This window comes from Somniosus microcephalus, unplaced genomic scaffold (assembly GCF_052327205.1).
Source record: "Somniosus microcephalus isolate GS21.2 unplaced genomic scaffold, FLI_Smic_1.0 unresolved_chr1, whole genome shotgun sequence".
In the NCBI taxonomy this organism is placed as follows: Eukaryota; Metazoa; Chordata; class Chondrichthyes; order Squaliformes; family Somniosidae; genus Somniosus; species Somniosus microcephalus.
The window spans coordinates 40,962,417-41,034,505 of NW_028225179.1; the positions used below are offsets into that span (position 1 = coordinate 40,962,417).

Genomic DNA, 72,089 nt, shown 5'->3' on the forward strand with positions numbered 1-72,089 from the left:
AAATTCAAGCGTAGGTCCCTTGCAATCAGAATCAGGGGAATTTATAATGGGGAACAAAGACATGGAAGACCAATTAAATTTATACTTTGGTTCTGTCTTCACAAAGGAGGACACAAATAAACTCTCAGAGATGTCAGGTAACAAAGGGTCTAATGAGAGTGAGGAACAGAATGATATCAGTATTTGTAGGGAAATGGTGTTAGGGAAATTGATGGGATTGAAGGCTGATAAATCCCCAGGGTGTGATAGTCTACATCCTAGGGTACTTAAGGAAGAGGCTCAAGAAACAATAGATGCAATGCTGGTCATCTTCCAAAATTCGATCGACCCTGGAACAGTTCCCGTGGACTGAAGGTTAGCTGATGTATCCCCACTATTTAAAAAAGGGGGTAGAGAAAAACGGGGAAGTATAGACCGGTAAGCCTTACATATGTAGTGGGGAAAATGCTAGATTCCATTATAAAAATGTAATAGCAGAGCACGTGGAAAACAGTGACAAGATCGGACAAAGTCAAAATCGATTTACAAAAGGTAAATCATGCTTGACTAATCTACTGGAATGTTTTCAGGACGTAACTGGTAGAATAGATAAGCGGCAACCCGTGGATGTGGTGCATTTGGACTTTCAGAAGGCTTTTGATATGGACCCGCATAAGAGACTAACATGCAAAGTTAACGCACATGGGACTGGGGGTAAGGTACTGACTTGAATAGAAAACTGGTTGGCAGACGGGAAGCAATTAATTGGAATAAACAGGTCTTTTTCCAAGTGGCAGGCAGTGACCAATGGGGTACCGCAGGGATCGGTGCTAGGATCCCAGTTATTCACAATATATATTAATGATCTAGACGAGGAAACTAGATGTAATATCTTCAAGTTGGCAGAAGGCACAAAGCTGGGTGGGCGTGTGTGCTATGAGGAGGATGCAGAGAAACTCCAGTATGATTTGGACAGGTTGGGCTATTGGGCTGATGCATGGCAGATGCAGTATAATGTGGATAAATGCGTGGTTCTCCACTTTGGTGGCAAAAACCGGAAGGCAGATCATTATCTGAATAGCAATAGATTGGAAAAATGGGAAGTCCAGCGAGAACTGTGTGTCGTTGTGCACCAATTGCTGAAGGTCAGCATGCAGGTGCAGCAGGCGGTTAAGAAGGCAAATGGTATACTGTCCTTCATAGTGAGAGGATTCGAGTACAGGAGCAAAGATCTCTTGCTGCAGTTCTACACGCCTTGGTGAGACCACACCTTGAGTATTGTGTGCAGTTTTGGTCGCCTTATCTGTGGAAGGATGTTCTTGCCATGCAGGGAGTGTAGCGAAGATTCACTAGCCTGATACCTGGAATGGAAGTAATGATGTATGAAGAGAGATTCGGTCGATTAGGCTCATATTCGCTAGAGTTTAGAAGATTGAGAGGGGATCTCATTGAAACTTATACAATTCTAACAGGACAGACAGACTAGATGTAACGAGAAAGGATTAATTAGCAATCTTGTTGTACGAGGCCCCTTGGGTCGGAGCGATTATAAAATGATCGAATTCTTCATTAAGATGGAGAATGAAATAGTCGACCTATAGACTAGTGTCCTAAATGTAAATAAAGAAAACTATGATGGTCTGAGGTGCGAGTTGGGTAGGATTGATTGGGGAATGGCACTCAAAGGGTTGACGGTGGATAGGCAATGGCACACATTCAAAGGCCACATGGATAAACTACAGAATTTGTACATCCCAGTTTGGCATAAAAATAAAGCAAAAAAGGTGAAGCAACCGTAGCTAACAAGGGAAATTAGGGATAGCATAAGATCCAAGGAGAGGACATATAAATTGGCCAGAAAAAGCAGTAATCCTGAGGATTGGGAGCAATTTAGGATTCAACAAAGGAGGACAAAGGGATTAATTAAGAAAGGGAAATTAGAATATGAGAGTAAGTTTTCAGGGAACATAAAAACTGACTGTAAAAGATTTTATAGATTTCTGAAGAGAAAAAGATTGGCGAAGTCAAGCGTAGGCCCCTTGCAGTCAGAATCAGGGGAATTTATAATGGGGAGTAAAGAAATGGCAGACCAATTAAATACATATTTTGGTTCTGTCTTCAAAAAGGAGGAAACATATAACCTCCTAGAGATGTCGGGGAACATAGAGTCTGATGAAATGGAGGAACTGAAAGAAATCAGTATGTGCCGGAAATGGTGTTAGGGAAATTCATGGGATTGAAGACCGATAAATCCCCAGGGCCTGATAACCTACATCCTAGGATACTTAAGGAAGTGGCCCTAGAAATAATAGATGCATCGCTGATCATCTTCCAACATTCGATGGAATCTGGAAAAGTTCCCATGGATTGGAAGGTAGCTAATGTTACCGCACTATTCAAAATTTTGGTGGAGAGAAAACGGGGAATTACAGACTGGTAAGCCTGACATTGGTAGTGGGGAAAATGCTAGAGTCCATTATAAAAGATGTAACAGCAGAACACTTGGAAAGCAGTGACAAGGTTGGACAAAATCAACATGGATTTACAAAAGGTAAATCGTGCTTGACTAATCCACTGGAGTTTTTTGAGGATGGAACTGGTAAAATAGATAAGGTAGAACCAGTGGATGTGATGTATTTGGACTTCCAGAAAGCTGTCGATAAGGTCCCACATAAGAGATTAGCGTGTAAAGTTAAGGCACATGGGATTGGGGGCAAGGTATTGACTTGGATAGAGAACTGGTTGGCAGACAGAAAGCAAAGAGTTGGAATAAACGGGTCTTTTTCCTAGTGGCAGACAGTGACTAGTGGGGTAACGCAGGGATCGGTCCTTCGACCCAAGCTATTTAAAATATATGGTAATGATCTAGACAAGGGAAGTCGATGTGATATCTCCAAATTTACAGACGAAACAAAGCCTAGTGGGCGTGTGTGCTGTGAGGAGGATGCCGAGAAACTCCAGGATGATTTGGACAGGTTGGGGGATTGTGCAAAAAGCATGGCAGATGCAATATAACGTGGATAAATGTGAAGTTATCCACTTTGGTGGCAAAAATAGGAAGGCAGATTACTATCTGAATGGCAATAGATTGGGTGAAGGGGAAGTGCAAAGAGACCTGGGTGTCCTGTGCACCAATCGCTCAAGGTTAGCATGCAGCTGCAGCAGGCGGTTAAGAAGGCAAATGGTATGTTGGCCTTCATAGCGAAAGGGTTTGAGTACAGGAACAAGGATGTCTTGCTGCAGTTATACAGGGCCTTGGTGAAACCACATCTTGAGTATTGTGTGCAGTTTTAGTCGACTTATCTGAGGAAGGATGTTCTTGCCTTGGAAGGAGTTCAGCGAAGATTCACCAGGCTGACACCTGGGATGGCAGGAATAATGTATGAGGAGAGATTTGGTCGATTGGGATTGTACTCTCTGGAGTTTACAAGAATGAGAGGGGATCTCATTGAAACTTATAAAATTCTGACAGAACAGACAGACTAGATGCAGGAAGGCTGTTCCCGATGGCGGGGAGTCCAGAACCAGGGGTTATAATTTAAGCATAAGGGGAAAGCCATTTAGGACTGAGATGAGGAGGAATTTCTTCACCCAGAGAGTGGTGAACCTGTGGAATTCTCTACCACAAAAGACAGTTGAGGCCAATTCATTAAATATATTCAAGAAGGAGTTAGATATATTTCTTAAGGCTAAATGGGTCAAGGGATATGGGGAGAATGCAGGGAGAGGGTACTGAATTCGAATGATCAGCCATGATATCATTGAATGGCGGAGCAGGCTCGAGGGGCCGAATGGCCTACTCCTGCTCCTATTTCCTAAGTTTCTATGTTTCTATGTCTGTCTCCTGGAATGTGTTTTGCTTTTCACTTTAGTATTGCAACTCTCATAAAATTGCTGCTGACAGTAAACAATAATTCTAATCGGCCGAAGACCGTTAAAAGAACAAGCCTGGAGGCTTTGTGTCTTAATGCGAGGAGCATTCGTAATAAGGTGGATGAATTAGCTGCGCAAATAGAGGTAATCGAATATGATTTGATTGGGATTACGGAAACATGGATCTAGGGTGGCCAAGGCTGGTAACTCAACATGCAGGGGTATTCAATATTCAGGAAAGATAGGCAAAAAGGAAATGGAGGTGGGGTAGCTTTGCTGGTTAAAGAAAGGATTAACACAATTGTAAGGAAAGACATTGGCTCTGATTATGTGGAATCTGTATGGATAGAACTGAGAAAAACCAAGGGGCAGAAAACGTTAGTGGGAGTGGTATATAGACCTCCAAACAGTAATGTGGAGGTTGGGGATGGCATTAAAAGGGAAATTAGAGAAGAGGACAATAAGGACACAGCAGTCATCATGGGTGACTTTAATCTACATATAGATTGGGCTAACCAAATTAGTAACAATACTGTGGAGGAGGAATTCCTGGAGCGTTTACGGGATGGTTTCCTGGACCAATACGTCGAGGAACCAACCAGAGAGCAGGCCATCTTAGACTAGGTATTATGTAACGAGAAAGGATTAATTAGCAATCTTGTTGTATGAGGCCCCTTGGGTCGGAACGATCATAAAATAATCGAATTCTTCATTAAGATGGAGAATGAAGTAGTCGACCCAGAGACTAGGGTCCTAAATGTAAATAAAGGAATCTATGATGGTCTGAGGTGCGAGTTGGGTAGGATTGATTGGGGAAAGTCACTCAAAGGGTTGACGGTGGATAGGCAATGGTACACATTCAAAGACCACATGGATAAACTACAGAATTTGTTCATCCCAGTTTGGCATAAAAATAAAACAAAAAAGGTGATGCAACCGTGGCTAACAAGGGAAATTAGGGATAGCATAAGATCCAAGGAGAGGACATATAAATTGGCCAGAAAAAGCAGTAAACCTGAGGATTGGGAGCAGTTTAGGATTCAAGAAATAAGGACAAAGAGATTAATTCAGAAAGGGAAATTAGAATATGAGAGTATGCTTTCAGGGAACATAAAAACTGACTGTAAAAGCTCTTATAGATATATGAAGAGAAAAAGATTGGTGAAGTCAAGTGTAGATCCCTTGCAGTCAGAATCAGGGGAATTTATAATGGGGAACAAAGAAATAGCTGACCAATTAAATACATATTTTGGTCCTGTCTTCACAAAGGAGGACATAAATAACCTCCTAGAGATGTCGGGGAACATAGAGTCTGATGAAAGTGAGGAACTGAAAGAAATCAGTATATGTCGGGAAATGGTGTTAGGGAAATTGATGGGATTGAAGGCCGATAAATCCCCAGGGCCTGATAACTTACATCCTAGGATACTTAAGGAAGTGGCCCTAGAAATAATAGATGCATTGCTGATCATCTTCCAACATTTGATGGAATCTGGAACAGTTCCCATGGATTGGAAGGTAGCTAATGTTAACCCACTATTCAAAAAAGTTGGTAGAGAGAAAACGGGGAATTACAGACTGGTAAGCCTGACATTGGTAGTGGGGAAAATGCTAGAGTCCATTATAAAAGATGTAATAGCAGAGCACTTGGAAAGCAGTGACAGGATCGGACAAAATCAACGTGGATTTACAAAACGTAATTCGTGCTTGACTAATCCACTGGAGTTTTTTGAGGTTGTAACTGTTATAATAGATAAGGGAGAACGAGTGGATGTGGTGTATTTCGACTTCCAGAAGGCTGTCGATAAGGTCCCGCATAAGTGATTGGCGTGTAAAGTTAAGGCACGTGGGATTGGTGGCAAGGCATTGACTTGGATAGAGAACTGGTTGGCAGACAGAAAGCAAAGAGTTGGAATAAACGGGTCTTTTTCTGAGTGGCAGCAGTGACTAGTGGGGTACCGCACGGATCGGTCCTTCGGCCCAAGCTATATGTATTAATGATCCAGGCAAGGGAACTTGAAGTAATATCTCCAAATTTGCAGACGAAAAAAAGCTGGGTGGGCTTGTGTGCTGTGAAGAGAATGCTGAGAAATTCCAGGATCATTTGGACAGGTTGGGTGATTGGTGATTGGGCAAAAAGCATGGCAGGTGCAATATAACGTGGATAAATGCGAGGGTATCCACTTTGGTGGGAAAAACAGGAAGGCAGATTATTATCTGAATGGTAATAGATTGGGAGAAGGGGAAGGGCAACGAGACCAGGGTGTCCTTGTGCACCAGTCGCTGAAGGTAAGCATGCAGGTGCAGCAGGCGGTTAAGAAGGCAAATGGTATGTTGGCCTTCGTAGCGAAAGGGTTTGAGTACAGGAACAAGGATGTCCTGCTACAGTTGTACAGGGGCTTGGTGAGACCACATCTTGAGTATTGTTTGCTGTTTTGGTCGCCTTATCTGAGGAAGGATGTTCTTGCCATGGAAGGAGTTCAGCGAACATTCACCAGGCTGATACCTGGGATGGCAGGAATGATGTATGAGGAGAGATTGGTTCGATTGGGCGTATACTCGCTGGAGTTTAGAAGAATGAGAGGGGATCTCATTGAAACTTATAAAATTCTGAAGGACTGGACAGACTAGATGCAGGAAGGATGTTCCCGATGGTCGGGGAGTCCAGAACTAGGGGTCACAGTCTAAGGATAAGGGGTAAGCCATTTAGGACAGAAATGTGGAGGAATTTCTTCACCCAGAGAGTGGTGAACCTGTGGAATTCTCTACCACAGAAGGCAGTAGAGGCCAATTCATTAAATATATTCAAAAAGGAGTAGCAATTATTTTTTAAGGCTAAAGGGATCAAGGGGTATGGGGAGAAAGCAGGGACAGGGTACTGAATTTAGATGATCAGCCATGATCGCATTGAATGGTGGAGTAGGCTCGAGGGGCCGAATGGCCTACCCCTGCTCCTATCTTCTATGTTTCTATTTTTAACTCTGGAACAATCTGCTGGTTCGGGCAGTGGACGCCGATTCGCTGAATTTCTTCAAGCGAGAGCTGGACTTGTTTCTGGCTGGGGCAGATTCACCTCTTGCAACAGCTCGGTACTGTGAGGGATACAGGGCCAGGGTGATTTCCTGGGCTAATTCCACTCACCTAGATGTGTCATAGAGGATTTTCCCCGAATAGAAACCGAGATGGAATGGACACACGCTGTTTGAAAGGCGGGCTGATGGGGTTTTGGTGGCAGTTAAACTCTACACTGGCTGAACGGCTATGTTGCCAAAGGCTCGTTGTTTTGGTGGTGTGATTCTCGCTAAAGGGTTTCACTGATTGATATGTGAGGTCACATGTACAAATCCCGGACAAGCACAATATGTTCCCATTTGTAGTGAATAACCATCAGTTTCTTGCGCAGCACAAACCATCTTGCCTCGCGCTTGCTGCAACATATATGTAATAATAATGACGCACGCCTTCAATGCATCATTATTGTGATTCGAGTTCCGAGCAATGTCAGGCTCCATAATCATAATTGATCATAAGCTGCCATTCAGCGATTCTGGTTTGTCTAAATTGAGACTCAAAATGAAAAAGTCCTCGTTTGCTCCGCGTTTCGATAGCCTCCCACGTCCCTATAATGTCCGATTCTCCCAGTTATTCACACAGAAATTGCTGCCCTGCCAATCCAGGTCAGTAAGCACAGGAGTGATGGCTGGATGGGACTTGGTGCGAGTAAGGACATGGGCAGGCAGGATTACCTCAGTTTTCTGAAGGATGGAACGTAGCAGGCCGGCCAGGCGTGCTTTGGAATAGCCAAGCCTGTTGTTTTCTGTTCTGGTCACCGCACGCAGGAAGAATATATTGTCCTTGGAGTGGTGCAGTGCAGATTTACCAGATTAATACCGTGGCTTACAGGGTTAAATTATGAGGATTAATTGTATAAATTTGGCTTCTGTTCTCTTGAATTTAGTAGTTTGATGGGTGAGCTGATCATGGTGTTTTAAGTGTTAAAAGGTTTAATAGTGTAGATAGAGTTAAACTCCTTCCTCTGACTGGGGAATCAAGTACAAGGGGGAAAAATTTAAAACTACAGCCGCTGCATTCAAAAGTCAAATCCGAAAGCATCTTTTCACATAAAGGTTTGTAGGAATCTGGAACTCTCTCCCCAATAATTCCGTGGGGGTCAATTGTTGCTTCCAAGACTGAGATCGGCAAGTTGTTGTTAGGTAAGGGGATCAAGCTATATGGAGCAACGGCAGACAAATGTAGGTGAGGTGCAGATCAGCCATGAACTAATGTAATGTCGGAGCAGGTAGAAGGTTGAAAGCACTACACCCGCTCTAAGTTCGGGAATTCTGTTCTCTTCCTTCTCAGATAAGTTTACCCTATATTAGGTGTCTGCAGACTGGATCAAGAAATCGTCCTTTCACTCCTTCTATTCTGGAAGGTCGCTTCCCCCGAAGCAACTCCACCCTTCATTCTCCTTTTCCAGTTCTGGCACAGCTAGAAGCAGAGGAGGTCGAAGCTGGACCAGGTTCAACCATACACAGCAGTACTGCGCAGCAGCCAGCAGAGGGAGCAGCAGAACCAGGTGGTGCAATACTGCACAGCGGCCAGAGGAGGGAGCAGAAGTACCAGGTGGTGCAATACTGCACAGCGGCCAGAGGAGGCTGCAGCAGTGCCAGGTGGTGCAATACTACACAGCGGCCAGAGGAGGGAGCAACATTACCAGACACACCTGGATACTGTTGAACAAACATACACACGTGGAGGGATTTTACCCCTACCCGCTCGGGGTTAAAATCGAAATTTTCAGCCTAGTATGGAGGCAGCTGCGGCAATGGAGAGATCTACAAGAAAGTAACTCATGTGGAATACCAGATTACAAGAAGAAACAGCCTCAAAAGTAAAAGTGAGCTCTTTAGGGCTGATATCAGGAGAATGATCAACACTTAGAATGGACTCCAGGCAGAGCGGTGGTGGTTAAACCCTCGGAATGATTTATAGGAATAAACTGGATTAAACAATGAAGTGAAGACTATGGATGCCCTGGAGGGCTGTATTAGAATGGGCTGAATGGCCTTCCTCAGAGGTAAGGATCTTGTGATCATTGCGGGTAGGTGTGAAAACTGTGTCCTTCCCAGTCCCAATCATTATTTATCTTAATGACTGCCTGTATACTGAATAAAACTGGGACATCAATCATTCTGGCCAATTTTTATTTCTCAATCAACATAACAAAAAATAACAGATGATCTGGTCATTATCTGATTGCTGTTTGTGGCAGCTTGCTGTGCGCAAATTGGTAACCATGTTTCCTACATTACAACACTGATGTACAACAGTACTTCATTGGCTGTAAAGTGCTTTGGGACGTCCGTTTGTGGTAAAAGGCGCACAATAAATGCAAATCTTTTGTTCATTTATCTACTTTAATGCGATGAAAATCCAGAACTGGTTGAATATCGCATTCAACTTCCAGAAAAAACTCGTTTCTACACATAGTAGGCCGTAGAGATTACCTTTGATCCGGCATATTTGCACTGACCCTCTTACCAAAGCGCTTGAGATTCACGTGGATTGATTTGGAAACTGCTCTTTTATCTTTCCAAATGTTTCAAAGGGAATTCAAGGTCAAAAGTCGAGAGCAAAATGAGGGCTCGTCCGGGATTTGAACCCGGGACCTCTGACATATTCTATGCTAATTAACCCGAAACGAGAATCATACCCCTAGAACAACGAGCCATTGATATAAAAAGCAGCACTTAGAGCGTTTCCATAAGTAAGCCATGTGTTGGCTGTTCTTGATAAGCAGAGCACTTGAGCCCGGGACAGCTCTGACATTGCCTTGTCTGCCAGTCTTCTGAAGCGCCGCACTGCTCCACTCAGACAGTTAATGAATTGTTAGGACGGTAATGTATAGAGGCAGCAGGTACCCATCCCGAGAGCAGCAGCAGCGTTTCTGCATTAGTTTGGTGCGAGGCCTCAGATTTGCACAATATCTCAGCAAAGGCAGTGAGAAGATATGGAGGCAGTGAGTGATGCAACAACCGCCCAGGAAGTGACCATTCGTTTCTGTGACTGAGGCAAGTTTTGTTTGGGCAGGGGGTTTAATCTCAGTTCATAGCCCCACCCATCTCCTCCCATGCCCATCGTGATTTCTGTCACATTTGCACATTCAGAACCAGGCCCGGCAGATTCATCCCTGTCTCACCCGGGGGCGCTGAGGCTCCAACCGCCCCTGATTATCATTTCACCCATCTGTAAATTAAACGTAAATAAAACTGCTTTACAAAGCACAGGTGCGGACGGAGACGCTGTGACATTTTGACGAAATCTCAGCCCCATCAGACAGATGTTTTTGTCTATAAAGATCAAAGCAGTTCCTATTTAGTCCCAGAAAACTTCGGTTCAGACCCGTAAGCATATTTAGACCTACAAGGTACCTACCCTGACAGTGGGAGAACCATCACAGGCACAGACTTTATAGACGGAGCCAGTCAGCTCCTACCCTAACACAGGGAGCACCACCACAAGCACAGGCTTTCCTACACAGACCTAGATAGCTCCTACCCTGACACAGGGAGCACCATCACAAGCACAGACTTTCATACACAGACCCAGTCAGCTCCTGCCCTGACACAGGTATCACCATCACAGACACAGACTTAACTACACAGACCCAGGGAGCTCCTATACTGACACAGGGAGCGTCACCATAGGCAACGACTGTCCTACACAGACCCAGGGAGCTCCTACCCCGAACCAGGGAGCACCAACACAGGCACAGACTGTCCTACACAGACACAGGGTGCTCCTACCCTGACACAGGGAGCACCGTCACAGGCACAGACTATCCTACAGAAAACCAGATAGCTCCAACCCTGATCCATGGGACACATGTGCTGACCCAAGAGCTCCTGCTCCGACCCATTCGCTCCTACATAGACCCAGACAATTCCTACAATGACTCAGCCAGCACCTATGCATGAGCCACTACACTGACATGGGAACTTCCTACACGGGCATGGACAGTTCCAAGAAAGGCACAGAATGTGCCTACACGGACCCAGGCATTCCTACGCAGAACCAGACAGCACATACACAGACCCAGACATTCCTATTCAAAACTAGACAGCTCCTACGCAGACCCAGGCCGCTCCTACACAGACATTCCTACACAGACCCAGACAGCTCCTGCTCAGACCCAGACCTTCCTACACAGACACAGACAGCTCCTACAAAGACCCAGGCACTCATACACAAATCCAGACAGATCCTGCACAGACCCAGATATTCCTACACAGACCCAGGCATCTGCATCATAGAAACCAAAGCAAAATGCTGCTGATGCTGGAAATCTGAAATAAAAACAGTAAATGCTGGATACACTGAGCAGGTCTGGCAGCATCTGTGGAGAGAGAAACAGTTAATGTTGCAGGTTGATTGCCTTTCGTTAGCTTCTTCATAAACCCTGGTTGCTCCTACACAAACGTAGAAAGAACCTACACTGACTCAGATATAACATACAGAGCCAAACAATTCCTACCCTGACACAGACTGCCCTTACACAGATCCAGATATAACGTACCGACCCTGACAGCTCCGACCCTGACACAGACAGCGCTTACTCAGGTCCAGATATAATATGCAGAACTAGACAGATGCTACCCTGACACAGACTGCCCTTACACAGATCCAGGTGGTTGGCCCAGAAATTAGGTTCGGGGGCTTGCCGCGCGTGCAAGCCCCCGATGTGCGCTCACCCGGCACGCCGACATCTGAAGCCTGGGCCTGCTTGCAATTCCTGTCACTGGCCCGGTTCAGATGTCAGCGCGCTGTGCTTGCCTGATCCAGCGGCGTAGTTAGTGCGATGTGCCGGCTGGGATCAGGTGAGCACTATGCAGCCAATCAGGGGAGGGGAAACTTCATTCATGAGTTTATAGTAAGATCTGTCAAACTCATGAAAAGTAGTGCGCCCAAAAGACTAGTTTAACTTTAAATAAAATTTAAAAAAGCTTCCCAATAATTATATAAACTATAAATAACTTTAAAAAACCATTTTAAACAATTAATCAAATTTTTGAAAAAAATAATTTTTTAAGAAATCGGGTCTAAAAATAAACTTACCTTACTGTAAAGTCCTTAAGAACAATAAAGCTGTGGAAAAAATGTTATAATTCTAAATAATAGACCACTTACCTTAAAGAATCAAGTCCTTACGCCTCCTTTTTATATGTCTAAAAAGTTCAGGCCCTTGCACACGGGCAAACCTGTCAAAAAGAAGGAAGTTCAACGCGTGCGCGCAGGACCTCTGAACCCCTTGGAGGAAATGCTGGTTTCCTGCTCATGCGCTGTGCATGCTGATATCCGGCACTTCCAACGGGCCCACACGTGAGTACCCCGTCCGTACTCACGCGTTGGGACCGGAATTACTGGCCCAACTGTATGTTGGCATCGTCAGAAGAGATGCGATGGAGAGGGAGGAACTTAGAAAAAGGAATAGAGTCCTTACAGGAAGCAAGGTGGGAGGACGTGGCGTCAAGTTAGCTTTGGGAGCAGCTGGGCTTCTTTGGTTGAAGTGAGTAGATTCAAAGGAGAAGTAGTTCAATGTAAGTTCAATACAAGTTCAGCCAGGCGGTGGAGGTTGGTAGTGGATGGTGACTGTGATGGCCTCCGTTCAAGGAAGAAGCGGAGGGTCATCCAGCCGTCCTGGTGGGGGATGGAGGTGTAGCGGGATTGGACGCCCACAGTGAAAGGGAGACGGTGAGGACCAGGAAACAAGAATGTAAGTGATGTTATTTTTCCCACAGCAGCTTTCAAATCACTGGCATTATCAATGGATTTGTATTTTGACGTGAAAGGAATTTGTTGAATTGTGTACAACTGCGCGTCGCTGTTTATATCACCAGGATGGCCGAGTGGTTAAGGGATCTGAGTGAAGATTGAATGTACGTCATTACGTGTGAATTCTGAGCCCCCCAATGTTGGATGTTATCGATTGTGATAACTCATCGAAGTATTGTAATCATTGGAATGGAAATTTCAATATTTATATTTCACATTTCCAGGCAGCGTTGCTACATTTACAGCAGGTGCTCCGCCGATTGACAGAAAATAGGAAAAGGAGTGGGCCACTCAACTCTTCGAGCATATTCCACCATTCAGTGAGATCATGGCTGACCTGGATCTTACCTTCACCCACCTGCTTTGAACGTCTAATCCATTCGTACCCTTGTCTAAAAGAAAACTATCGATCTCAGGTTTAAATTATTAATTTAATTGGCAAAAGAACGCGAGGTGAGATTAGATTGTTTTATTACTGAGGCGATGAGTTTTTTTATTACTCAGAGGGTAGTTATGGTTTGGAATTCATTGTCTGAACTGTTGGTGGAAGCAGATCGGATCGCTGATGCAATAGTCAGGAGGGAATTGGATAAATACTTGATGACGAACAATGTGCAGGGCTGTGGGGAAAGTGCGCCATTCTATGGTTCTATGATGCGACAATCCTCTACCTCAGTGACCTTGTGTTTTCACCGGTAAACCGCAGGTCACGTCTCCAATTCACGCCCGTGCCGGCAGCGACTTTTTCACCTTTAATGTGATGTTTCTCTTTTTCTCGCTCTATGATTCGCTCTATTTCTCTCTGTTGCTGTATTTATTTCCTGGTGTCAGTCTCTCTGTATGTCTCACTCAGCCTCAGTCACTTTCTGTAAGCTTTTCTAATTGGGTCACTGTTTATCCGTCCAACTATTACCTTCTCTCCGTCACTCTCTCCATCGCCCCCCCACATCATTTTACTCTGCACCTCACGTGTTAACCCTTTAAGCGCTGGTTCATTTTACAGCTTGCTGATCCTGAGTGTTTCACGTGCATTTTAACATTATTCCTTCATAGGCGTTCGGTGTTGAACGGGAGGGTTACATGGTCTATGGGCTAAAAGCCGAGGGAGTTCTTGTTTAGTTACGCACGATCAGTTCAATGCATCACTTGCCCAGCTGCTGTGCTTTTGCAGTTCAGCTTTTCACCGTCCGTAGCTTTAGAAAATGTCTTTATCCTCTCACATTTTTAGATTATGCTGACGTGTAGTTTGCTCGGCGCTGAAAACTAAATTTAGAGTCTGCAAGGGATTTGTCGAATTTTCAAGCACTGCGCGGCACGGATTCTATCACCAGGATGGCCGAGTTTTTAAGGCGTGTGATTACATTCTAATAGAAGTGTGTTTGCGTGTGCTCGAACCCCACTTCTGGTAGATGCTCAGGCAACGGGGGTTGAAAATAAAACATCCAGCCAATTTTGGTATGAAATGGATTAAAAGTCATTTGATCTCTGCAAGGGATGGTGCCATATTTATAATTCACCCTTCAAGACAGCGTTTCTTCATTTACAATTGGTGTTCTGAACATAGGAACAGGAGGAGGCCATTCAGCCCCTTGAGCCTTTTCGCCATTCACTGAATTCCTGTCTGAGCTGTGTCTTAACTCCATCCATCTGCTTTGGCAACACATCATTTCAACGCATGTCTAGCAAAGACGTACCAATCTCAGGTTAACATTATTAGTTGAGCTGGCATATACTGCTATTTTGTGGGAGAGAGTTCCACACTGCTGCCAACATTCACGTGCAGAAATGCTTCCTAACTTCTTCCCCGAATGGCCTGCCTCTGATTTTACAATTATGTCCCCTTGTCCTGGACTCCGCCACCAACGGCTAAACATGATTTCTCTCTATCCACCTTATCAATTCGTTTCAAAATCTTAAAAACCTCAATCAAATGCTACAACCTTCTAAATTCCAGGAAGTAGAAGCCCAGCTTATGTAATCGCTCCTCATATTTTAACCCTTGGAGCGCTGGTAACGTTTTGGTGAATGTGCACTGCAACCCCTCCATTGTCAATCTATACTTTCTAACGGCCGGTGCCCAGAACTGTACATAGAACCAGGTATCTGTTAGCTGTAGAATAACTTCCTCTCCTTTATATTCTAGCCTCTCGTTATAAAGCCTTATATGCTGTGCGATTTCTTGATTATTTCTGAACCTTACTGCTACCTTTTAGTGGTCTGTGTGCATGAACCCGAAATAACTTCGGAACTCCACTGTTCCGATCTGTGCACCATGTAATCAATACTCCGATCTACATTTTTGGTCTAAAATGAATGACGACATAATTACCTGCATTGAAATCCATCAGGCACGGTTTCGCCCATTCACTTAAGCTATCAATATATCTTTGTAATTATATGCTGCTGGCTACACGACTTACCGTAGCACCAACCTTTGTATCATCGGCAAACTTGGATATATGGCTCTATATTGTGTTTTCTAAGTCATTAATGACGATAGAAGGAACAATTTATTTAATATCAACATTTATGAATGGGCCTTGCTGGGACAACCTGGCAGGGTCTGTGGGGAGAGGAAGTTGGAGTTAAGGTTTCAGCCCGATGACCATCTGTTACTACAAATAAACATCACGCAATTGTTAGTAGTTTTTAAATAGTGAAAAAGAAAACTCGCTCTCCTATAGCAGCTTTCACGACCATGGGACGTCCGGATTGCTCACGAATGCTCAGTCTGAGTCCCGACAGGACCACTAGGATCCAGACCTCATTACACCCTTGATCCTAACATGGCCAAAGGCGAGGTGAGAGTGATTGCTCTTAGCATCAAAATAGCATTAGGCCGAATGTTGCATCAAGGAGCCCGAGTAAAATTGAAGTCAATGGAATCTTTCGGGGGACGTGGGGTAGGGGGAAACTCCTCTGCTGGACACATGCCTAACATAAAGGAAGATGCTTGTGATTGTTGGAGGCCAATCATATCAGAACCGGGACATCACTGCAGGAGTTAATCTTCACCTGCTTCATCAAAGACCTTCCCTCTATCATAAGGTCAGAAGTGGGGATGTTCAGCGATGATTGCACAGTGTTCAGTTCCATTCTCATCCCATCAGATAATGAAGCAATCCTGGCCTGCATGCAGCAAGAACTGGACAACATTCAGGCTTGAGTTGATACGTAGAAAGTAACAATCGCGCTACACAAGTGCCAAAGCTTCTTCCACAGCACCTCCCAAAACCGATGCCTGTACCTCCTAGAAGGACAAGAGCAGCTAGTGCATGGGAACACCAACACCTGCAATTCCCCTCCAAGGCATGCACCATCCTGACTTGGAAATATATTGTCGTTCCTTCATTGTCGCTGGGTCAAAATCCGGGAACTCCTTCCCTAACAGCACTCTGGGTATCTTCACCTCACGGACTGCAGTGGTTCAAAAAGGCACTCATCACCACCTTCTCAAGGGCAATTGGGGATGGTCAATAAATGCTAGTATTGCCAGCGACCCCCACATCGCATGAATGGCGAATGTTTAAAAAAAAATTGCTTTACAGAAAATGAAGTACTTTTTGAAGCGTGGTCACTGCTTGTAATGTATGAAAACACGGCTGCCAATTTCTACACAGCAAGATCCCACTGGTGATGTTGGCTCTCGGACACAGATATGCCCAGGACACCTAGGAGAACTCACTACCTGTTAGAATCATAGGACCCTAGAAATTTGCGGCACAGAAGGAGGGCCATCGGCTCTGGACGAAAGACCTATCCAGCCGAATCCCACTTTCCAGCTATTGGTCCGTAGCCTTGCAGTTTACGGCACATCAAGTGCATATCCAAGTACTTTTCAAATATGATGAGGGTTTCTGCCTCTACCACCATTTCAGGTAGTGCGTTCCAGACCTCCACCACCCTTTGGGTGATAAAAGTTCTCCTGAACACCCCTCTAATCATTCTACCAATTACTTTAAATCTATGGCTGCTTGTTATTGACCTCTCTGCTAACTGAAATAGGTGCTTCCTATCCACTCTAGCTCGGCCCCTCATAATTTTATACCCCTCAATTAAGTCTCCCCTCCGCCTCCCCTGTTCCAAAGAAAACAACTCCAGTCTGTCCAATCTTTCCTCAACGCCAACATTCTCCAGTCCTGGCAACACACAGAGGACAACAGAGGACTCAAACTGAATGTAATTGGAAAGAGCACCAGAGGGCAGATGAGGAAACATTTTTTTACATTGCGAGTTATTATAATCTGTAATGCTCTGCCTGAAATGGTGCTGGAAGCAGATTCAATAGTAACTTTCAAAAGGGAATTGGATAAATACTTGAATTGGAAAATTTTGCAGGGGTATGGGGAAAGAGCTGGGAATAATTGGATTGCTCTTTCAAGAGCACGACGGGGCAAATGGCCTCCTTCTGTGATGTATGATTCTCTAATTATCTGAAAGGTTTTATTGAAGGATTCATGTAAATGAGGCTGTTATTTGCCTGCTCCACTATCTCAGTTTATTCCTGTGTACAAGTGCCTGTTCTGTTTCAACCTCATTGAAATGATTCGGGGTTCGGTACTAATGAAGCTCAAGTTAAACTCTGACATACGGCGTAGTGGCCAAGTGGTAAGGCGTCGGTCTCGTAAACCGAAGAACATGGGTTCGACCCCCATCTACGCCTCAGGACATTTATCGCATTTAATTTAACATTTTTAATGTTTCTCCTTTTTATCTCTATCAAATACATTCATAACTTTGAACATTTCTTTCAACTCTCCTCTTGACATTCTTTGCTCTAAAGAGAAAAATCCCTGCTTCTCCAGTCTCTTTGCATAAATGAGGTCCCGCATCCCTGGTACCATTCCAATAAATCGATTCTGCACTCCCTCCAAGGCCTTGCCTTCTTTCGTAAAGTGTGGTGCCCAGAATTGAACGCAATACTCCAGGTGAGGCCTCACCAGTGCTTTATAAATGTTTAGCATAATTTCCTTGCTTTTATACTCTATTCAGCTATTAATAAAAGACAGGATCTCAAATCCGTTTACACAGCTTTCTCAACTTATCCTGCCACCTTCAATGATTTGTGTGCGCACACCCCATGTGTTCCAGTTCGTGCACACTCTTTCAAATTGTACCATTTAGAGCTGGTTAATTAATTGCAGGGGAGAGCATTCTGAGTGGTTTCGGGGCCAGTGGTCTGCAGAGGGAGCCAATTAAACGAAATAATCGGCCCCATTAAAGTTCTACCATTTAGTTGACATTGCCTCTCCTCATTCTTCCGACCAAAATATATCACTTTGCACTTCTCTACGTTAACTTTCTCTGCCATGTGTCTGCCCATTTCACCAGTCTCTTTCTCTTCATACTCCCCCTTTGTAGCTCTTACTATCTGCTTTGTGACCCTTTGCTGTTCTTTGTAACTTTCCCATTCACCAGGATCGCTGCAATGTTTTGCATTTGTGTTTGCTTCTCCTTTTATTTTAATGCAGTCTCTTACCTCTAGCCGCCCATGCCTATTTTTTGGCCAGTAAAGTTCTTGCCCCTCAGATGTTTAAACTGATTCAATTTCATCTTAAATTATTTCAGAACACCTCCCACTTCTGTCGTTTTACTTGTGAACAGATTTGCCCAGTTTATTGTGGCCAGGCTCTGTCTTGTTGAAGACGGCCTTGACAAAACGAAGAATCTTTGTAGCTGCTTTGCATTTCTCCCTCTCAAACATTGCGGTGAACTCGAACATGTTATGATCACTATTAAATACAGTTTCACGAACGCTAAATCTGATGAATAAATCTGGCTTGTTACTCATTACTAAATCTAATATGGCATGCCCCCTTCTTGGTTCTAGGACATATCGTTGTAGAAAACTATCCCGGACACACTTAAAAAACCTTTCTGATAAGTGCTAGTCTGCTTACCCCAATCTCTGTGAAAGTTAATATCCCCCATTAATACAACACTGCCTTTATGACGCGCTTGTCTAATTGCTGCATTTATACAATCTAGCACTTCAGACCAGCGACCAGGGAGCCTATACACAAATCCCACTGTCTTAATCGCTCAGTCTTAAATCGTTTCCTATTTCTTAATTCTAACCATAAATTCTCCACTGTCTGTTTACCTCTCGTTATATCCTCCTTAACATTGAATTGATTTCATCCTGAATCACTAAGGCTACTCCTCCCCCTGCACCATTTCCCTATCTTTCCTGTAGTCCTCCAGCAGCACTTCCGCCCCTTTGTATTCCCGCCATCTTGAGATTAAGGCTAATATTCCATGAACCTAGCATTTTTTTGTACGTGTCCGGTAGTTTGAAGTAATTACTCTACGTGGACTATTAAATCTCTCTGCTCCTCCACAGTTCCTAACTATTTGCCATTTTGAAATTACTCTAATCCACCTTTCTTAGTTCGAAAGTGAATGATCTCACAGTTCCCCACATTGAACCCCGTCAGCCACAGTTTTGCCCATTCGCTTAAAGTATAAATGTTCCCTTGCAAATTTCTGCTTCCATCTACACTACTTACTGTGCTGCCTAACCTGGTGCCGTCAGCAAACTTGGACATACGATGGAAGTCATCGAACTGTGAAAGAGGGCTCAGAATGGGAATCGAACTTTGGGCTGGCGTGAAAGGGCGTTGGTATTCGGAATGTACAAAATACAGTCCCCAATGCTCCGCTTATCTGCAGCAGACCGAACGTAATTCGTAATATATGTTCGATCCTTATTGGTTGCTGTAACCTGATGCTGTAGCTCGGTGAATCATTGTTTCAATATGGAAAGGCTTTTGCCTCTGTGGGACAATCAGTTAACACGGTCGGCCGTGAGCTCAAAAATTAATGGTTCTACGAACGATCGGGTAATCTTTACATTATTGGCTCACAGTTTCAGATTTCAACGTGTGTTTTGACTGAAAGGAAATGTGCTACAAACATTGCCAGCTGGGCAGAGCTGACATTCCCACCATTAACCCTGCGATCGGAAGCAGGCACATCAAAAATATATAAAAGCCTGAGATTGGCTTCACGGAAATCAGATTTCATCTTAGCAGACAAGTCTCCGAAAGGCCAATGGGAGGCTGCACTGGTTGCAGGAGAGCTGGTTAGCTGTGACATGCATATTTCCGCAGTGAGCCAGACCAGACTCTATCCAGGTTTCCACAATGAAAGTCACACCGTTTATTTTGGAAAAGCAAAATGATACTTACATCCTGACTGGTTTCAGTTGATATTTGAGAGATCATTATAAGATCCTGCAGGGCTGCCTCGGTTAATAACAACTGTCCGAAGCTGCATTTCAGACATGCCATCAAATCCATCGTTTTGTTGCCGTTTTCCAGAACCCCGAATGAGTGAGGCCGCGAAAAGCAGCTCTCTTCAATCACCCGCTGCTGGCAAGAAGCCGCGAATGTGGCCTCAGTCAGCGCATTACAGCCCATCTCTGGTGAACACGATACCACTGAAGCAGAGTTGTGCACAACTTTGCATCTCTCGCCTATAGGTGACGTTGTGGAGGTCGATATTATAGAATGGTAGAATATTACAGCACAGAAGTGGGCATTCGGCCCATCGTGCCTGTGCCGGCTCTTTGAAAGAGCGAAACAATTAATCCCACTCCCCTGCAATTTCACCATAGCCCAGTATTTTTTTCAAGTAGTTATCCAATTACATTTTCAAAGTTACGATTGAATCTGCTTACACTACCCTTTCAGGCAGTGCATTACAGATCTTAAATATCGCTGCGTATTAATGTTTCCTCATCTCTAAACATAACAGAAGTCTTTCATCCCTTGTGCCATTCTAGTAAATCTCTACTGCAGACTCTCTGAGGCCTTTACATCCTTCCTCACTGTGGTGCCCAGAATTTGCCACACTACTCAACCTTATGCCTAAATGATGTTTTATGAAGTTTGAGCATAGATTCCTTGCTTTTGTTCTCTATTTCCCTGTTTATAATATCAAGGATCCCGAATGCCGAATGCTGTCCTGCTGAATATTTAAAATGTTGCCAACCCATCAGCAAACTTTGAAATTTGCTCCCGATACCCAAGTCCAGGTCATTTATATATAACAGGAAAAGTGATGGTGCTAATACCCACCCCTGGGGGACCCTACTGCAGCGAAGGCAGCGCATTGCTGTCCATCCTTGGGAAGCAAGATACAATATGGCCTGGCGAAGCCTCCTCATACACCGAGCACAGCGACATAAAATCCGTGGAGATTGAATCCAGGTCAATCGGCCTTCCAGCAACAGTTGGCGAGGACCGAATGAAATGAAACGTTTTACTTGCCTCAGTGAGGAAATCACTGGATAATGTTACAGGAAAAAACAGAAAATGCTGGAAATACTCAGCAGGTCAGCCAGCATCTGTGAAGAGAGAACCAGAGTTAACGTTTCGTCAGAACTGGAAAAAAGCAGGAGAAAGAACAGATTTTAAAGCAAGTGTAGGTGCTGGGAAAGGGGGAGGGAATGAAAGAACAACAAGGATGGTCTGTGATAGGATAGGAGGCAGTAGAGGGTAAGAGACATTAACCGATATTCAAGGCAAAAGGAGCTGGTAATGGGGCAGCTTAAGAAACAAAAGATGGCTCTAGATGAAGTGTAAATTGCCCTGACAGAAGGAAAGGCAGCTGCCATGTGGGAGCGAAGAAAATAAAACACAAATAAACAAAAAAGAAGTGTGGAAAAAAAAATACATGCTAGGTGCCGATGTTATTGTCTGAAATTGTTGAACTCTATGTTGAGTCCAGAAGTCTGTAAAGTGCCTAATCAAAAGACGAAGTGCTGTTCTTCGAGCTTACTTTGAATTTCAGTGGAACAATGTAAGTGGACTAGGACGGTGAGGTCTGAGCGGGAGTGCAGCGGAAAATGACAGTGACAGGCGACCGAAGCTCCGGGTCACCCTTACGGACTGAATGGAGGTGTTCTGCAAAAGGCCACCCAATCTGCGTTTGGTCTCCCCAGTGTACAGAAGACCCCATCGTGAGCATCGAGTACACTATAGTAAATTGCAAGAAGTACAAGTAAATCGCTGTTTCACCTGGAAGTGATGTTTGGGGCCCCTGACAGTGGGAAGCAGGTGGTATAAGGGCATGCGTTGCATCTCCTGCGCTTGCACGGGAAGGTGACGGGTGAAGGGGAAGAGGTGATTGGGGTGATAGGGGAGTGGACCAGGGTATCGCGGAGGGAGCGATCCCTTCAGAATGGTGAAAGGGGAGGTGAGGGGAAGATTTGTTTGGTGGTGGGATCACGCTGGAGGTGGCAGAAATGGTGGAGGATGATCCGTTGAATGTGGAGGCTGTTGGGGTGAAAGCGTAGGGGAACCCTATGGTGGTTGCAGGAGGGAGGGGCAGAGGTGAGGGCAGAAGTTCGGGAGATAGAACGGGCATGGCTAAGGGCCATGTCAACCACAGTAGAGGGGAATCCTCAGTTGAGGAAAAATGAAGACATGTCAGAGGATCTAGTATGGAAGGGGGAATCGTCAGAGTAGATGTGGCGCTGATGGAGAAACTGGGAGAATGGAAGAGAGTCCTTACAGGAAGCAGGGTGTGAGGGAATGTAGTCCAGGTAGCTGTGGGAGGATGTGGGCTTATAGTGAATGTTTGTCAATAACCTATCCACAGAGATGTTGACTTAGAAGTCGAGGAAGGGAAGGGAAGAGTCAGAGATGGACCATGTGAAGGTGATGGACGGGTGGAAATTGGAAACAAAGTGAAGGAAATTTTCTAGTTCAGGGCGAGAGCAGGAAACAGCACCGATACAGTCATCAATGTTCCAGAAAAAGAGGTGAGGGAGGGGACGTGAGTATGATTGGAAAAGTAAGTCAGGATGATCAGTCGGTCTCAGGTGTTTAGGTCGGGGTTGCTCCTGGAGGTGTTGGCTCGCATCCCACTTCTGACGTTTAATCCTTTGTTTATATAGCACGATTTTGCGAGAGGTCATTTTTCGGCCCTTTTGATTATTGCTTCCAGAAAACGAAGCCGACTTCCATCCACGGCAGATTTGTTTTATTGGTTGTAAGTATGTATTGTGTTGGGAGTAAACAGAACAGGGCCCGTGGAATCAATCCATTATGCTCAAATTTGCAGTAATCCACGCAAGAAGTTATCGGACAGGACCGAAATCAGTCCACAACAATCTTCAACGGTTCTGGAAGAAGGTCACTGCAAACCACGATATTGATATCAAGCCTTTAAAGACATCAATTAATGTCTTTCTTAGCAATCAATTACCTGTGGTCCTTGTAAATATAATCGGATGTGTCCATGTTAGATAAAGATGTATTTGTGAGTTGCTGTTGTGCTGAATGTAAGTGATTTTGCGTCTCTGTAGTTTGCTGATATACTTAGATGTGTCTGTATTATCTATATATATATAAAGCGGTCGATCTGTCTGTCCTTCTGTCCCCCTTATCCTCCCCTTCCCCTCCCTCTCCCCTCCCTCCTCCCCTTCCCCCCTTCCCCCTCCCCTTCCCCCTCCCCCTCCCCTTCCCCCTTCCCCTTCCCCCTCCCCTTCCCCCTTCCGCCCTTCCCCTTCCCCCCTTCCCCTTCCCCTTCCCCCCTTCCCCCCTTCCCCCTCCCCTTCCCCCCTCCTCTTCCCCCATTCCCACTCCCCTTCCCCCCTCCCCTCCTCCACTTCCCCCCTTCCCCCTTCCCTCCCCCTCCCCTTCCCCCCTTCTCCCCTTCCCCCCTCCCCTTCCCCGTTCCCCTTCGCCCCCTCCCCTTCCCCCCTCCCCTTCCCCCCTCCCCTTCCCCCCAGTCGCTCTCTCTCTTCCCCCCAGTCGCTCTCCCTCTTCCCCCCAGTCGCTCTCTCTCTTCCCGCAGTCGCTCTCTCTCTTCCCCCCAGTCACTCTCTCTCTTCCCCCCAGTCGCTCTCTCTCTCTCTTCCAACAACAACATTCCCTCGAAAAAGCCTCGGCACCGCCGGGCACTTCAGCTAGTTATTAATGTATTGGTGGGTGATCTGTGTCAGTTATAAATGTATTTCTGAGGTCTGAAAATGTCCAGTCCGGCACGATTCTACCTTCTCATTGCCCCACGTTGGGTACGGTAGACTATCTGTTCCATTCGGATTCAACATTTGTTTTTAGAAACTATGTTGACATTTAGAAATGTGATAATTATAAAAAAAACAACTCTTGTTCCACCAGCCTCTCTGACACCGCTTCCGCGTCACATAATCTCTCTGCTACCTCCCAAGTGTCCCTCAATCTTTCTGATACAACCTGAGTATTCATTATCCACTCTGATATCTCCATAGCATTGCTCACCCTCGCTGATAGATCCTCAGTGTCTCTTACACTCTTTGAAACATCCGAAGCGTCCCTTACGCGCTCTGATACATCCTGAGAGTCTCTAACCTCCCTGATACCGCCACAGAGTCCACTACTCTCTCTGGTATCCACTCAAAGCCCTCATACCCCCTTGATACTATCTCAGGAACCCTTCAATTCCCTCACATCCTCTGAGCTGACCTTTGCTCTCGCAATCCCCTCTGAGAAACTTTTAGACTCCCTGATACCAGGTGCAAAGAGTGTTTTGAATGCCGTGGCTCAGGCCAATATGGGCGGAACCGGCTGACTTCACAGTGTGTGTAGGAAAGTTAAGTGGACTTTGTGTGTGAGAAGACCACTGAAACGTTTTGCTTGGAGCTCCGCCCTTGAGGCAAGTTTTGTGTTGTCAGGTAAACTGCGACAGTGAAAGCACAAAATTAAAAACAGAAAAAGCTGGAAATATTCAGCAGCTCAGGCAGCATCTGTGAAGAAATATTCATTTTACCAGGACATCACTGCCCACTGTGACTGATACTTCACGTGGGTCATAACTTACAATTTCAACACCTCCGTGCAAGGAACAGTTTGGGCGGGAATGAGGTCCTTGCTGATTTGAGAAAATAGAGCGAGGCAGCAAAACAAAACTCCCCACTGCGGATTGGGCAAAGATGGCACTCAGATGCAGGAGCCTTGGATGTGTTGAAGTAATGAAAAAAAATCTAGTCTGAAATGCAACAACGCTAGATTTCGAAACCCTGCGTGTAGAGCGGAGTCGATTAACGGTCCACCTCCTTAACCTCTCAACCACCGCGCCCCGTAAACACAGCACAGAGAGATCTTTTCTTTCCTTCTTTCTCAATGCAAATCCCTGGACCCAAAGCAAAAGCAACAGGAAAGTCAGCTTTCAGTTGTCAGTCCCCAGCATCAGAAGTGAGATAGCAATGACGTGCTAGCCTGGCTGACCGTTCCAAGGGGCTGGATTTAATTTTCAGACTTTTCAGGGGAGTGGATTCAAATCCCACCGCTGCCACAATTATGTTTATTTTCGGGTTTTACCAAAGAAATGTTCGCTGCAAAGATCAAAATAAAAATATATGATATAGGAAGCATTGAATGGGTCAAGCAGCATCTAGTGAGTCATACTCTTCATCAACAATCCCTTTATTAAGCGGTATCGTGCGTGGCAATGCTATTCTTTTTATTCCCTCCTGGAATGTGAGCATCGCTGACAAGGCCAGCACTTATTGCCCATCCCTCATTGGCCTTGAGAAGGTGGTGGTGAAATTCAACGCAGGCCTCGCAGCCACTAGAGCCTTCATCCAGAATGGGAACTGGTGCAGGCACAGTTACTTTTAAAAGAATTGTAGCCTTTTCACACGAGAAGAAACTCACCCCTGGAGATTCTATAAAAATAGGCCCCGCTGGGAATCGAACCCAAGATCGCCTGTTTACTAGACAAACGCTTATGACCAGCTAAACCACGGGACCCAATGCTGGCGCAATTCCTCGCCCCCACTCACTGATGTCTATCAGCTTCCGGTCGCAGTCTTCTGGACTTTCAGGCCGTTTCTTATTTCTCCAGCTCTCTTGTCTATTCCGCCATATGTCCCATTGCTCTCTGTATCTCCCGCTTAATTTATCTCAGTGTCAATCTGTGAGGTGATTCTGAATGATTACCCTATGTTTGTGTCTTATATGAAATAAATGGGGGGATCAGACAACTCTTCCTCTGACACTGGGGAACAAATAAGCCAACAGTTATAACACGATATTGTTTACTGTGATGCAGCAAATACAATATTCCAGCTTAAAAGTTTCAGTTTCAATTCTGTGCAAAAGAAACTGTGACTCCAACGTGTTTCCAATAGCCTGCCTTTTAATCTGCCGTCACAATCGCCACCATTGCATCTCAAGGTGATTCATAACTAATAAGCAGAGAAGTCAAGCACTGAAAGGGTATTTGTAGAAAGGGTTGTGAGACTGTGGAATGCACTGGCCCAGCAAGCAGCAGATTTAAAACAAGGTTTATAAACCGGCAGCCTGTGGGAGGAAGGGGGCAGAGAGGCAAGAGAGAGACAGGAAAGATCAACTTGGAAACTATTGACCCCGAATCTACTTTAAATCCCTCCACTGCATTTCAACCCATTTAATGTCAGATTCACAAATTGATGCATGTGAGCAATATAGGACATTTATCGCTGTCTCTGGTCTAAAATAACTGCTTTATTATTTGCTCCCACCCGCTGTGTTTAGGCTCTACCCTGAATATTTATCTCCGACCTAGAATCAGTTTGTAATCTGGAGACAAGGTTTCTGCAGGCGGCGGGCAGGGAGCAGAGGCTGTGACTGATCTGAGTCATGTGGGAGCAGAACACAATGTTTCTGCTGTTTATTTTCATTACCCTGCAGAATATTCCATACTGTTCTCAACATCTTACATACCGTTAAATATCGGAAGTTTTCGTTTATTGTAATGATCGCTGCGAATCTTCTGGACTTGCTGAATTTGCAGCAAATTAAATATCACGGAAACGTCATCGCCAACAATAAACAGGGTCAGCGATTTGAGAATTTAGTATCTTGGAGCCCCTATTTCCGCGGCTGCGATGGCCGAGTGGTTAAGGTGTTGGACTTGTAAATCCAATGAGGATTTCCCCGCGCAGGTTCGAGCCCTGCTCCCAGCGGATTTTCTCATTATGATAATTAATTAATTCAAAAAAATTATTTTCTTCAATCTGCTCCCTCTGGGAGGATTTTGGAATTTTAAATGCCGGTTTTAAGGAAACTAAAGGATTGCCGAGAGAACTGGATCACTTTCTTCAACAAGGTTTGCTGACCGAATTCCAAAAGTTTTCTGCAGATTGTCTGGAAGCTCCAGATAAGGAGGCCTCGACAGTCTCTGAGGTACCTTCCCATGCACTCGTTGCTGTCCGGTAGCATCAGTCTGTGTAACCGTGGGAGAGAGAGAATGGAAAGTCACTGGAAGGCATGTTTCTGTCAGCAGCAATGTTACAAGAGCAGCCATTCTAAAGTGAAAAGCAGAACACATTCCAGGAGACAGGCCAGGAGACAGACAAACGGAGTGGAGATCTGGAAGACTGACCAGAAAAAAAACAAGGAGGACACCAACTCATAATTCATCTCTCCCTCTCCCGAAGCAGAAGAATTGAACATTCTGAGTTTTGAGTTGCACCACTGAGGTTGTACAAGTCTCTCTCTGTAAAACATGTATTATTATGTCAATAAAACGATTTGTTTGAAAAGTTTGAAGCTTCATTTCCCAAGGAATTTTCTGAATCGGGCTGCATTGGTTCCGAAGGCCGGCTCTGCTTTCGCAGAGCTTGACTGTCGGGAGGTCCCGCAGGTCGAAATGTATCGACTGGTTTCAAAGCACCAACTCAGGTTGGGGCGTATGGGACATGTGGCCCAGGAAGAGCGGTGGTAGCAGAGCACACTTAGCAGTTTAAGTGGCTGAAAGTGAATGTTAGATTAAGGAAATACCGCAGGAAAATTACAATGAAATTGAAGGGGGAAAGTAAAGGAGAGCTGTTGATTGTGGAAGGAAGAAAAGTCTGCGTTATGTTTCGGTTTGGAGCCGAAGTTGCTGAGGCCAGAGTGCAGATTATTAATCACTATACGAGCACGGCACCACACATCAACAACTGGAGCTCTGCAAAGTATCGCATGGCTCTCCTTAGGAAACATGGATTTTTGTTGAAGATTCCAAAATCAGCACCGCCAGAAATACAGAAGCGGTGAAATTCAACGCAGGCCTCGCAGCCACTGGAGCCTTCATCCAGAATGGGAACTGGTGCAGGCACAGTTACTTTTAAAAGAATTGTAGCCTTTTCACACGAGAAGAAACTCACCCCTGGAGATTCTATAAAAATAGGCCCCGCTGGGAATCGAACCCAGGATCTCCTGTTCACTAGACAGACACTTTGACCAGCTAAGCCACGGGACCCAATGCTGGCGCAATTTCTCGCCCCCACTCACTGATGTCTATCAGCTTCCGGTCGCAGTCTTCTGGACTCTCAGGCCGTTTCTTATTTCTCCAGCTCTCTTGTCTATTCCGCCATATGTCCCATTGCTCTCTGTATCTCCCGCTTAATTTATCTCAGTGTCAATCTGTGAGGTGATTGTGAATGATTACCCTATGTTTGTGTCTTATATGAAATAAATGGGGGGATCAGACAACTATTCCTCTGACACTGGGGAACAAATAAGCCAACAGTTATAATCAGATATTGTTTACTGTGATGCAGCAAATACAATATTCCATCTTAAAAGTTTCAGTTTCAATTCTGGGCAAAAGAAACTGTGACTCCAACGTGTTTCCAATATCCTGCCTTTTAATCTGACGTCACAAACGCCACCATTGCACCTCAAGGTGATTCATAACTAATAAACAGAGAAGTCAAGCACTGAAAGGGTATTTGTCGAAAGGGTTGTGAGACTGTGGAATGCACTGGCCCAGCAAGCAGCAGATTTAAAACAAGGTTTATAAACCGGCAGCCTGTGGGAGGAAGGGGGCAGAGAGGCAAGAGAGACACAGGAAAGATCAACTTGGAAACTATTGACCCCGAATCCACTTTAAATCCCTCCACTGCATTTCAACCCATTTAATGTCAGATTCACAAATTGATGCATGTGAGCAATATAGGACATTTATCGCTGTCTCTGGTCTAAAATAACTGCTTTATTCTTTGCTCCCACCCGCTGTGTTTAGGCTGTACCCTGAATAGTTATCTCCGACCTAGAATCAGTTTATAATCTGGAGACAAGGTTTCTGCAGGCGGCGGGCAGGGAGCAGAAGGTTTTAACTGATCTGAGTCATGTGGGAGCAGAACACAATGTTTCTGCTGTTTATTTTCATTACCCTGCAGAATATTCCATACTGTTCTCAACATCTTACATACCGTTAAATATCGGAAGTTTTCGTTTATTGTAATGATCGCTGCGATTCTTCTGGACTTGCTGAATTTGCAGCAAATTAAATATCACGAAAACGTCATCGCCAACAATAAACAGGGTCAGCGATTTGAGAATTTAGTATCTTGGAGCTCCTGTTTCCGCGGTTGCGATGGCCGAGTGGTTAAGGCGTTGGACTTGTAAATCCAATGAGGTTTTCCCCGCGCAGGTTCGAGCCCTGCTCCCAGCGGGTTTTTTCATTATGATAATTAATTACTTCAAAAAAATTATTTTCTTCAATCTGCTCCCTCTGGGAGGATTTTGGAATTTTAAATGCCGGTTTTAAGGAAACTAAAGGATTGCCGAGAGAACTGGATCACTTTCTTCAACAAGGTTTGCTGACCGAATTCCAAAAGTTTTCTGCAGATTGTCTGGAAGCTCCAGATAAGGAGGCCTCGACAGTCTCTGAGGTACCTTCCCATACACTCGCTGCTGTCCGGCAGCATCAGTCTGTGTAACCATGGGAGAGAGAGAATGGAAAGTCACTGGAAGGCATGTTTCTGTCAGCAGCAATGTTACAAGAGAAGCCATTCTAAAGTGAAAAGCAGAATACATTCCAGGAGACAGGCCAGGAGACAGACAAACGGAGTGGAGATCTGGAAGACTGACCAGAAAAAAAACAAGGAGGACACCAACTCATAATTCATCTCTCCCTCTCCCGAAGCAGAAGAATTGAACATTCTGAGTTTTGAGTTGCACCACTGAGGTTGTACAAGTCTCTCTCTGTAAAACATGTATTATTATGTCAATAAAACGATTTGTTTGAAAAGTTTGAAGCTTCATTTCCCAAGGAATTTTCTGAATCGGGCTGCATTGGTTCCGAAGGCCGGCTCTGCTTTCGCAGAGCTTGACTGTCGGGAGGTCCCGCAGGTCGAAATGTATCGACTGGTTTCAAAGCACCAACTCAGGTTGGGGCGTATGGGACATGTGGCCCAGGAAGAGCGGTGGTAGCAGAGCACACTTAGCAGTTTAAGTGGCTGAAAGTGAATGTTAGATTAAGGAAATACCGCAGGAAAATTACAATGAAATTGAAGGGGGAAAGTAAAGGAGAGCTGTTGATTGTGGAAGGAAGAAAAGTCTGCGTTATGTTTAGGTTTGGAGCCGAAGGTGCTGAGGCCAGAGTGCAGATTATTAATCACTATACGAGCACGGCACCACACATCAACAACTGGAGCTCTGCAAATTATCGCATGGCTCTCCTTAGGAAACATGGATTTTTGGTGAAGATTCCAAAATCAGCACCGCCAGAAATACAGAAGCGGTGAAATTCAACGCAGGCCTCGCAGCCACTGGAGCCTTCATCCAGAATGGGAACTGGTGCAGGCACAGTTACTTTTAAAAGAATTGTAGCCTTTTCACACGAGAAGAAACTCACCCCTGGAGATTCTATAAAAATAGGCACCGCTGGGAATCGAACCCAGGATCTACCTGTTTAACTAGACAGATACTTTGACCAGCTAAGCCACGGGACCCAATGCTGGCGCAGTTTCTCGCCCCCACTCACTGATGTCTATCAGCTTCCGGTCGCAGTCTTCTGGACTCTCAGGCCGTTTCTTATTTCTCCAGCTCTCTTGTCTATTCCGCCATATGTCCCATTGCTCTCTGTATCTCCCGCTTAATTTATCTCAGTGTCAATCTGTGAGGTGATTGTGAATGATTACCCTATGTTTGTGTCTTATATGAAATAAATGGGGGGATCAGACAACTCTTCCTCTGACACTGGGGAACAAATAAGCCAACAGTTATAATCCGATATTGTTTACTGTGATGCAGCAAATACAATATTCCATCTTAAAAGTTTCAGTTTCAATTCTGGGCAAAAGAAACTGTGACTCCAACGTGTTTCCAATAGCCTGCCTTTTAATCTGACGTCACAAACGCCACCATTGCACCTCAATGTGATTCATAACTAATAAACAGAGAAGTCAAGCACTGAAAGGGTATTTGTAGAAAGGGTTGTGAGACTGTGGAATGCACTGGCCCAGCAAGCAGCAGATTTAAAACAAGGTTTATAAACCGGCAGCCTGTGGGAGGAAGGGGGCAGAGAGGCAAGAGAGACACAGGATAGATCAACTTGGAAACTATTGACCCCGAATCCACTTTAAATCCCTCCACTGCATTTCAACCCATTTAATGTCAGATTCACAAATTGATGCATGTGAGCAATATAGGACATTTATCGCTGTCTCTGGTCTAAAATAACTGCTATATTATTTGCTCCCACCCGCTGTGTTTAGGCTGTACCCTGAATATTTATCTCCGACCTAGAATCAGTTTGTTATCTGGAGACAAGGTTTCTGCAGGCGGCGGGCAGGGAGCAGAAGGTTTTAACTGATCTGAGTCATGTGGGAGCAGAACACAATGTTTCTGCTGTTTATTTTCATTACCCTGCAGAATATTCCATACTGTTCTCAACATCTTACATACCGTTAAATATCGGAAGTTTTCGTTTATTGTCATGATCGCTGCGATTCTTCTGGACTTGCTGAATTTGCAGCAAATTAAATATCACGAAAACGTCATCGCCAACAATAAACAGGGTCAGCGATTTGAGAATTTAGTATCTTGGAGCCTCTATTTCCGCGGCTGCGATGGCCGAGTGGTTAAGGCGTTGGACTTGTAAATCCAATGAGGTTTTCCCCGCGCAGGTTCGAGCCCTGCTCCCAGCGGGTTTTCTCATTATGATAATTAACTACTTCAAATAATTTATTTTCTTCAATCTGCTCCCTCTTGGAGGATTTTGGAATTTTCAATGCCGGTTTTAAGGAAACTAAAGGATTGCCGAGAGAACTGGATCACTTTCTTCAACAAGGTTTGCTGACCGAATTCCAAAAGTTTTCTGCAGATTGTCTGGAAGCTCCAGATAAGGTTGCCTCGACAGTCTCTGAGGTACCTTCCCATACACTCGGTGCTGTCCGGTAGCATCAGTCTGTGTAACCATGGGAGAGAGAGAATGGAAAGTCACTGGAAGGCATGTTTCTGTCAGCAGCAATGTTACAAGAGCAGCCATTCTAAAGTGAAAAGCAGAACACATTCCAGGAGACAGGTCAGGAGACAAACAAACGGAGTGGAGATCTGGAAGACTGACCAGAAGAAAAACAAGGAGGACACCAACTCATAATTCATCTCTCCCTCTCCCGAAGCAGAAGAATTGAACATTCTGAGTTCTGAGTTGCACCACTGAGGTTGTACAAGTCTCTCTCTGTAAAACTTGTATTATTATGTCAATAAAACGATTTGTTTGAAAAGTTTGAAGCTTCATTTCTCAAGGAATTTTCTGAATCGGGCTGCATTGGTTCCGAAGGCCGGCTCTGCTTTCGCAGAGCTTGACTGTCGGGAGGTCCCGCAGGTCGAAATGTATCGACTGGTTTCAAAGCACCAACTCAGATTGGGGCGTATGGGACATGTGGCCCAGGAAGAGTGGTGGTAGCAGAGCACACTTAGCAGTTTAAGTGGCTGAAAGTGAATGTTAGATTAAGGAAATACCGCAGGAAAATTATAATGAAATTGAAGGGGGAAAGTAAAGGAGAGCTATTGATTGTGGAAGGAAGAAAAGTCTGCGTTATGTTTCGGTTTCGAGCCGAAGTTGCTGAGCCAGAATGCAGATTATTAGTCACTATACGAGCACGGCACCACACATCAACAACTGGAGCTCTGCAAAGTATCGCATGGCACTGCTTAGGAAACATGGATTTTTGGTGAAGAGTCCAAAATCAGCACCGCCAGAAATACAGAAGCGGTGAAATTCAACGCAGGCCTCGCAGCCACTGGAGTCTTCATCCAGAATGGGAACTGGTGCAGGCACAGCCACATTTAAAAGAATTGTAGCCTTTTCACACGAGAAGAAACTCAACCCTGGAGATTCTATAAAAATTGGCCCCGCTGGGAATCGAACGAAGGATCTCCTGTTTACTAGACAGACGCTTTGACCAGCTAAGCCACGGTACCGTATGCTGGCGCAATTTCTCGCCCCCACTCACTGATGTCTATCAGCTTCCGGTCACTGTCTTCTGGACTCTCAGGCCGTTTCTTATTTCTCCAGCTCTCTTGTCCATTCCGCCATATGTCCCATTGCTCTCTGTATCTCCCACTTAATTTATCTCAGTGACAATCTGTGAGGTGATTGTGAATGATTACCCTATGTTTGTGTCTTATCTATATATATAAATCGGTACTTCTGTCTGTCATTCTCTCTGTCATTCTGTCTGTCATTCTGTCATCGCCTGTGCGTCTGTCGGGCTATGCGCTCGAAAGTTACAGGGCGTACCTACGCGCGCGTTACCTCCAAAGAAAGCTTACGCTTCAGAGACGGTTTTAAGCGTATTTACTTTTCAGTCGGACGAAAATTGTTCGCGCCTTATGCAAAAAACCTTCAGCAAAAAACCTTCAAAATTAAACTCATTATCTGCTAGCATTGATTGACTGACATCAAGGTTCCACCAATCCTGTTCCGTCACGATTGACCTATCCTACAGTACGGTCCCCTGATGGTTGGCCAATCGGTGTGTGTGTGGGCGGGACTATTCGTTTTCATCTCGGGGATGTGGCAGCCATTCTTTCACTAAGCTTCCAGCTCAAATGACTTCAGCTTCCAGCTATAACGACTTTCAAAGTTAGTATCTCTTTTAAAAATAACATAAGATTTACCAAAAACGTTTTATAAGTACTTTCACTTTCATTTTTCAACCTTTTAAAAGGTAGACATACAGGGACACAGACAGGGCCCTAAGCCTGCCACTCGATTTAAAATGTTGCCCAGCACCAGATTCACAAAGGGACACAGACAGGGCCCCAAAGCCATAAGAAGTTTCACTTTCATTTTGCAAGCTTTTACAAGGTAGACAGACAGGGACACACACAGGGCCCTAAAGCCTGCCACTCGATTTAAAATGTTGCCCAGCACCAGATTCACAAAGGGACACAGACAGGGCGTCAAAGCCTGGCACTCAATTTAAGCCGCCTGCCCCAAAACAGCCCCGGCAACGCCGGGCTCCCCAGCTAGTATGAAATAAATGGGGGGATCACACAACTCTTCCTCTGACACTGGGGAACAAATAAGCCAACAGTTATACCACGATATTGTTTACTGTGATGCAGCAAATACAATATTCCAGCTTAAAAGTTTCAGTTTCAATTCTGTGCAAAAGAAACTGTGACTCCAACGTGTTTCCAATAGCCTGCCTTTTAATCTGAGGTCACAATCGCCACCATTGCATCTCAAGGTGATTCATAACTAATAAGCAGAGAAGTCAAGCACTGAAAGGGTATTTGTAGAAAGGGTTGTGAGACTGTGGAATGCACTGGCCCAGCAAGCAGCAGATTTAAAACAAGGTTTATAAACCGGCAGCCTGTGGGAGGAAGGGGGCAGAGAGGCAAGAGAGAGACAGGAAAGATCAACTTGGAAACTATTGACCCCGAATCTACTTTAAATCCCTCCACTGCATTTCAACCCATTTAATGTCAGATTCACAAATTGATGCATGTGAGCAATATAGGACATTTATCGCTGTCTCTGGTCTAAAATAACTGCTTTATTATTTGCTCCCACCCGCTGTGTTTAGGCTCTACCCTGAATATTTATCTCCGACCTAGAATCAGTTTGTAATCTGGAGACAAGGTTTCTGCAGGCGGCGGGCAGGGAGCAGAGGCTGTGACTGATCTGAGTCATGTGGGAGCAGAACACAATGTTTCTGCTGTTTATTTTCATTACCCTGCAGAATATTCCATACTGTTCTCAACATCTTACATACCGTTAAATATCGGAAGTTTTCTTTTATTGTAATGAGCGCTGCGATTCTTCTGGACTTGCTGAATTTGCAGCAAATTAAATATCACGAAACCGTCATCGCCAACAATAAACAGGGTCAGCGATTTGAGAATTTAATATCTTGGAACCGACGTTGCAGCGGCTGAGATGGCCGAGTGGTTAAGGCGCTGGACTTGAAATCCAATGGAGTTTCCACGCGCAGGTTCGAACTCTGCTCGCAGCGGGTTTTCTCATTATGATAATTAATTACTTCGAATAAATTATTTTCTTCAATCTGCTCCCTCTGGGAGGATTTTGGAATTTTCAATGCCGGTTTTAAGGAAAATAAAGGATTGCCGAGACAACTGGATCACTTACTTCAAGAAGGTTTGCTGACCGAATTCCAAAAGTTTTCTGCAGATTGTCTGGAAGCTCCAGATAAGGAGGCCTCGACAGTCTCTGAGGTACCTTCACATACACTCGGTGCTGTCCGGTAGCATCAGTCTGTGTAACCATGGGAGAGAGAGAATGGAAAGTCACTGGAAGGCTTGTTTCTGTCAGCAGCAATGGTACAAGAGCAGCCATTCTAAAGTGAAAAGCAGAACACATTCCAAAAGACAGTCCAGGAGACAGACAAACGGAGTGGAGATCTGGAAGACTGACCAGAAAAAAAACAAGGAGGACACCAACTCATAATTCATCTCTCCCTCTCCCGAAGCAGAAGAATTGAACATTCTGAGTTCTGAGTTGCACCACTGAGGTTGTACAAGTCTCTCTCTGTAAAACTTGTATTATTATGTCAATAAAACGATTTGTTTGAAAAGTTTGAAGCTTCATTTCCCGAGGAATTTTCTTGTATCATCGGGCTGCATTGGTTCCGAAGGCCGGCCCTGCTTTCGCAGAGCTTGACTGTCGAATCTAAATGTATCGACTGGTATCAAAGCACCTACTCAGATTGGGGCGTATGGGACATGTGGCCCAGGAAGAGCGGTGGCAGCAGAGCACACTTAGCAGTTTAAGTGGCTGAAAGTGAATGTTAGATTTAGGAAATACCGCAGGAAAATTACAATCAAGTTGAAGGGGGTAATTAAAGCAGGGCTATTAATTGTGGAAGGAAGAAAAGTCTGCGTTATGTTTCGGTTTGGAGCCGATGTTGCTGCGGCCAGAATGCAGAGCATTAATCACTATACGAGCACGGCACCACACATCAACAACTGGAGCTCTGCAAAGTATCGCATGGCACTGCTTGGGAAACATGGATTTTGGTGAAGAGTCCAATATCAGCTCCGCCAGAAATACTGAAGCGCTGAAATTCGACCCAGACCTCGCAGCGACTGGAGCCTTCATCCAGAATGGGAACTGGTGCAGACACAGTTACATTTAAAAGAATTGTAGCCTTTTCACACGAGAAGAAACTCACCCCTGGAGATTCATTAAAGAAAGGCCCCGCTGGGAATCGAACCCAGGATCTCCTGTTCAATTAGACAGACGCTTTGACCAGCTAAGACACTGGGTAGACGGCTGACACAACTTCTCGCCACCACTCACTGATGTCTATCAGTTTCCGGTCACTGTCTTCTGGACTCTCAGGCCGTTTCTTATTTCTCCAGCTCTCTTGTCCATTTCGCCATGTGTCCCATTGCTGTCTGTATCTCCCGCTTAATTTATCTCAGTGCCAATCTGTGAGGTGATTCTGACTGTTTGTGTCTTATATGAAATAAATGGGGGGATCAGACAACTCTTCCTCTGACACTGGGGAACAAATAAGCCAACAGTTATAACACGATTTTGTTTATTGTGCTGCAGCAAATACAATATTCCATCTTAAAAGTTTCAGTTTCAATTCTGTGCAAAAGAAACTGTGACTCCAACGTGTTTCCAATAGGCTGCCTTTTAATCTGACGTCACAAATGCCACCATTGCACCTCAAGGTGATTCATAACTAATAAACAGAGATGTCAAGCACTGAAAGGGTATTTGTAGAAAGGGTTGTGAGACTGTGGAATGCATTGGCCGAGCAAGCAGCAGATTTAAAACAAGATTTAAAAACCGGCAGCCTGTGGGAGGAAGGGGGCAGAGAGGCAAGAGAGACACAGGAAAGATCAACTTGGAAACTATTGGCCTCGAATCTACTGTAAATACCCCCACTGTATTTAAACCCATTTAATGTCAGATTCACACATTGATGCATGTGAGCAATATAGGACATTTATCGCTGCCTCTGGTCTAAAATAAATGCTTTATTATTTGATCCCACCCGCTGTGTTTAGGCTCTACCCTGAATATTGATCTCCGACCTAGAATCAGTTTGTAATCTGGAGACAATGTTTCTGCAGCCGGCGGGCAGGGAGCAGAGGCTGTGGCTGAGCTGTGTCATGTGGGAGCAGAAGTACGACGCCAACGTTAAAAAGGGGCTCACGAGGGACCTTTCGCAAATTTCAATCTACAATCCCTCAAGCGAGATTCATACCCATTCACTGAAGTGTCACTCTGTCTGGAATACAGACCGAATCAACTGATTATCAAATGTATATTCAAATAGGTTTGTCATGTATTGTCCATTGCATTTTGACTGATTCAGGTAAGCAGAGTATTGGAGACAGCAGTTTTGCATTCCCAATACCAATGCTCTGTCACGCGTGCCCGCAGTTCCATTTCCATTCCAAACCGTCTTTTTACTGTCAATGATTTGCCCGGAATGTGCTTGGAGAAGTGTTAGAATCGCAGTACAGCCCTTCTCAATGTCGCTTCCTCTAAATTTCCGCTGATGATTTTCACCAGTGTAAGGTTCATCAGCTTGAGCTACTGTTTAATTTGTTCTCGGCATTAACTGTGCTGATCCTTTAACTTGTCCCACTGCACGTCATCTCCAAATTTGTCGATTGTACCTCGAGGGCACTTTTCATACGTAAATCTGCAACATCTGCCAGAGAACGATTCAGGTTCAGCTGTTCCAAAACAATGAGTCGGTCATATTACCTACACGCTACAGATGTCAACCTCTGCGCTCCTCTGCTTCAATGATATCTTGTTACGCAGCGATGGGCAGTTTACGCTCTCTGAGGTTGCAATTGCTGCTTTCCACCAGCAGAGGGCGCTTGGAGAGAGCGGGGCCGGACAGGCGGACTGAATGTTGCTGCTGTCGCGGCCACACTCACTCTGGGAGCTGGGGAACAGCAAACAAACTCATGGGTTTGTTACCGCATCTGAAATGCAGCTCCTAACTGTTGCTATTGACCGAGGCATCGTTGCAGGATCCTGTAATGATCTCTCACACTGTCGGTATCTCTGTAGAGTTTAATTGTGTACAGAACTCTTGTCCATTTCGCCATGTGTCTCATTGCTATCTGTATCTACCGCTTTGTTTATATCTGTGTCAATCTGTGAGGTGATTCTGAATGATTACCCTGTGTTTGTGTCTTACATGAAATAAATGAGGAGATCAGACCATCCTTCCTTTGACACTGGGGAGCTAATGAGCCAGCCTTTATAACAAGATATGTTTTATTGTGATGCAGCAAATACAATAATCCATCTTGAAAGATTCCGGTTCAATTCTGTGCAAAAGAAACTGTGACCCCAACGTGTTTCCAAATCGCCGCCTTTTAATTTGACGTCAGAAACGCCACCATTGCACCTCAAGGTGCTTCATAACTAATAAACAGAGAAGTCAAGCAGTGAAAGGATGTTTGTAAAAAGGCTTGTGGGACTGTGGAATGCTCTGGCCCAGAGAAGCAGAAATAAAACAAGGTTTAAAAACCGTCAGCGTGTGGGAGGAAGGGGAGAGTGAAATAACGAGCCACAGGTAAGATCACCTTAGAAACCATTGGCTCAGAATCTGCTTTAAATCCCCCTACTGTATTGAAACACATTTAATGTCATATTCACACATTGATGCATTGAGATTTAACGCTGTCTCTGATCTAAAATATCTGCTTTATGTATCTGAAATTCTCATTGCCGAGATTAAACAATCAGTGCAAGGTTAGTGGTTCTTTGGTCTAGGGGTGTGGTTGTCATTTTGGGAATTCACATCAATTAAAATGCAAGAGGTACCGGGTCCAAATTCTGGATGCGCCCCAACATTTTAATAGAACCACTTTCCTCGGCCTGGAGACATTCCACAAATCTTCAAATAATAACTGCCAGAAAAACAGCTTGTGTTCAGTACATCGCAATAAAACGGCAATTTTATTCTTTAAAGCAGGAATTCCGTCCCAGAAGTGCTGAAACTGTGAGGTCAATGTGTAAGTCCGTTTGTTTCCAGAAGCCTGCTCCATATTTTCCACATTGTCAATCTGGGAGCTCGGCAGGACATGCGGTAAAGGGGACTTTATTAAAGGTTGTTTCTACCATTTGGAAACAGAAATACTGAACTAACGAGCCACAGGTAAGATCACCTTAGAAACCATTGGCTCCGAATCTGCTTTAAATCCCCCTACTGTATTTTGTATCAGTCTTTACAGTAGAGGACACTAAAAATATCCCAACACTGGACAAACAGGGGGCAATGGGGGGGGGGGAGGAGCTAAACACGATTAAAATCACTAAGGAGATGGTACTCAGTAAAATAATGGGACTTAAGGCGGATAAATCCCCCGGACCTGATGGCCTACATCCTAGGGTCTTGAGAGAAGTGGCGGTAGGGATTGTGGATGTATTGGTGATTATTTTCCAGATCTCCCTGGACTCAGGAAAGGTCCCAGCAGATTAGAAAACTGCTAATGTAACACCCTTATTTAAGAAGGGAAGTAGACAAAAAGCTGGAAACTATAGACCAGTTAGCCTAACATCTGTGGTTGGCAAAATGTTGGAGTCCATTATTAAGGAAACAGTAACAGAGCATTTGCATAAACATAATTTAATAGGACATAGTCAGCATGGTTTTACGAAGCGGAAGTTAAGTTTGAGCAATTTGCTCGAATTCTTTGAGGATGTAACATACAGGGTGGATAAAGGGGAACCAGTGGATGTAGTGTATTTGGACTTCCAAAAGGCACTTGACAAGGTTCCACACAAAAGATTACTGATCAAGATAAAAAAAATCACGGGGTTGGGGGTAATATACTGGCATGGTGGAAGATTTGCTATCTAACAGAAAACAAACAGTTGGTATAAATGGTTCGTTCTCGGGCTCGCAATCAGTAACTAGTGGTGTTCCGCAGGGGTCAGTGCTGGGACCCCAACTCTTTACAATCTATATTAACGATTTGGAGGAAGGGACCGACTGCAACATATCCAAGTTTGCCGACGATACAAAGATGGGAGGGAAAGCATTGAGTGAGGAGGGCAGAAAAAACTTGCAAAAGGACGTAGACAGGCTAAGTGAGTTGGCAGAGATTTGGCAGATGCAACATAATGTTGGAAACTGTGAGGTTATGCACTTTGGCCGAAAAAATAAAGAGCAAGTTATTATCTAAATGGAGAGAAACTGCAAAGTGCTACAGTACAAAGGGATCTGGGGGTCCTGGTGCATGAAACACAAAAAGTTAGTATGCAGATGCAGCAGGTGATCAGGAAGGCCAATGAAATCTTGGCTTTTATTGCAAGGGGGATGGAGTATAAAAACAGGGAAGTCTTGCTGCAGTTACACAGGGTATTGGTGAGGCCACACCTGGAATACTGCGTGCAGTTTTGGTTTCCATATTTAAGAAAAGATATACTTGCTCTCGAGGCGGTTCAGAGAAGGTTCACTCGGTTGATTCCAGAGATGAGGAGGTTGATGTATGAGGAAAGGTTGAGTAGGTTGGGACTCTACTCATTGGAGTTCAGAAGAATGAGAGGCGATCTTATCGAAACATATAAGATTGTGAGGGGACTTGATCGGGTGGATGCGGTGAGGATGTTTCCACTGATGGGTGCGACTAGAACTAGGGGGCATAATCTTAGAATAAGTTGCTGCCCTTTCAAAACTGAGATGAGGAGAAGCTTCTTCACTCAGAGGGTAGTAAATCTATGGAATTTGCTATCCCAGAGAGCTGTGGAAGCTGCAACATTAAATAAATTTAAAATGGAGATAGACATTTTCCTAGCAGATAAGGGAATTAGGGGTTACGGGGAGAGGGCAGGGAAGTGGACGTGAGTCTACATTCAGATCAGCCATGACCCTATTGAATGGCAGAGCAGGCCCGAGGGGCCGTATGGCCTACTCCTGCTCCTATTTCTTATGTATTGAAACACATTTAATGTCATATTCACACACTGATGCATTAGAGCAATGAGATTTAACGCTGTATCTGATCTAAAATATCGGCTTTATGTATGTGAAATTCTCATTGCCGAGATTAAACAATCAGTGCCAGGCCTGCTTTTAACATGGTAAGTGGTGAATTAAATAAAATTAAAACTTTTTTCCACAGGTTTATTATTTTTAAATACTTAAATGAAAGGTAAGTTTATTTTAAGCCGCGTTAAAAACAGTAATTATTTTTTTCAAAATTTAATTTTTTTTTAAATAGTTATTTTATGTAATTTATAGTTATTTTAAAATTGTGATGTTTTCTAAAAAAATGTTGAAGTTTTAGTTAGGTTTTCGGGCAGATCTCTATTCATTGATTTGACAGGTCTTCCTGTCAAATCTGATAATAAAGATTCCGTGCTACGATTGGCTCTCCATTGCCCACGTGATCCCAGGGGACTCTTCGAACTAATGGCGCCACTGGGACATGCAAGCACTGCGCGCCAGCAGCTGGAGCAGGCCCAGGATCAGAATCCCACGCGGGCCCACAGCACAACGGCAGGCGCGCTAGGTAACTGCAGGTCGGGGCCTTCCACGCACGGGAAGCCTCCGACCCGAATTTCTGGCCCATAGTAGGCCCAGAGATTCGGGTCCCAACGCGTGAGTATGCACGGGGTGCTCACGCGTAGATCCGATGGAAGGGCCGATATCTTGCATGCACCGCGCATGCGCGGGAAACCGGCACTTCCGATCCTCTGAACGAAGTGGTTCAGAGGTGGAACGCGCGCGCAGGGGAGGCGGCGCGTGCGCTTTGAACATAGCTTTTTTTTACAGGTTTTCACGCAAGGGTAAGCCTGTAGGATTTACACATTTGAAAAGCAGGCGTAAGGCCTGCTTTTTAAACGTAAGTGGTCAATTAATTGAAATGAAAACATTTTTTCCAGAGGTTTATTATTTTTAAACACTTTAAAGTAAGGTAAGTTTATTTTTAGCCCCGTTTTTTTATAAAATTATTTTTTTCAAAAATGTAAATTATTTTTAAAATAGTTATTTAATGTAATTTAAAGTTTATTTAAAAAGTGTGATGATTTGTTAAAATTTATTTGAAGGTTAACTACTGTTTTGGGGACCGGAGTATTCATAAGTTTGACAGGTCTTTCTGTCAATCTTATGAATGGGCTTTTCCCTCCTCGGATTGGCTGCCCATGGCTCACGTTATCCAAGGGGACGCATCGCACTAACTATGCCGCTGGAACACGCAAGCACAGCGCGCCGGGAGCTGGACCGGGCCACAGAGAGGAAATCCACGGAGCCCTAAAGCTCAACTGCCGGCGCGCAAGGTAAGTGTAGGTCGGGGGCTTGCACCCACGGGAAGCCCCCGGCCCGAATTTCTGGGACACATAAAGACAAACAATTACAGTACTTTTAGCAATCAATCACCTGTGATGGATGTAAGTATATTTGTGTATGTCCATGTTAGATACAAATGTATTTGTGAGTTGCTATTGTGTTAGATGTAAATGCCTTTGCACCTCTGTTCATTACAAATATATTTAGACATATCTGTATTATTTATTAATGTATTGGGTGGGGGAATCAGTGTAAGTTATAAATCTATTTCTCAGCGCTACAATTGTCCAGGCCGGCCCCTTTCTACGGTCTTATTGCCCCCACGTGGGAGACGGCAGACCACCTGTTACATTCGGATTCAACTTTTGCTTTTATTGATAATTAGAAAATGTGAGGTTTAGAAAGTAATAACTCTGCATCCATCAGCCCCTCTGATACCTCTTTACCGTTCCTTATTCTGTCTGATAGGTCCTGAGTGCACCCTAACCGCTCTAGAACCCCCTGAGCATCTCTCACACTGTCTGGTAATTCCGCAATGTCCTTTAGAATGTCTGGTACATCCGGAGCGTCCCTTGCCCTGTCTGGTACATCAAGAGCGTCCCTTGCCCTCTCTGGTACATCGGGAGCGTCCCTTAATCTGTATGATACATCCGGAGCGTCCTTTACCCTGGCTGGTACATCCGGAACGTCCCTTACCCTATCTGATACATCCGGAGCGTCCCTTACACTGTCTGTTACATCAGGAGCATGCCTTACACTGTCTGATCTATCCGGAGCGTCCTTACTCTGTGTGATACATTCGCAGAGTCCTTTACCCTGTTTGGTACATCCGGAGCGTCCCTTACACTGTCTGGTAAATCTGGAGAGTCCCTTAAACTGTCTGGCACATTTGGAGCGTCCCTTACCCTGTCTGTTACATCCGTAGCGTCCCTTACCCTGCCTGTTACATCCGGAGCGTCCCTTCCTCTCTTTGTTCCCTACTGAGCGTGCATTATGCATTTTGATAACCAGTTTGCAAAAATTGCATATTTCACATTTCACGCTTCATCTGCAGCCATGTACTGCTTCCCATCGCTCACGCTCCTCAACTGTCTAGGGAAAAGCGCCAACTACCAGCTAAAAAAAAAAACAGTTCTTCAGTTAATCTCCCCAGTTCACTTCATTCCCCAAGGAGTTTACTTGTAAAATCGGGCTGCTTTGGTTCCAAAGGCCGAACCTGCATTCCTACAGCTTGTCTGTCGAGCGGTCCCTCAGGTCTAAAGGTATCGACTTGAGTTCGGGGCGAATGGGGCATGTGCCCCAGGAATAGCGGTGGGTGCAAAGCACACTTAGCGGTACGAGTAGGTGAAAGTGAATGTTAGATTAAGGTAATACCACAGGAAAGTTACAACGAAATTGAAGGAGGAAAGTAAAGGAGGGCTATTGATTGTGGAAGGAAGAAAAACCTGTATTATGACTCGGATTCGAAGCGAAGTTGCTGCGGCCACAACGCAGAGTACGAACAACTATACGATCACGGTGCCACATATCAGCAACTGTTTGCGGTTTCCTGCCCCATTGCAAAATGAGCCTGAATTTGATGTTAACTCTGTGTATCGTCATCATACCAGTTCCAGTCCTAACCTCATCTTTCTGCAGATTTATTAAAATCTATTTGATGGAAACTCTCTAACATATAATAAAATCGCCCATTTAAACGCTGTGAGTTAAAACAGGCGTTTTAATGTTGAGGGAAATATTTACAGGAACAGAACAACTCCTGCAGCAATAGAAATCGAGTCAGTGCCCAGCTCTGCTGTTCGGGGCAATCCTCGCCACCTCGTGTTTCATTTTCACATCGATGGGAAAACTGAGAGCGAACTCCAATCTACACGGGCTTTACACTGGTTAAGAGACAGACAACAAAGAGTAGGGATAAACGGGTCTTTTTCAGGATGGCAGGCTGTAACTAGTGTGGTCACTCAATGATCGTGCTTGGGCCCCAGCTATTCACAATCTATATCAATGATTTAGATGAGGGGACTAAATGTAACATTTCCAAATTTGCTCAAGATACAATGCTAGGTGGCAGTGTCAGTTGTGAAGAGGATGTGAAGAGGCTTCAAGGGAATCTGGACAGGCTCAGTGACTGGGCGAGAACATGGCAGATGGAATATGATGTGGATAAATGTGAAGTTATCCACTTTGGTAGAAAAAACAGGAAGGCAGAGTATTTCCTGAATGGAGAAAAATTGGGGAATGCAGATGCTCAAAGGAACATGGGTGTCCTTGTATATGAGTCACTGAAAGTGAATGCGTAGGTGCAGCAAGCCATTCGGTTGGCAAATGGTATGCTGGCCTTCATTACAAGAGGATTTGTGTGTAGGAGTAAAGAAGTCTTACTCCAAGTATATAGGGCATTGGTGAGGCCACACCTGGAGTACTGTGTACAATTTTGATCTCCTTTCCGAAGGAAGGATATACTTGCCATAGAGGGGGTGCAACGAAGGTTCACGAGATTGATTACTGGGATAGCGGGACTGTCCTATGAGAAGAGATTGAGTAAACTAGACCTCTATTCTCTTGAATTCAGAAGAATGAGAGGGGATCTCATTGAAGCATACAGAATTATTTCAGAGCTTGATAAAGTGGATGCTGGGTGGATGATTCCCTAGGCTGGGGAGTCTAGAACCAGTGGCCACCGTCTCAGGATAAAGGATAGGCCATTCAGGACTGAGATGAGAAGACACTTCTTCACACAGAGGGTGGTGAATATTTGGAATTCTCTACCCCAGAGGGCTGTGGAGGCTCAGTCATTGGGTATATTCAAAATAGAAGTCGATAGATTTCTGACGAGTAAGGGCATCAAGGGATATGACGATAGGGCCGGTGAATGGAGTTGAGGCAGAACATCAGCCCTGATCTCATTGAATGGCTGAGCAGGCTCGAAGGGCCGAATGGCCTACTCCTGCTCCAATTTCTTATGTTCTTATGTTCTTGCACCGTTTGAAATATTAACTGAAAAAGCAAATGACGAGGGAGCTGGCAGAAAGGGTTAACTTTATCCTTTGGAAATGAATTTAATTTCAAACTTTTATCTATCTTAGACCAGCGCAGTTTACTCATTCGCACCAAGTCTGTACATTTTATTTCTGTAAAACTTTATTCCTGCTGCCGCTCTTCATAAAGAACACAGGGCCTTGCGCCACGGGCATTCAAAGACATTTCAACTCTTTCCATGTATCCTATATTTGTTTCAATCACACATTTCAACAGAACTCTTAAGATTAAGACGGAACACTTCCGATCTAACTGCACCATAACAGCGGGCCAATAGTTCACAGTTAAACCCCCATTGGCAGCTTGGTAGCGCTGCCCGTCGCTCACGCACTGCAAGAGTTTTCGGAAAAGTGCCAACCAGCATCAAAACAAAACCCAGTTCTTCAGTTAACAAGATATCACAAGATTCTCCAATGAAATTTCGTGAACAATTCGGCCGCTGTTCTTCTAAAGTCCAGTTATGCTTTTGCAGCGCTTATCTGTCAAGCGGGCAAACAGATCTAAATGTATCGACTGGTTGTACACTGGTGCAAATGGAGCATGTGCCCCAATGAACAGCGGTGGTAGCAGAGAGAACTTAGCCACGTAAGCACATGAAGTGAATGTTAGATTAAGGTAATACGGCAGGCAAGTGACAATGAAATGGAAGGAGTGAAGTAAAGAATTGCTACTGATTGTGGAAGAAGAAAAAGCTGGGAGAAGAGGCGGGTTTGAATTATGGAGTATCAGGCTCAGGCATGTGAGAGTGCGGGGTTTTAAATGAGTAAATAGGTTTTCACCTCCAAAAAAACATCTTTTTTCATGTGGTAAGATTTGATTTATCAGTCTGTTCCATTAGCAGGTGCCGCAGAGGACAGCAGATATAAAGCGAGCTGTGAGGTGATTTAAATTTGAACCGAGGTTACTGCGGCCACAATGCAGGGCACTAACCATGATATGATCACAGCACCACACGTCAGCTTCGCGTATTTTTTCTGACCACAGCATAGTTGCACACGGCACGGATATTTTTGCTGTTAAATATGAATAAAATGTGCCGTATGTTTGCAGCGGTTGAGGTTTCTGTCCTGTTACTGTCATAGGAGCAGAGAAATAGGAGGAGGCCATTTAGGACCTCGAGCCTGCTCCGCTATTCAATTAGATCGTGGCAGATCTGTATCTGAACTCCATCTACCTGCGATGATTCCATAATCCTTCACATCCTCGCCGAACATAAGTTTATCGATCTCATTTTGAAATTGTCAATTGACCCCAGCCTGACCAGTTGTTTTGGGAATAGAATTCCAGATTTCCACTGCCCTCTGTGTGAAGAAGAGATTCCTTACATCATCCCTGAACGGGGGAGCTCTAACTTTACTGCTTCACCCCATTGTGCTGGACCCTCCTACCAGAGGAAATAGATTCCCTCTCTCTTGCACCTATGTGTTTGCAGTTCTGACCGAAGTCCACACTCCAGAACATTAACTGTCCTTCTGATGCTGTCCCTCTAATTTGGATTTTGAACCCATGCCTCTTTCCCTGATAATTCTTTGCGCCCTGCCCCTGCAATTTGATTTGTTGTAGATCACTGGCAGCAGGCGGCAGAAGCGACAGGAGCTGGTGGGGGGTTGAAAATCTTCATGTGTCACAAAGTCAGAATGTGTGAAGCGGTGTTTCAGAATATGACTATATATAGAATAAAATCTAAATGTTTAAGACACAACTGGATTTCAGGAACCCGTCTCACTCCAGATCATAAGGCCTCCTGTTGCTACTTTTACATCACATGTATGTCTCAATAAATGGAATCCCCTCACAATAAACACTCTCACCTTTCACAGTTTAGCGGACGAGATTCTCGGAGCGATGTGTGTGACCCTCTCATTTATGCGTTTGTACAAAGTTCGGGAAAAGACGGAGTTGGAAATAATTTACAGGGAAATCATTTAAACTTATCTTCAAGGCTCGCGTCACCCACAGAGAAGCACAAACTCACGGATTCAGAGCTGTAATATACAGTAGGCTCCATGGCGCATTGGATAGCGCCTTGGACGTCTCGTTAATTATTGGAATAAAACATTCAAAAGTGGTGGGTTCAAGTCCCATCAGAGTCGTTGTTTAGTCAGGTTTTTGGTGACGACATTTTGCAGCAACACCACAACTCGTTCACTGATGTCCTTCAAGAGATTCGCGTGCAAAGTTAAAGTACATGGGATTGGGGGTAATGTCCTGACTTGGATAGGGAACTGGTTGGCAGACAGTAAGCAAAGATTTGGAAAAACCGGGTCTTTTTCCGTGTGGCAGGCAATGACTAGTTGGGTACTGCAGGGATCGGTGCTAGGACCCCAGCTATTCACAATATATATTAATGATCTAGATGAGTGAACTAGATGTAATATCTCCAAGTTTGCAGACGACACAAAGCAAGGTGGGCATGTGTGTTCTGAGGAGGATGCAGAGAAACTCCAGTATGATTTGGACAGGTTGGGTGATTGGGCAGATGCATGGCAGCTGCAGTATAATGTGGATAAATGCGAGGTTATCCACTCTGGTGGAAAAAACAGAAAGACAGGTTATAATCTGAACGGCAATAGATTGGGACAAGGGGAAGTGCAGCGATATCTGGGTGCTTTGTGCAACAGTCGCTGAAGGTAAGCATGCAGGTGCAACAGGCCGTTAAGAAGGCAAATGGTATGTTGGCCTTGAGAGCGAGAGGTTTCGAGTACAGGAGCAAGGATGTCTTGCTGCAATTGTACAGGGCCTTGATGAGACCACACCTTGAGTATTGTGTGCAGTTTTGGTCACTTTATCTGAGGAAGGATCTTCTAGCCATGGAGCGAATGCAGCGAAGATTCACCAGACTGATACCTGGGAAGGCAGGAATGACGTACGAAGAGAGAGTGGGTCGACGAGGCTTATATTCGCTAGAATTTAGAAGAATGAGAGGGGATCTCATTGAAGCTTGTTAAATTCTAGCAGGACTAGACAGACTAGATGCAGGAATGATGTTCCCGATGGCGGGGGTCCAGAAACAGGGGTCATAGTCTAAGGATAAAGGGTAAGCCATTTAGGACTGAGATGAGGAGGAATTTCTTCACCCAGAGAATGGTGAACCTGTAGAATTCTGTACCACAGAAGGCAGTTGAGGACAATTCATCAAATATTTTCAAAGAGTTAGATATATTTCTTAAGGCCAAAGAGATTAAGGGATATGCGGAGAAAGCATGGACAAGGTACTGAATTTGGATGATCTGCCACGATCTCATTAAATGGCGGAACAGGCTCGAGGGGCCGAATGGCCAACTCCTGCTCCTATCTTCTATGTTTCTATATTTCAAGAACTGGGAATCGCCAATGAGGCCGCTTGAATTGTGATTAATTAACATGTCAGCTTCAATCTGCGCACCTCCTGGCAACATTTTCTTTACTCCACGTGTGTTGTGTGGACAAACCCTGTGCATTCTGTCCTCTGGAGCTCAAACATTCTCTGGAGAAAAGACAATCCGACCTTCTGGAACGGTACAAAGACATCATTTGAGCCTGGGAATCTCTCCCATATCAATCACTGAAACCCCCCGAGCGTGAATCAAACCCCAAGTCCAACGAGCCGCTGGAAACGAAGCCGTAAGATTTCGCTATCACCCACTGCTGATCAGCCATCGTTTCAGAGCGCTTCTGTCCATCCAATCCGCTTTCTTACACAATGTTCAACAATATCAAGCGGTTCACTAAATATTCCAAGTCAACAATATTAGTCTCAATTCACCAGATTCGGTTGGAAAGTGCGAATTTTACTTTTCTGAATTACTTTCCTTGCCGTCTCAGTCATTATTTCTTTCTTTGCTCTTTTCTGCTGGTGTTGCAGGTTCGGGGCAATTCCATCCGGGGAAATATTTTTTTCCAATGAATGACACAAAGCGCAATTTGCTGTGAGGCCGAAATAGCTCAGTTGGGAGAGCGTTAGACTGAAAAAGATCTAAAGGTTCCTGATTCATTCTCTGGTTTTGGCAGTTTTATGGTATTTCCTGTCACTTTCTTTGGTCTGAATCTCGAACTGAATGATTTACTCTGAAATTCTTTATCCGGAACTGAAGGGTTGGGTTTGAATCAATAAAGAAAAAAAGACTTGCATTTCTATTTTGCATTTCATGACCACCGGACCAATCAAAGCACTTTACAGAAGTGGAGTCACTGTTGTAATGTCGGAAACGCGACAGCCATTGCGCACAGCAAGCTCCCACAAGCAGCAATGGGGCAATGACCAGATCATCTGTTTTTGTTATGATGGTTGAGTGACATCTAGAGTGGGACATATTTATATCCTCTGTATTTAGTTTTTATTTCTCGATCTACTTCTGCCATTTTCTCTGGTTTTTTCTCTCTCGGTACCGGGTGAACATTTGATTTGATGCATTTGTCGTAAACTGATGCCTTTTGCACATCTCGGGCGGTCCGACACGCTCTGTCTGTCTGTTAATGCTTGTGACCATTAACGGGAACAGGCCGCCAGTTAAACGTTTATCAGCAAACCGAAGAAACACAAATAAACAAACAGATGTGTTACTCCACCCCAGTGCAAAGGTGCAATGGATGTTATTGAAAATAAATTCCCCTGACATTCTGTATTTTTTTGTAAAGGCGTTATTAACACCGCCTCTAACCAACTGAGCTGACGGACAGAAAGACTCACCTCGAATGGGTGCGAGCCCCAGGCTGGGCGGTTTGTGTTTCACTTCTCACACTGGGTGACAGAGTTACTGTACCAACAATGAATACATCACATCCCCTAAACATTGTTCCGATATAAAATAAAAATTGCCAAATAAAAACTGAATGCGTAACTGGGAAGTAACAGAAAAAGAGCACAATTCTGAAAAACACTGAGTTTCCCAGCTTGCAAACTGTTCCGTTTTATCAATTTAGGAGCGGTTTCTGTAACTGCGCATGATTTTGAACACGCAGCTTTCATGAACTGGCTTCAGACTGCGATACCATTGCGCCACAGTGAACGGAGTAAGGTTGGGATCTATAGGAGTGAGATCAGTGCGGACTGTGGCTCAGGCTTTCCGAGTGCGAGAGGTGGAAGCAGCAACAGCCAGGCCGTCTCAACAACAGCGCAGGATCCCCGCCCTCTAATTCAGCGATTCACCCTGTCCCTGAACACGTCATCTGACTTGCCGATAATAAACGGAGCAGAGGTTTCCATCGTGTTGTGATTATCACGTTCACCTCTACACGCGAAATGTCTCTGGTTCGATCCCGGGTGGAAACATTATTTGGAACTTGCTCCAGAAGAACCTCCAGGAGCGAAGAATGAAGCCATTGTTTTCGGTCACCATCACGAACTCTGTTCCCTAGCCATTGACTCCATCCCTCTCCCAAATAATTTTTTGAGGCTGAACATCACGGTTCGCAACCTTGGTGTCATAATTGACCTTGAAATGAGCTTCTGACCACATATCCGCGGTATAACGATGGCCACCTACTTCCACCTCTGTAACATCGCCTGTATACACCCCTTGTTTTGCTCATGCGCTGCTGAAACCCTCATCCATGTCTTTGTTACCTCTAGACTTGACTATACCAACGCACTCCTGGCTGGCCTCCAAGATTCCACCCTACATAAACTTGAGATCATCCAAAACTCGGCTGCCCGTGTCCAAACTCGCTCCAAGTCCCGTTCGCCCATCACTCCTGTGCTCGCTGACCTACATTGGCTCCCGGTTAAGCAGTGCCTCGATTTCATAATTCTCATCCTTGTTTTCAAATCTCTCCAAGGCCTCGCCCCTCCCTATCTCTGTAATCTCCTCCAGCCCCACAACACCCGAGATATCTGCGCTCCTCTAATTCTGCCCTCTTGAGGATCCCTGATTATAATCGCTCAATCTTTGCTGGCTGAGCCTCCTGTTGCCGCCCTAAGCTCTGGAATTCCTTGCCTAAACCTTTCCGCCTCGCTACCCCAACTTCCTCCTTTAAGACGGTTCTTGAAACATATCTCTTTGACCAACTGCCCTAATTTATACTTGTGTGGATCGGTTTCAAATTTTTTGACTTAAAACACTCCTGTGCAACGCCTTGGGACGTTTTCCTACGTTAAAGGCGCTATGTAAATAAAAGTTGTTGTTTTTATTGTTGTTGAGCGCCACCGAGAGCCCGATGTACTCTCCAGATAACGAAACCCCTCGGTCCTACTCTGAAATTGAGCTCAGATTTTGTCGGATGTTTGACGCCAATTATGTGTGTGATACTGTCCATCAGGGCAATGGTAATTGAACATCCTGTATGGACGATCTCGCTCCATCAATGTTGAAGTTCGGCAGTTAAATGAATCTATAATTGTGGATATGGGGTTTGGGCGATTCTCTGTACGCAACTTGCGTCGTTATAATCCTGAACAACGTGTTCAGGTGAATCGTTGTTTGTGTTCAAAATGATGTAGGAAACATGTACAGATAACCCGTGAGTTTACACATCTTCTCCTTTGTGTCAATGGCTTACTCACTGCGTTGAAATCGAATCTAATTCCTGTATATTTTTCTTTGTCTGATAGTTGCTGCTTTAGCAGTTAAAACTGACCGCACCTTCCCTCCTGTCAATAAGCAATACTGAAGGGCTCCTTTAAAAGTCTCATGCTTTATTGCACCACCATGTTGTTTAATTGAGGTGCATTGGCTGGGGTTATATGCTAGAATGCAGCAGGAGTTACTCTCATGTATTCACGAGCTGGTGAATTTACCAAAGGCTGCACCAGATTCCTGGTGTCCTAAGCACTGAACATTTTTACCCAACTCCTAATATATAGTCTGCAAAAATGAGAACGGATGAAAATACATCACGTGCAGAACACAATATCTTTTTAAAGTTTTGCCTATGACTCGTTAACCATGTGAGTATTTCGCTGAGTCGGAAACAGAAAGTTAGCGGTTGATTAATGGCGATTAAAACAAACTTTTCACACAGTTTATTGAGTTTTGTGTAATTAATAAAATAAACAGTTTTCTGAAAGTTAATTCCTCGACGTGGAATGGAACCATCGTCGCCTGGATAAGAGATTTATAGATGAACAGTTGCTGTTCTGGGCTGTTCCTCTCATTATTTAGAGAGCAGCGGTTTCTGAAGTGTAACTTTCGTCTCAAGTACAACAGGTCCCCGGTTCAATCGTCACTTGTAGGCAGAGATCAATAAAATATATGAACAGCCGCGCAGTATTCTCCTTTTCTCTATACAGTTCTGTACACACTCAAACTCTACAGAGACACCGACAGTGTGGGAGATCATTACAGGATCCTGCAGCGCTGCCTCGGTCAATAGCAACAGTTCGGAGCCGCATTTGAGGCCCGGCAACAAACCCATTGTGTTGGTTTACTGTTCCCCAGCTCCTGGAGTGAGTGAGGCCGCGACAGCAGCAACGTTCAGGCCGCCTGTCCGTCCGGTTCCCTCCAAGCGCCCGCTTCAGTGATAGCTTGTTTCGCAGCGATGGGCAGTTTACGCTCTCTGAGGCTGCAATCGCTGCAATTTGGAAACCGCTGCTCTCTAAATAATTGTAGGCACAACTCAGAAGAGAACTGTCATCTATAAATGCTCTTATTCGTGCGACATGGGTTCCATTAACTTTTCGAAAACTGCTAATTTATTAATTAAGCAAAACTCATTAAACTGTGCAAAACGTTTCTGGTAATCGCCAGTAATCAACCGATTACTTTCTGTTTCGGACTGATCGAAATACACACATGGTTAACGACTCATAGGCAAAACTTTAAAAAAAAGTGCTGTGTTATGCATGTGATAAATTTACATCCGTTCTCATTTTATAGACTGCACTTTTAGGAGTTGAGTAAAAATGTTCTATGTTTATGACGCCAGGAATCTGGTGCAGCCTTTGGTAAATTCATCAGCTCGCGAACACATCAGAGTAACTCCTGCTGCACTCTGTCATATAACCCCAGCCAATGCTCCTCAATTAAACAACAGTAACCAGTGCCGCAGCCCCGCGCACTATTAAGCAATCTGAAAAATTAAGTAAATGAGCATGGATAACTCCAACCCACGGTGCACGTCTCTAGTGGTGCAATCGTTTAGCGTGCCATATTTCTATGAGAGTAGAGGTTCTGGAAATGCCGGCGTTGTGATTTCGAGCCTCACTTGCAGCAGCCAATGCTTTTCCGGTGTGATATTTCTACCGGAGCTGAAGGTACAATTGGTGTTTGCGGAAGCTTTCTCCTTATTAGTTGTTTCACGTAGGCACTTAGTTTCCTCAGGCCCACCGTGTTGCAATAACGGATGCGAGTTTTAAAGGAGCCCTTCAGTGTTACTTATTGACAGGACGAAAGTGGAGTCAGTGTTAACTCTTAAAGCAGCAACTATCAGGCAAAGTATAATGTGCAGGAAATAGATTTGATTTCAACGCAGTGACTAAGAATTTGGCACAATCGAGAAGATGTGTAAACTCACGGGTTATCTGTACGAACATACTAATTAGGAGCAGGAGAAGGCCACTCGGCCCCTCGAGCCAGCTCCGCCATTCAATAAGATCATGGCTGATCATCGACATATACTCCACTTTCCTGCGTGATCTCCATATCCATTGATTCCCCTAGTGTCCAAAAACCTATCTATCTCAGCCTTGAATATACTCAAAGACTCAGCATTCACAGCCCTCTGGGGCAGAGAATTCCAAACATTCACAACCCTCTGAGTGAAGCAATTCTTAAGGAAGCTCGGAGCTCTTTGCCTGAGATTTGTCCCACGGATGTGAGAGGATGGATTTACCTTCTTTAACTGAAGAATGACGGAAAGTTTGATACATATTTTAAAAATTGTATTCTTTGTAGTGCGTTTCATGAATCTTCTTTAATTTAAAAGGATTACCGAAATACTTCAGTCAGAATTTAAACTTTGCATTGGCCGGAAATGGAACCCGCATGGCAGGCGAGAATTCTACCTCTGGACCAACAGAGCCTAGTATTCAATTCTGTTGTTACGCTCCTGATTCTTTTAATGAAAGAATAAAACACAAAGCAAAATGTTGCAGAGTCTGGAAATGAAATTATTCAGAAAATGCTGTAAACACTCCGCAGGTCCGGGATCATCTGTGGAGATGGAAACACAGGGTTAACGTTTCAGGTCGATGAGCTCTCCTCCGATCTAATTTTTCGCACCAATCATTGAAAAAATTGCAGGTCATTTTATTAAAATTGATATTTCCACGCTCTGGTCTGTGTGGTTTTCAGATACAGAGTTATTTTGTTGCTTAATTTCACTAATTATAAAACAAAGCTGGGAGTGCAAGCCAGAAACACGTGTTTACTGAACAGGCACTTTAACCAACTGAGCCACGGAATTTTAAGAGAGGTAACTTTTCAGGTCGACGAAGGGTCATTGACCTGAAACGTTAACTCCCTTTCTCTCTCCACAGATGCTGACTGACCTGCTGAGTATTTCCAGCATTTCCTGTTTTTATTTCAGATTTCCAGCATCCGCAGTCTTTTGCTTTTGTGCCAAAGTATTTTTCCTGAGCTAAAGGTATTGCAGTTTTCTCTGGTTGTGTTTATCTTTCATTCTCCATCTATGAGTTGTTTCTGAATCCATGAGTTTGTGCTGCTTTGTGGGTGAGCGGCAGACTTGTAGATATGTCCGCCTCGCGCTCCCAGATTGACAGTGTGGAAAATGTGGAGCAGGCTTCTGTAAACAAGCGGGTTAACATTATACAGTTTCTGTACACCTGAGACTGAATTCCTGCTTTTAATAACAAAATCGCGGGTTTCTTGCGTGTACTGGACACAAGCTCGGTGCACAATTTTTGCCAGTTATTATTTTAAATCTTCTGCAATGTCGCCAAACTGAGGGATTTGGGGATTTTCGTCTAAAGAACGGGGCTCATCCGCGATTTGGGTCCTCGTCTCTCGCATTTAAGTCAGTGGATTTTTCTGTGCGAGAATCATACCGGTAGACACCATCTCTCAATGTTTCCGTCTCTCTATCTTGCCTCTCTGTGTTTTCCACAGATAGACGTCTCAGGCTTCCTTGAACTGCCAAGGCTGATCTAACCTGCCACACCAGCAGGAAACGGTTAAGAAAGAAATAGTGACTGAGACGGCAGAGTAAGTAATTAAGTAAAGTGAAATTCGAACTTTCAAACAGAACCTGGTGAAGTGAGGATGATATTTTGACTTGAAATGTTTAGTGTACCGCAGATATTGCTGTACATTTTATAGGAAAGCCATATTGGACGGACAGAAGCGGTCTGAATGAAATGCTATGGCTTCATTGCCAGCGACTCGTTGGTCCTCGGGTTTGAATTCTCGCTTGGGGGGTTTCCATTGATTGATATGGGAGTGGTTCTCAGGTTCAAATGATGTCTTTTTACAGTTGCAGAAAGTGCGCAGATTGCTGACATGTTAATTGTTCACAATTCGAAACGACCTCATTGGCTATTCTCAGTCCTTGAAGGACATCAAAGTGGTTTTGCTTCAGAAGTTCATCATCGAAACCTGACTGAACAGCGACTCTGGCGGCACTCGAATCCACAGCCTTTGAATAACTTTTACCAACTCTTGACACGAGAAGTTCAACGCGCTATTCATTGCGCAACAGAGCCGATTACGTCGGAGGATGCTGAATCCGTGAGTTTGAGCTTCTTTGTGGGTGACTGGGAGACTTGAAGATATGTTTACGTGATTTCCCTGTAAATCATTTCCACTTCCGTCTGTTCCCAAAGTTTGTAGAAACGAATTAATGAGAGGATCAAATTGATCGCTCGGAGAAACTCGTCCGCTAAATATTGAAAGTTCACAGTGTTTATTGTGAGCGGTTTAGATTTATTCAGACGCACATCTGGTATAAAAGTAGCCGTGATCTGGGCGTCATTCCAACAGGCGGTCTTATAATCTGGAGTTAGACAGGTTCCCGAAATCCTGTGTGCGTCTCAAATATCCCCATATACAGGCTCTTCCATTATAGGGTCGCACTTTGAGACACCACGTCATCAATTCTAACTGTGTTGCACATGAAGGCTTTCAAACCCCCGCCAGCTCCCGCGGGGTGTGAGACAGCCATGAGAAGCAACATTCCCTATCAGCACCCATATCCCGCTTGCTTCTGCTGCCTGCTGCCAGTAATCTGCAACAAACCCAATTGCAGAGACAGGGCGCAAATAACAATCAGGGAAAGAGGCATGAACTCAAAATCCAAATTAGCAGGACAGGATCTGAGTGACAATTAATGTTCTGGGGTATGAACTTCCGTTAGAGCTGCAAACAAATAGGTGTAAGAGAGAGAGAATCTATTTGCTCTGTTGGGAGGGTCCAGCACAACGGGGCCGAACGGTAAAATTAGAGCTACCACGTTCAGGGATGATATAAGGAAGCTGTTCTTCACACAAGGGTAGTGGGAATCTGGAACTCGCTTCCAGAAACAGCTGTTCAGGCTGGGCTTCAATTGACAATTTCCAAATGAGATCGATAGATTTGTGTTCGGCGAGGATGTGAAGGTTTATGGAATCATTGCAAGTAGATGGAGTTCAGATACAGATCTGCCATGATCTAATTGAATTGCGGAGCAGGCTCGAGGGCCTGAATGGCCTTGTGATGTTTCTATGTTCTTATGACAGTAACAGGACAGAAACATCAACAGCTGCAAACATACGTCGCATTTTATTCATAGTTAACAGCAAAAATATCCGTGCCGTGCGCAACTATGCTGTAGCCAGAAAAAATACGCGAAGCTGACGTGTGGCGCTGTGATCTTTGATCATATCATCGTTAGTGCTCTGCATTGTGGCCGCAGTAACCTCGGTTCAAACTTAAATCATGTCACAGCTCGCTTTTTATCTTCTGTCCTCTGCGGCACCTGCCAATGGAACTGACTGAAAAATCAATCTTTATGACATGAAAAATTATGTTTTTTTGGCGGTGAAAACCTTTTTACTCCTTTAAAACCCCGCGCTCTCACAAGCCTGAGCTTGATGCCCCATAATTCAAACCCACCTCTTCTCCCAGGTTTTAACTCTTCCACAATCAGTAGCCATTCTTTACTTCCCTCCTTCCATTTCATTGTCACTTGCCTGCGGTATTACCTTAATCTAGCATTCACTTTCATGTGCTTAAATTCTCTCTGCTACCACCGCGGTTCATGGGGGCACATGTCCCATTCGCACCAATGTACAACCAGTCGATACATTTAGATCTGTGTGACAGATCGACAGATAATCACTGTGAAAGCAGGACTGAACTTCAGATGGACAGCGGCCGGATTGTTCACGAAATTTCCTTGGAGAATCTTGTTAACTGAAGGACTGGGATTTATTTTAATGCTGGTTCGTGCTTTTCCCAAAACTGTTGTAGTGCGTGAGTGACAGGGAGCGCTACCTAGCTGCCAATGAGGGTTTAAATGTGAACAAGTGGCCCGCTGTTACAGTACAGTTGGATCGGAAGTGCTTCGTCTTAATCTTAACAGTTCCTTTGAAGTGTGCGATTGAAACAAATAGAGGTTAAATGGAAAGAGCACTAGTTGGTGAAACCAGCAATTACAGGAGGTTGGCCATAATTGAAATGTTTTTGAATGCCCATGGCGCGGGACCCTCTGTTCTTTATGAAGAGCGGGGGCAGGAATACAGTTTAACAGAAATAAATTGTACAGACGTGTTACAAATCAGAAAACTGCACTGGTCTAAGATCGATAACAGTTTGAAATTAAATTCATTTCCAAAGGATAAAGTTAACCCTTTCTGCCAGCTCCCACTTCATTTGCTTTTTCTGTTTATCGTTCAAGCGGTGTAAGAACATAAGAACATAAGAAATTGGAGCAGGAGTAGGCCATTCAGCCCTTCGAGGATTGCCCCGAACAGCAGATTTGGGCACTGAATCTATTTCTATTGTTGCAGGAGTTGTTCTGTTCCTCTAATAGTTCCCTCACCAGGAAAACGCCTGTTTTAACTCACAGGCATTAAATGGGCGGTTTTATTATAGGTTGGAGAGTTTCCATCAAAAAGATTTTAATAAATCTGCAAAAAGACGAGGTTAGGACTGGAACTGATAAGATGTCGATCACAGAGTTAACAACAAATTCAGGCTCATTGTCCAATGAAGCAGGAAACCGTGAACAAGAAGGATGTGAATGAAGCAAGGAGGGAAGCAAGGGAGGAAGGAGGAAGGAGCTCTCGATTCCATCTTCTTTCCATTAGAGCTGGGTGAAATATTAGGCTGAAAAATTAGGAGAGTTTTACCAAACAGGGAGAGAAAATATTGTCTAACTTGGGGAATGTAACATTTTCAGGCCACGTATCTTCCAACTGGATTAACAGTCCTGAGACGTTAATGTCTCACCAACCTCGAACTAACATTATTATACAAAAGGAGTCATCCAAAAATCCCTTTTATTTCAGTATTTCTGTTTCAAACGGTAGAAACAACCTTTAATAAAGTCTCTTTACCACATGTCCTGCCTGTGTTCCCAGATTGACAATGTGGAAAATGTGGAGCAGGCTTCTGGATACAAACGGACTTATATATTTATTTTACAGATTCGGCACTTCTGCGACTGAACTCCTGCTTTAAAGAATAAAATTGCCGTTTTCTTGCGATGTACTGAACAAAGGCTGATTTTCTGCCAGTTATTATTTGAAGACTTGTGGAATGTCTCCAGGCCGAGGAAAGTGGTTCTATTAAAATTTTGGAGCGCGTCCGGGATTTGGACCTGGTGCCTCTTGCATTTTAATTGTTGTGAATTCCCAAAACAAGAATCACACCCCTACAGCAAAGAGCCACTAACCCTGCAATGCGTATTTAATCTCGGCCATGATAATTTCACATACATAAAGCAGATATTTTAGATCAGAGACAGCGTTAAATCTCATATATTGCTCAAATGCATCAATGTGTGAATATGACATTAAATGTGTTTCAGTACAGTGGGGGGATTTAAAGCAGATTCGGGGCCAGTGCATTCCAAGGTAATCTTACCTGTGGTTGTCTTGCCTCCCTCCCACATGCTGCCGGTTTTTAGACCTTGTTTTATATCTGCTGCTTTGCTGGGCCAGTGCATTCGACAGTCTCACAACCCTTTCTACAAATACCCTTTCACTGCTTGACTTCTCTGTTCATTAGTTATGAATCACCTTGAGCTGCAATGGTGGTGTTTTTGACGTCAAATTAAAAGGCAGCCTATTGGAAACACGTTGGTTTCACAGTTTCTTTTGCACAGGAATGAACCTGAATCTTTCAAGATGGAATATTGTGTTTGCTGCACCAAAATAAACAATATCTTGTTATAAATGTTGTCTCGTTAGTTCCCCGGTGTCAGAGAAAGAATTGTCTGATCCCCACATTTATTTCATACTAGCAGGGGAGCCCGGCGTTGCCAGGGCAATTTTGGGGTGCGCGGTGTCCGTGCCCCTGTGTGTCCCCCCTCTCTGTCCCTCTCCCCCTCTCCTTGTGCTGTCCTCTCCCTGCATCCCTCCCTCCGCTCCCCCTGCCCCTCACCTCCCCCTCCCCCCACACCTCCCTCTCCCTCCCTCACATCCCCCTCCCTCCCCTCTCCCTGTCTAGCGCCTGAGGCCCAGTGCCATTCTGATAGCGGCCGTCCGGGGCCTAGCGCTTGAGGCGCGGCCGGGCTGTCGGGCCGAGACGGACCAGAGCTGAGTTCCCTCATGGATTGCGTGGCTGATGGGCGACCGCTGCAGCGGGATTGGGAGCCACAATGTGGGGGTTCCTGTGGGGATGGAGCTCCCCTGCGGGTGGCGCGGTTGACGGTCGGCCGCTGCCGATGAACCGCCCGTTACGTGGAAACTCACCTGCCGCTGCCGGAGTCAGAATGTGGGGGTTTATTTGGCTGGTAGTGTCCCTGTGGGGATGAAGAAAATGGCGGGAAAGTTTAAGGAGATTGGAGCATTAGGTCCCGCCTGTGACGCACCGATTTGTCAAGCATCAGGTGAGTGAACTGCAGGATTGGTCAAGTAGCACGTCACGCAACGCTAATGAGAGGTAGGATTGGTCAAGCGCTAATGAGTGGATTTTTGAGTAATTTTTAATGTTTTTTGTAGACTGTCCAAACAATATTTGTGTGACTAAAAAGTAAACACAACCACAAGAGTCCACTAGCGATAAGCTTTCTTTTGATATAACATTTGTGTAGGTACGCTCTATAACTTTTGATTGTATAGCTGGACAGACAGAGAGACAGAGAGACAGAGAGAAAGACAGAGAGACATACTCTTAGATATATATATATTAGCTGGAGTGCCCGGCGGTGCCGAGGCTTTTTTGAGGGCATGTTGTTGTTGGAAGAGAGAGAGAGAGAGCGACTGCGGGGGGGGAAGAGAGAGCGCGACTGGGGGGCGGAAGAGAGAGACTGACTGGGGGGGAAGAGAGAGAGCGACTGGGGGGAAGAGAGAGCGACGGGGGGAAGAGAGAGAGCGACTGGGGGGAAGAGAGAGCAACTGGGGGGAAGAGAGAGAGAGCGACTGGGGGGAAGAGAGAGAGCGACTGGGGGGAAGAGAGAGAGCGACTGGGGGGAAGAGAGAGAGCGATTGGGGGGAAGGGGAGGGGGAGGGGAGGGAGGGGAGGGGGTAGGGGAGGGGAGGGGGAGGGGAGGGGCCAGGGGGAGGGGGAGGGGAGGGGAGGGGGGAGGTAGGAGGGGCAGGGGAGGGGAGGGGGAGGGAGGGGGGGAGGGGAGGGGGGTGTGGGGGGGGAGGGGAGGGGGTGTGTGGGGAGGAAGGAGGGGGAGGGGAGAAAGGGAGGGGGGAGAAAGGGAGGGGGGGGAGCCAGCAGACCCTTTCCCCTCTGCCGGCGATGGCTCCGCGGAGCTCCATTCCACCCCACGTACTGACATGGCTCAGCCCGATCCCCGCCCTCCCGAGCCCCGGCCTCCGGAGCCACGCGGTCCCGCGCACCGGCCTCCCGAGCCCTGCGATCCCGCTCTTCCGAGCCCCACACTCGGCCTCTCCCGAGCCCCGCCCCCCCCAGCTCCGCGCTCGCGCTTTCCCGAGCCCCACCCACCCGAGTCCCGCGCTCACTCTCTCCCGAGCCCCGCTCCCCCGAGCCTCACGCGCGAGCTCTCCCAAGCCCTGCCCTCCTGAGCTCCGCCCTCCCAAACCCCTCCCCATGCCCGAGCCGGCTTCAAGACCAGAGAGAGAGATGCCGCCGCACAACCTATCGCGTGAGGCCCGGCCGGACTCAAGTCACGCTCCGGGCAGAAGTTGATGCATGCGCTGACTCCCGCCCCGTCCGCCTTTACTAAGATGGTGGCAGTGGCAGTGGTGACGCTTGGCTCAGGCCTGCCCCCTCCAGCCTTCACAAAGATTGCGGCGATCGCGGGCCTTTTGTTGATCGCGACGGGTGGTGACTAGCTCAGGCGTGGCTGGGCAACAGAGGCCCAGGCTTTGCGGCCTGGAAAAATGGTGAAAGGTAGGAAAATTATAGAGGTTAGAGAAAAGATTTACAAATTAATTAACTTTTTAAAAAAATAATTTGTGTTTTTAAAGCAACTTTTTTTTTGCTGGAAATGTAGATGTGAAAAGAAACACGCAGAAAGTGGGAAAAAGAAATTAACAGTTTGGAATCAAGATGGCGGCCACTCACCTCATCTCAGAACGATAAGGTCAGCCCACACATGCACCGATTGGCCGACCGTCATGTCACCGAAGCGTAGGATTGGTCAATCGTCCTGCCACTCGGCTCTGGCAGGGCCCGTCCGCATGCGCAACGAACCTGCCCCCGCCATGCAGCGATTGGTTGACCGTCGGGTCGCTCGACCGTACGATTGGTCGACCTTAATGTCACTCTATGCTAATGAGCGGATAATGAGCGGAATTTTGAACGTTTTTTGGATACCGCGGGCGCAATTTTTGTCTCGCCGAAAAGTAAATACACTTCTGACCGCTCTGGAATCATAAGCTTTCTTTTGATGTGATGCACGTGTAGGTAGGCTCTATAACTTTAGAGTGTGTAGCCGGACAGACAGGCAGACGGAAGGACAGACAGATAGACAGACAGACAGATCGATCCTTTTATATATGTAGATAATAAGACACAAACTCAGGTAATCATTCAGAATCACCCCACAGATTGACACTGAGATAAATTAAGTGGGAGATACAGACAACAATGGGACACATGGCGGAATAGACAAGAGAGCTGGAGAAATACAAAATGGACTGAGACTCCAGAAGACAGTGACCGGTAGCTGATAGAGGTCAGTGAGTGGAGGTGAATTTTTTTTCGGGATTTGGCCCCGTGGCTTAGCTGATCAAAGCGTCTGTCTAGTAAACAGGAGATCCTGGGTTCGACTTGCAGCGGGGCCTTTGTTTTATTGAATCTCTAGGGGTAAGTTTCTTCTCGTGTGAAAAGGCTAAAATTCTTTTTAATGTAACTGCAGCTGCACTGGTTCCCATTCTGGTTGAACGCTCCAATACCTGCGGGGCCTGGGTCGAATTCCACCACTGTCCTAATTTCTGGCGGTGCTGATTATGGCCTCTTCACCAAAAATCTATCTTTTCTATGCAGTGCCGTGCGTTACTTTGTTGTAGTCAGAGCAGAGCTTCAGTAGTTGATGTGTGGCGCCTGATCGTATAGTGGTTAGTACTCTGCGTTGTGGCCGCAGCAATCTCGGTCAGAATTCCAGTCACGGCACAGATTTTTCATCCTTCCACAATCAATAGCCTTCCTTTACATTCCTCCTTCAATTTCATTGTAAATTTCCTGCAGTATTACCTTAATCTAACATTCACTTTCACCTACTTAAAACGCTAAGTGTGCTCTGCTACCACCGCTGTTCCTGGGGCACATGTCCCATTCACCCCAATCTGAGTTGGTGCTTTCAAACCAGTCGATATACTTAGACCTGCGGGACCTCTCGACAGACAAGCTCTGCGAAAGCAGGGCCGGCATTTGGAACCAAAGCAGCCTGATTGTACAAGAAAATTGCTCGGGAAATGAAGTGCACTGGGGAGGCTAACTGAAAAATTGGGTTTGTTCACCTGGTAGTTGCCGCTTTTCCCTAAACAGTTGAGGGGCGTGAGCGATGGGAAGCGCTACATAGCTGCGGATGAAGGGTGAAATATGCAATTTTGACAAACTGGCTACCAAAAATGAAAACGGACGCTCAGTAGTTATCAAGGAGAGTGAGGGACGCTCCGGATGTAAAAGACAGGGTAAGGGACGCTCCGGATGTACCAGACAGTTGAAGGGACGCTCCGGATTTACCAGACAGAGTAAGGGACGCTCCGGATGTACCAGACGGTTTAAGGGACGAGCCGGATTTACCAAACAGGGTAAGGGACGGTCCTGTTGTACCAGACAGGGTAAGTGACACTCCGGATATATCAAACAGGGTAAGGGACGCTCCGGATGCATCAGACAGGGTAAGGGACGCTTCGGATGTATCGGATAAGGTAAGAGACACTCCGGATTTAACAGACAGGGTAATGTACGCTCCCGATGTACCAGACATTGTAAGGGAAGCTCCGGTTGTATCAGATAGGGAAAGGGATGCACCGGATGTACCAGACAGGGTAAGGGATACTCCGGATGTACTAAACAGAGTAAGGGATGCTCAAGAGGTTCTGGAGCGCGTAAGGGATGCTCAGGGCCAATCAGACAGAGTAAGGGACGCTCAAGAGGTATCAGAGAGTCTGATGGATGCAGATTTATTACTTTCTACAGCTCACATTTTCTAATTATCAATAAAAGCAAAAGTTGAATCCTAATGTAACAGATGGTCTGCCGTGTCCCACGTGGGGGCAATGAGAAGGTAGAATGGGGCCGGAGTGAACATTTACAGTGCTCAGAAATACATTTATAACTGGCATAAATTCCCCCACTCAATACATTTATAAATAATACAGATACATCTAAACATATTTGTAGCGATCAGAGGTGCAAAAGCATTTACAACTAATACAATAGCAACTCACCAATACATTTGTATCTAATATGGACACACACAAATATACTTACAACCATCACTATTGATTGTTTGCTAAAAAAAATACTTTAATTGTTTGTCTTTAAAGCCGCAATATTTACATGGTAGTTTGCACTGACCTTCCTCCAAAGCCGCTGGAGACTGATGGAGAATGATTTGGGTTCTAAACGATCATTTCTTAGGCGGATTCGAGCAACTGTTGAGCGCAAGTCCAATATTAGAAGTCGACATTAAAAATGGCCTCACGCGGAACCATTCGCAAATGTCAATCTACAATTCCCAAAGCGAGATTCATACCCCTAGACTAAAGAGTCACTCTGTCTGGAATACAGGCCCAGTCAACTGGTTATCAAACGGAAAATCAAATGGATTTGTCATGTATTGTCCATTGCATTTTGTCTGAAAAGTGGGCCCGCAGTTCCATTCTGGTTCCAAGCCCTCTTTTTGCTGTCGATTACTTGCCCGGAATGTGCTTGGAGAAGTGTTGGAATCGAGGCACAGCCCTTCCCACTGTCGCTTCCTCTAAATCTCCGTCCAGGATTTTCACCAGTGCAAGGTCCATCAGCTTGAGCTACTGTTTAATTTGTTCTCGGCATTAACTGTGCTGATCCTTTAACTTGTTCCACTACACGGCATCTCCAAATTTGTCGATTGCACCTCGAGGGCACTTTTCATAGGTAAACCTGCAACATCTGCCAGAGAAAGATTCAATTTCAGCGTTTCCAACAACGAGTCGACCTATATCAACCTCGACATCCTCACCTATACGCTGCAGATGCAAATCTCTGCGCTCCTCTGCTTCAGTGACATTTTGTTTCGCAGCGATGGGCAGTTTACACTCTCTGAGGCTGCAATCGCTGTTTTCCGCCGGCAGTAGGCGCTTGGAGAGAGCGGGGCCGGACAGGCAGCCTGAAGTTCGCTGCTGTCGCGGCCTCACTCACTCCGGGAGCTGGGTAACAGCAAACAAACTCATGGGTTTGTTGCCGGGTCTGAAATGCAGCTCCGAACTGTTGCTATTGACCGAGGCAGCGCTGCAGGATCCTGTAAAGTTATCTCACACTGTCGGTATTTCTGTACAGTTTGAGTGTGTACAGAGCTGTATAGAGAAAAGGAGAATACCGCACGGCTGTTAATGCATTTTATTGATCTCTACCTACAAGAGATGATCGAATTAGGGACCTGTTGTACTTTAGACGGAAGTGATAACCGCTACACTTCAGAAACTGCTGTTCCTTAAATAATTAGAGAAGCAGCTCAGAACAGCAATTGTCGTCTGCAAATACTCTTACCCTGCGATACGGGTTCCATTGCATGTCAAGGAGTGAACTTTAAGAAAACTGTTTATACTATTAAGTAAAACTCATTAGACTGTGTCAAAAGTTTGTTGTAATCGTCATTAATCACCGGGTAACTCACATGGTTACCGAATCATGGACAAAAGTTTAAAACGTTTCTTGCGTTTTGCATGTGATGAATTTTCATCGGTTCTCATTTTGCAGACCGCATTGCAGGAGTTGGGTAAAAATGTTCAGTGTTTATGGCACCAGGATCTGGTGCAGCCGTTGGTAAATTCACCAGCTCGCTAACACATGAGAAATCACCTGCTTCACTCTTTCATATAAACCCAGCCAATGCACCTCAATTAAACAACATTGCGCCCCCGCACGATTAGACAACCTGAAATGTGCAAGTAAATGAGCACGGATAACTAATGCGCATCAAGCGCAGCTCTAGTGGCGCAATTGGTTAGCGCGTGGTACTTATATAACAGTATAGCTTCGGGGAAATGCCGAGGTTGTGAGTTCGAACCTCACCTAGAGCAGCCAATGTTTTTGCTCTTAGTTTCCTGAGGCCCACCGTGTTGCAATAACGGATGGGAGCTTTAAAGGAGCCCTTCAGTGTTACGTATTGACAGGAGGGAAGGTGGGGCCAGCGCAGGGAAACCCAATGCAACTTCGAGCCCAAGATCGGCGGCTGGTTGGTCTGGAGATCTGATTCTCGCTCAAGGGATTTCGCTACTTAAAAAGGCGAGAGGTCCAGGGATCTCTACCTACAAGAGATGATTGAATTCGGGGCCTGTTGTACTTTAGACGGAAGTGATAACCGCTACACTTCGGAAACTGCTGCTCTTTAAATAATTAGAGGAGCAGCTCAGAACAGCAATTGTCAGCTACAAATACTCTTACCCTGCGATAGGGTTCCATTGCATGTCAAGGAGTGAACTTTAAGAAAACTGTTTATTCTATTAAGTAAAACTCATTAGACTGTGTGAAAAGATTGTTGTAATCGTCTAATCACCGGGTAACTCACATGGTTACCGAATCATGGGCAAATGTTTAAAACGTTTCTTCCGTTTTGCATGTGATGAATTTTAATCGGTTCTTATTTTGCAGACCGTATTGCAGGAGTTGGGTAAAAATGTTCAGTGTTTATGGCGCCATGATCTGGTGCAGCTGTTGGCAAATTCACCAGCTCACTAACACATGAGAAAACACCTGCTTCACTCTTTCATATAAACCCAGCCAATGCACCTCCATTAAACAACATTGCGCCCCCGCACGATTAGACAACCTGAAACGTGCAAGTAAATGAGCACGGATAACTGGCACACATGAAGCGCAGCTGTAGTGGCGCAATCGGTTAGCGTGTGGTGCTTATATAGAAACATAGTAGATAGGAGCAGGAGTAGGCCATTCGGCCCTTCGAGCCTGCTGCGCCATTCAATGAGATCATGGCTGATCATCCAAATTGAGTACCCTGTCCTGCCTTCTCCCCATATCCCTTGATCCCTTTAACCTCAAGAAATATATCCAACTCTTTCTTGAATATATTTAATGAACTGGCCTCCACCGCCCTCTGTGGCAGAGAATTCCATAGGTTCAGCACTCTCTGGGTGAAGAAATTCCTCCTCATTTCAGTCCTAAATGGCTTACCCCTTATCCTTAGACTATGACCCCTGATTCTGGACTCCCCGGCCATCAGAAACATCCTTTCTGCATCTAGTCTGTACAGACCTGACAGAATTTTATAGGTTTCGATGAGATCCCCTCTCAATCTTCTAAACTCCAGTGAGTATAAGCCCAATTGACAAAATCTCTCCTCGTACGTCATTCCTGCCATCCCAGGTATCAGCCTGGTGAATCTTCGCTGCACTCCCTCCATGGCAAGAACGTCCTTCCTCAGGTAAGGTGACCAAAACTGCACACAATACTCAAGGTGCGGTTTCACCAAGGCCCTGTGCAACTGCAGCAAGACATCCTTGTTCTTCTACTCGAACCCTCTTGCTACGAAAGCCAACATACCATTTGCCTTCTAAACCGCCTGCTGCACCTGCATGCTTACCTTCAGCGACTGGTGCACAAGAACACCCAGGTCTCTTTGCACTTCCCCTTCTCCCAATCTATAGCCATTCAAATAATAATCTGCCTTCCTGCCTTTGCCACCAAAGTGAATAACCTCACATTTATCCACATTATAGTGCATTTGCCATGTTTCTGCCCAATCACCCAACCTGTCCAAATCGTACTGGAGTTTCATGACATCCTCCTCACAGCATACCCTCCCACCCAGCTTTGTGTCGTCTGCAAATTTGGAGATATTACATTCAATTCCCTCGTCCAGATCATTAATATATATTGTGAACAGCTGGGGTCATAGGACCGATCCTTGAGGTACCCCACTAGTCACTGCCTGCCACTTGGAAAACGACCCGTTTATTCCAACTCTTTGCTTTCTGTCCGCCAACCAGTTCTCTATCCAACTCAATACCTTGCCCCCAATCCCACGTGCCTTAATTTTGCACGCTAACCTCTTATGCGGGACCTTATCGAAAGCCTTCTGAAAGCCCAAATACACCACTTCCACTGGTTCTCCCTTATCTATTTTACCAGTTACATCCTCAAAAAATTCCAGTAGATTAGTCAAGCATCTTTTGTAAATCCATGTTGACTTTGTCCGATCCTGTCACTGCTTTCCAAGTGCTCTGCTATTACATCTTTTATAATGGACTCTAGCATTTTCCCCACTACCGATGTCAGGCTTACCGGTCTATAATTCCCCGCTTTTTCTCTGCCACCTTTTTTGAATAGTGGGGTAACATTAGCTACCCTCCAATCCTTGGGTACTGTTCCAGAGTCTATCGAGTTCTGGAAGATGACCAGCAATGCATGTATTATTTCTAGGGCCCTTAAGTGCCCTGGGATGTAGATTATCAGGCCCTGGGGATTTATCGGCCTTCAGACCCATCAATTTTCCTAACACCATTTCCCTACAAATACTGATTTCTTTCAGTTCCAGGAACGTATGTTCCACGGTATTTCTGGGAGGTTATTTGTGTCCTCCTTTGTGAAGACTGAACCAAAATATGTATTTAGTTGGTCTGCCATTTCTTTGCTCCCCATTATAAATGCCCCCGAATCTGACTGCAAGGTACCTACGCTTGACTTCACCAATCTTTTTCTCTTTACATATCTATAAAAGCTTTTACAGTTAGTTTTTATGTTACCTGTAAGCTTACTCTCATATTCTATTTTCCTTTTCTTAATTAATCCATTTGTCCTCCTTTGTTGAATCCTAAACTGCTCCAAATCCTCAGGATTATTGCTTTTTCTGGCCAATTTGTATGTCGTCTCCTTGGATCTTATGCTATCCCTTATTTCCGTTGTTAGCCACGGTTGAGTCACCTTTTTTGTTTTATTTTTATGCCAAACTGGGATGAACAACTTCTGTAGTTCATCCATTCGGTCTTGGAATGCTTCCCATTGCATATCCACCGTCAACCCTTTGAGTGCCATTCCCCAATCAATCCTACCCAACTCGCTCCTCAGGCCATCGTAGTTTCCTTAATTAAATTGAGGACCCTAGTTTCTGAGTCAACTGCTTCATTCTCCATCTTAATGAAGAATTCGATCATATTATGATAGCTCCGACCCAAGGAGCCTCGTACAACAAGATTGCTAATTAATCCTTTGCCGTTATATAACACCCAGTCTAAGATGGCCTGATCTCTGGTTGGTTCCTCGACATATTGGTCCAGGAAACCATCCTGTAACCACTCCAGGAATTCCTCCTCTACAATATTGTTACTAATTTGGTTAGCCCAATCTATATGTAGATTAATGTCACCCATGATGACTGCTGTGCCCTTATTGCACGATTCTTTAATTTCCCTTTTAATGCCATCCCCAACCTCCACCTTACTGTTTGGAGGTCTATATACCACTCCCACTAATGTCTTTTCCCCCGTAGTATTTCTCAATTATACCCATACAGATTCCACCTCATCAGAGCTAATATCCTTCATTACAATTGTGTTAATCCCTTCTTTAACCAGTAATGCTACCCCTCCTCCCTTTCCTTTTTGCCTATCTTCCCTGAATATCGAATACCCCTGGATGTTGAGTTCCCAGCCTTGGCCGCCCTTGAGCGACGTTTCCGTAATCCCAACCAAATCATATTCGTTTACCTCTATTTGCGCAGCCAATTCGTCCACCTTTTTACAAATGCTCCTCGCATTAAGACACAAAGCTTTCAGGTTGTTTTTTAACGCTCTTAGACCTATTAGAATTGTTATTTACTGTGGCCACATTTGATTTAAACCTGTGATTTCTCTGACTGCCACTTTTGCTCTTCTCCTTCCTATCTTTTGCTTTTATCCTTGTTTCCCTTTCCTCTATCTCCCTGCTCAGGTTCCCAACCCCCTTCCATTTTAGTTTAAACCCTCCCCCAAAGCACTAGCAAACACTCCCCCTAGGACATCGGTTCCAGCCCTGCCCAGGTGCAGACCGTTCGGTTTGAAATGGTCCCACCTCCCTCAGAACCGGTTCCAATGTCCCAGGAACTTGAATCCATCCCCCTGGCACCATTCCTCTAGCCACGTATTCATCTGGAGTATCCTTCTATTTCTACTCTGACTAGCACGTGGCACTGGTAGCAATCCTGAGATTACTACCTTTGAGGTCCTGTTTTTTAATTTACCTCCTAACTCCCTATATTGCACTTTTAGGACCTCATCCCGCTTTTTACCTATATCGTTGGTGCCTATATGCACCACGACAACGGGCTGTTCACCCTCCCCTTCCAAGATGTTCTGCAGGCGCTCGGAGACATCCTTGACCCTTGCACCAGGGAGGCAACACACCATCCTGGAGTCTCGTTTGCGGCCACAGAAACGCCTATCTATTCCCCTTACAATTGAATCCCCTATTACTATAGCTCTACCACTCTTTTTCCTCCCATTCTGTGCAGCAAAGCCACCCCTGGTACCAGGAAGTTGGCTGCTGCTGCCTTCCCCTGATAAGCCATCCCCCCCAACAGTACTCAAAGTGGTATATCTGTTGGAGAGGGGGATGGCCACAGGGGACCCCTGCACTACCTGCCTGCACCTAGTACTCTGCCTCTTGGTCACCCGTTCCCTTTCTTCCTGTCCAACCTCTACCTGCGGTGTGTCCAACTCTGTAAACGTGCTATTCACGATGTCCCGAGCATCGTGAGCGCTCCAGTATGCATCCAATCGCAGCTCCAGTGCCGCAATGAGGTCTGTCAGTAGCTACAGCTTGGTGCACTTCCTGCACATGTAGTTGTCAGGGACAAAGGAAGTGTCCCTGAGTTCCCACATCTCGCAGGAGGAGCAGATCACGGGGCCGGGCTGTCCTGCCATGACTTACCCTTTAATTAATTGAGTTTAGATTTAATCATTCAACCCTACTAATTACACTACAGTTAAAAAATTTACCAACAGTCCCCGCTACACCAGAGAGACCTTAGAAACTATAAAACAGAGTTAAAGTTTAAAAAAGAGATAAATACTCACCAACCAATCACTTACCTGCATCCTGCTGACGTCACACTTGGATTACTTTTTACCTCTATCCCGGAACCTGGATTGGTACGCCTCCGGTGATCCCTCGCAGGTCCGCTGCCTCTCCGGTCTCGGGGCTCTGTGTCTCGCTGCTTCGGGCTGCTGTTTAAGTAGCTCTGCTGCCTCTGGTGCTCCCTCGCAGGTCCGCTGCGTCTCCGGTCTCAGGGCTCTGGGCGTCGCTGCCTCGAGCTGCTCTTTAATTAGCTCCGCCACCTCTGGTGATCCCTTGCAGGTCCGCTGCCTCTCCGGTCTCGGGGCTCTGGGCCTCGCTGCCTCGGGCTGCTGCTTAAGTAGCTCCGCCGCCTCTGGTGCTCCCTCGCAGGTCCGCTGCCTCTCCGGTCTCGGGGCTCTGGGCCTCGCTGCCTCGGGCTGCTATTTAAGTAGCTCCGCCGCCTCTGGTGCTCCCTTGCAGGTCCGCTGCCTCTCCGGTCTCGGGGCTCTGGGCCTCGCTGCCTCTGGCTGCTCTTTAAGTAGCTCCGCCACCTCTGGTGCTCCCTCGCAGGTCCGCTGCCTCTCCGTATACCAGTATAGCTTCGGGGAAATGTTTAGGTTGTGAGTTCGAGCCTCATCTATAGCAGCCAATGTTTTTGCTCTTAGTTTCCTCAGGGCCACCGTGTTGCAATAACGGATGGGAGTTTAAAAGGATCCCTTCAGTGATACTTATTGACAGGAGGGAAGGTGGGGCCAATTTCAACTGTTAAACCAGCAAATATCAGGCAAAGAATAATGTGCAGGAAATAGATTCGATTTCAAATCAGTGACAAAGCCTTTGGAACAAACGAGAAGCTGTGTAAACTCACCGGTAATCTGTACATGTTTCCGACATCATGTTGAACACAAACAACGATTCACCTGACCATAATGTTGTGGATTCCAAGGACTGAAGTCACGTACAGACAATCGCCCAAAAACCATATCCACAGTTAGGTGGTCGCCGACCTTCTTGTTATGGGGAGAATTGTGAGCAGATTCAGGGAAACGGCTCATATAAAGAAGTGGATTTAGGAAAATATAAACATATTTCAAATGAATGAACAGGTCCTCTGCGAATTGGGTTCGCACCAGCGCAGGGAAACCCAATACAACTTCGAGCCCAAAATCGGCGGC

At 45.2% G+C, this 72,089-nt stretch overlaps 6 non-coding genes across 6 annotated transcripts; 5 read left to right on the forward strand and 1 right to left on the reverse strand.

Annotated features, from left to right (window-relative positions):
* The first annotated feature begins 17,278 nt into the window (after positions 1 to 17,278).
* trnat-cgu (transfer RNA threonine (anticodon CGU)) lies at positions 17,279 to 17,350 on the forward strand. The gene has a single exon. It is a non-coding gene; the product is annotated as a tRNA-Thr (tRNA).
* Positions 17,351 to 26,542: 9,192 nt separating this feature from the next.
* On the forward strand, positions 26,543 to 26,626 carry trnat-ugu (transfer RNA threonine (anticodon UGU)). The gene has a single exon. It is a non-coding gene; the product is annotated as a tRNA-Thr (tRNA).
* Positions 26,627 to 27,832: 1,206 nt separating this feature from the next.
* trnat-agu (transfer RNA threonine (anticodon AGU)) lies at positions 27,833 to 27,906 on the reverse strand. Its single transcript has one exon. It is a non-coding gene; the product is annotated as a tRNA-Thr (tRNA).
* A 1,113-nt stretch (positions 27,907 to 29,019) lies between these two features.
* On the forward strand, positions 29,020 to 29,103 carry trnat-ugu (transfer RNA threonine (anticodon UGU)). Its single transcript has one exon. It is a non-coding gene; the product is annotated as a tRNA-Thr (tRNA).
* A 2,395-nt stretch (positions 29,104 to 31,498) lies between these two features.
* Positions 31,499 to 31,582, forward strand: trnat-ugu (transfer RNA threonine (anticodon UGU)). The gene has a single exon. It is a non-coding gene; the product is annotated as a tRNA-Thr (tRNA).
* A 34,268-nt stretch (positions 31,583 to 65,850) lies between these two features.
* trnai-uau (transfer RNA isoleucine (anticodon UAU)) lies at positions 65,851 to 65,945 on the forward strand. Its single transcript has 2 exons — positions 65,851 to 65,888; positions 65,910 to 65,945. It is a non-coding gene; the product is annotated as a tRNA-Ile (tRNA).
* Positions 65,946 to 72,089: the final 6,144 nt, after the last annotated feature.